Source organism: Gorilla gorilla, chromosome 6 (genome assembly GCF_029281585.2).
Source record: "Gorilla gorilla gorilla isolate KB3781 chromosome 6, NHGRI_mGorGor1-v2.1_pri, whole genome shotgun sequence".
Classification (NCBI taxonomy): domain Eukaryota; kingdom Metazoa; phylum Chordata; class Mammalia; order Primates; family Hominidae; genus Gorilla; species Gorilla gorilla.
Genome location: NC_073230.2, coordinates 151,550,161 through 151,609,126, shown reverse-complemented (window position 1 = coordinate 151,609,126; position 58,966 = coordinate 151,550,161). Strand labels below are relative to the sequence as shown.

The following is a 58,966-nucleotide window of genomic DNA, read 5'->3' as shown; positions in this document are numbered from 1 at the left end:
ACAAAGGGACACACAGAGGGTCCAGGAGTCCATGGCAGAGTGATAACAGATGTGGCACATTCCAGACCAGGGCCCTTATGAACATAAGCAAAAAAAGATACTTTGGGACATTTTACCCCCACAAGATGCATCTGTTAGTGACCTCACTAAATGAGCCACCACCCCCAACTTGAAAGCTCCTTTAAGCGGAGGCTACATTTTTGGGAGATGAATCAGGCAGAACTGAAGTCAACTATAATTGATCTGAGATACAGATGCACACTTGCAGAGGATCCCTGTAGATTTGCTTTGATATTATCAATTCATAGCACCTTCTCCATAACATGCCTTACCTAGGAGCCTGCCAACTATATCCATCTGCACCTCAAACTCCAAGTAATTAAAGATGAACTCATTGCCTTATTGCAAGCCAGCTTCTCTGCAAACTCTCCTCTTCCTCTCACTGGTGGCTCTGTGCTCCTAGTTCTTCAAATGCCTTTAAATGAGTTAGAAGTTAGCATCTGAGTTACCCAGGAAGAGCAAGCATGTCAACCGCGTTGTTAAAGATACAGGAGCTGAATCAGTGTCCCGAAAGCTCATTAGATTTCAAAGCTCTTCTTTGCAGTGAAGGATCTCTCCGAGTTTATTGATCCTTGAACTTTATTGAGTTTGCAAAGCCCAGAGCACAGAATCTCTCACATTCTCTATCCACACAATAAATCAGAAACAAGATTGTCTTTCTCACAAAGATTTGGAAATTAAATGTTCCAGAGTTGATTTACATCTTATTCTTACCTCTAGCAAAGCTCAGCATTTCTTAATCTTTACACCTGGTCTTTTTCTTATAAAAGAATCTTACATCTCACTAACTGACTTCCTCTCGGGGTGTAGAGTGTAGAGAACTGAGAGAACCTCTGCTCTATGAATTTGTCAACTAGGTTATTTGCTAACAAAGAAGAAGGAGCAGTTTAAGGCCACATTTTCGCTGTTGGCACAGAAGCATACAGCTGAGTCCCCTGCGCCCCAGGGGACTTGCCCATCCTAAGGAGCAAATAGTTTACAGATGAGCTTGTGTGACCTGAGGTGTCTGTTTCCTTGTGGGTTCCATCCCTTTGTTGTGTGTGTTAGATCCAGAATGTAAAACGGTAGTCATCAATCAGTTTTCAAGGTGACCAACACGTTTTCCTCCCTATTACCAGGTGACTAGGTTTGGTAGGCAGAACGATGCCCCTTCAACCATGCCCAAGCCTAATCCCTGGAATGTGTTAAATTACCTGATAAAGGGGAATTAATGTTCCAAGTGAAGTGAGCTTGCCAATCAGCTGACCTTAATATAGGGGCCCAATGTAATCACAATGGTCCTAAAATGTGGAAGAGGGAGGATGAAAAGTGAGCATCAGAGTATGCAGAGTGAGCAAAGTCTCAGCCAGTCCTTGCTGGCTTTGAAGATTGAATGGGGCCATGAGCCAAGGAGCACTGGTGGCCTCTAGAAGCTGAAAAGGAGAGAAAAACAGTTCTTCCATAGAGCCTCAGGAAGGAATGCGGCCCTGCCAACACTTGGATTTTAGCCCAGTAACATCCATTTTGGACTTCTGACCTCCAGAACTGTAAGGTAATACCTGTGTGGTTGTAAGCCACCAAGTTAGTGGTAATTTGTTACAGCAGCAATAGAAATTGAATACCTTATAGTAGCCATGGGACTCATGAGAGAGAGAGGCAGAAGCCGGATACAAAATACTGGTAGAGTCAGATGCACGATCACATGGAAAAACGAAATCAACCCAGGCAAAACAAACAAAACTTTTATATGCCCAGACCCCACCTTCTTCCAGGGACACAGAGGCATCTGGAGTAATAGAGTTAGAACTAGATTGCGGCATTTTCCTGCCCTGAGCAAAGGTTCTTGGGGGAGAAAATTCTGTCCTACTCCACCCTAAGCCTTGCTAATAAGTGTATATGCTGCTGGTAGCATCATTGTGATTGAAGCTGCCTGAGGACAGGCTCCCTCTGACATGGTCCAGGGTAGCGCCTCCATTTCTACCTGCTCTTCCCTCTACGTTCGACGGAACAGGTAGGGCTAGCCTCGGCCGGCTTGGGGCCAGGCTCTACAAGGCTCCCGTGACACAAAAACTGCTTTTCTGCTTTCCCCAGCCCAGAACACGGCGCCGCACCACCCCAGCTCCTTGTGCCTCCACGTCTTCAGTGAGCTCAGACCTACATCCACTTGCAAGCCCATCTGCCACTCAGAGCCCTATTCAAATCTCAATTTAGAGCAAAACCCATCTCCGCATCAAGAGGCAAAAGGATTGGTCTCTAATCCCTTTATTTTCAGCCTTCATTGCAGATACCTCCAACCCAGCTCCCTGAATCTAGGTCCAACTCCAGGGTTTTCATTAAGGATCCTCCAGGGAGCAATCCCAGCCCCTCCCCCATAGGCTCTGGATGACAATGAAGCCACAGTGCCTCCTGGTGGCCAGTAGGCAGGAACAGCACAAATGTGCTCTTTGTCAAGACCGAGGACTTGCACTTCCCTTTATTGAGCCATGGGGAAACGAGATATCATAATTTATGGTGTTGGAGGGTCATAAAACAACGTTATGACCTAAGATGGAACCACCTGAGAGATGGACATTACAGTCTGACAGATGGAGACATAATATCAGTTTTAATATCCATAAACAACCCGGCTCAGATGGGAGGGCAAAAAGACCGACCAACACTGTCTTGAATCAGAATTTAATCCATTCTCTCTCCCCTCCAAATTACAGGCCATCCCTATAAGGAAAAGAAAATTTCCCACTGATCTTAGTGCATTTAAAAAAGCACCAAAAGAATCTGCTTTTATTCCCAGTAGCCAGGATGAAAGGGAGAGGATGAAGAGAGAGGAACCTCAGATGAAGAGGAGACTAAATAAAATAACTTATTTCCCTTCCCACAGGGAAGATTTGGCAAGCAATAGAAAGAATAAAACTGGAGCATTGCTTTAGGCAAGTTCCCCCAAATGGAAAATGTGGGGCAAAGTGTTTTCCCAGAAGCCTGGGCTTAAGTAGGAAAAGATGATAGTCACACATCTGTGACTCCCTCTAGTTCTGACCCCTGGCCCTCAGGTGTACTCAAAAAACATGGCACAAATGGGTCACAACAATGCAGAAATGAAGTGTAAACCACAAATAAAATTATAAGGCCCCCAATAATCTGAATGGACTTCCTACCCAGCCAGGGCTCTTTTAAAATTTAACCTGAGAGACAACCAATTGTCAACCAGAAAAATTTTAAATCTACCTTTAAGCTGGAACCTCTCCCCACTCCTGCCTCCAGGTGTCTGCCTTTCTGGCCAAAATCAATGTATCTCTTAATTGTGTTTGATTGAAGTCTCAAGTCTCATGTCTCCCTAAAATGTAGAAAACCAAGCTGCACCCTGACCACCTTGGGCACTGATCTCAGTACCTCCTGAAGGCTGTTTCACAGGCCATGGTCACTCATATTTGGCTCAGAATAAATGTCTTTAAATATTTTACATAGTTGGACTGTTCATCAACAGAAACTAATTCCATGTTCACTTTGTGCTCTCTGATCAAGTCTAAATATTCACTCTCTATTCTCATCTTGTCTCATGATCCAATGAAGCATCAAAGATTATGTAATAAATAACATAAAAATACTCAAATGATAAAATCTCAAAACCAAGTGAGGGTCCCAATTTGATTATAAATCCACTTCAAGTTTTTAAAAAGTTCTTTCCTTAAAATTAAAGTTTCTGTATAACATCTCTATGCTGTTTAAGTCAAGTATCAAACAAATCACAGACATTAAAATTCAAAGAAAATTAAAACCTCAGATAAAATGTTTTGACCTTAATCTGTATAATTACAGAAGAGGGAACTCAGATTCATGCTTTTGTTATTATTTATGTACTTGAGTAAAATAACCACACTAACAAACTGCAACTAATTCATATCCTAAAGATACGATGAGGAATAACTGGGCCAGAATCTTGGAGAAGGCAGGAGCCTCGGGAGTGAGCACAGCAGTCACTGCCCTTATGGGCATTTGCTGATCCCAGCCCAGCACTAAGGAAGCACTAAGGATCACAGTCCAGAGGGGTAAAGGCAAAGACCAGAACTTACTTAATGTGACCATTGAGGGACTTGAATAGAATCAATGAACTAGAAGGAAGCCTGTCCTCCAGGGTCTCCAGGACACCTCAAGCCTTTAATTCTGTTTCAGGGAGTCCTGGATTGTTTATGCATCCATGCACTTTACAAAGCACAATAAAATTATCTCTGGAGAAAGATATATGCATCCTAGACCAGAAATTATTTCTACAGCCATAGTGTCTGGCACGATGTCAAAAATAATCAGGTTTGTAAGGAAAAATACAAACAAATGACTGAGAAGCAGCACACATACAAAAATGTCCACAAAGACCACAGAGGTGAAAATAAGCAGACAGACTGAAATAACTGAGTGTCCTATGCTCAACGAAATAAAAGATACACTCAAAAAAGGTTATGAGGGAATGACTGACCGTAAAAGGTGACCTTATAGATCAGAAAAAGAACCAAATGAAAATTCTGGCAAGGAAGTGGAGGATGGTCATGGTCACCCACCACCTGGCTGAGGTGTTGTCAGCTGAGTAAATTGCAGGGAAGGAAGGGAGATGTGTAGTGAGTTCATGGCCATCAGTTAGGACCTGCAGTCAGGTGGATGGAAAGGGAAGTCAGGAGGGGCTGAGGGACAGTGACAGTCCTTCAGAAGATTCCCAGGAAGCTGCATTTCCAAACATTCTAACCAATACTTCAGAATGATTTCTAGTACAAGACAGTCTGGGCAGAAGATAGGGTAGAGACTAGAGTTGGACACACACAGTGCATTATCAGAGGAGGCAACTGGACCAGGGGCAGTTAATTGCTTCTGAAGTTCTTTCAGTAATATCTAATGCACTGATGTATTAGTCTGTTTTCATGCTGCTGATAAAGACATACCCAAGACAGGGAAGAAAAAGACGTTTAGTCGGACTTACAGTTCCACATGGCTGGGGAGGCCTCAGAATCATGGCAGGAAGCAAAAGGCACATCTTACATGGTGGCAGCAAGAGAAAATGAGGAAGAAGCAAATGTGGAAACCCCTGATAAACCCATGAGATCCCGTGAGACTTGTTCACTATCATGAGAATAGCATGGAAAAGACTGGCCCCCATGGTTCAATTATATCCCCTGGGTCCCTCCCACAACACGTGAGAATTCTGGGAGATACAATTCAAGTTGAGATTTGGGTGGGGACACAGTCAAACCATATCAACTAAGGAGCTATTTTAATATATGAGGACAGACAAGTGGAAGTGTCCTCATCAGTCTCTGAACTAGCTGGCCCAGCCCCATATAATGTTGGGATATGTTTGTTACATGGAAGAGTTAGAAAGCTCTGGAGTAGCAGAATTCATTTTGAGCTAAGATTTTGGACTCGTTGCCAGGATATCCATTTGTGTGCATTTTTTTGAAATTTAAAGGGTGCTGAATGAAATAGTTGAAATTATCAACATCATCATCTTTAACATTACTCTTATTAACATATTTCCACAAAAACAGGGGAAAAAGATTTCCAAACACATAGTACCTGTTGAGATTTGGTTGCATAATACATCCAATGAGAGGTCTAGAGGAGGCTCCAGAGCCAGGGTGTCACCAAGGATAGGATTCAAATTATTCATATGCTGACAACTGCAGAGAGAAAGCCTGCTGATTGTTACTCACATACAATCATTATCTGTATTATTAAAGTTTATCACACATGTTTATTGACTGCATGTTTTTATTTTTCAAATTTACGTATTTTTAATTGATATAAAATATTGTATGCATTTTTTAAATAGAAGAACAACTATTAGTACCCCAGAAGACTAAGTCTGTGATAAGTCACTTTCAGTTTTGGTTTCTTGAATTCTCACCGATAGGTGTTTCAGATTCCTTAGACATATTTTCAGATAACAACTGCAGGCTTCATGTTTTAAGAAATAGTTTATCTCCAGCCAGGCACAGTGGCTCAAGCTTGTAATTCCAGCGCTTTGAGATGCCAAGAAGGGCGAATCACTTGAAGTCAGGAGTTCGAAATCAGCCTGGCCAACATATCAAAATCCCGTCTCTACTAAAAATACAGAAATTAGCTGGGCATGGTGGCACATGCCTGTCATCCCAGCTACTGGGGAGGCTGAGGCAGGACAATCACTTGAACTCAGGAGGCAGAGACTGCAGTGAGCCCAGATCGCACCACTGCACTCCAGCCTGGGCAATGGAGCAAGACTCCATCTCAAAAACAAAAAGAAAAAAAGAAAAGAAAAGAAAAAGTTTATTTCCTCCCACTATATGAGTCCTAGCTATATCTGAAAACTCACTTCTTCCTTGGGAGGATAAGGAATAAGGAAAGGCTGCTGTGAGCTGAGTAGAGAGGGGAGAGTCCTGCAGTTTTCTGCACAGGAGGGAAGTGTCTCTGCTACACTGTGTCTAAGCTGCTGGCACAGAGATACACGGCCGAGTCCTCAAGCTTTGCAAGCTGGATCTTGAGAGTGGAGTCTACTCCTTTGAGTCTCTCTGCAGAAAATCGATCCTTAGGCAACTGTGAATCATCCACTACACTCTCATCCTGAAATCGAACCAGAAGCTCCGGGCCCTGTCCCAGGATCTGCCGGTACCAGTAAAGGGTAGCATGGCCAGAAATAGGATCACACCAAAAAGCCACAGCCTGGCTTTTCTCTGTAATCTTATATCTGGGGGACTGGGCAACTTCAGCTTCTGAGAATTCTGTTGGGGAAAAGGACAGAATTTGAAAATAGAAAGACAGAAATGATTGAAGAAATCACTGGAATTTCCAATGGGATGATCACGGTGTTCTTAGGACACACCTGCCCCCAGGAGACAGAGGGCCATCCAGCAGAGAAGCCTGATGCTCATGGCAGGGTCAGGGCAGGATGGGAGCTTTGCCAGTTCAGGGTCCTTGTGAACAGGAGCAGAGGAGGTGGGACATCCCTGTCCTTATACGGTAGTTCCTACAGTAACATCATTGTCTCCACAAGTGCCTAAGTTCTTAGAAACCAGTTGTTATGAACTAAAACGGAGCTAGAAGTTGCTTTAGCATATTCATGGACTGTGTGTAAGTTCATCCAAGTGTCTTTACTCACATCTCTAGGGCTTGGGGGATTGGATCACCCACTGCATCTCCAGGCCCATCTTCTGCTGCATGTTTCTAGTTGAATGTGTCAAAGGCAACTCAAAATACAGAAAACAATTAGTAACCTCTATGTCTTATCTGTATGTCCTTCTCTCTGGGCATTTCTGTCTTACCAGATTCTCCATTTTCTCATTGCTATGAGCTTAGACAGAGTGGGAGCTGGGGTAGTTGACACAGGTTTATCCTAGAAGCATTTTGAGCCAGCTGACATGATCTAAGCTAAAGGGGTAAAATAATACCCTGAGAGAGAGTTGGAAGGGTTCATTTTTGGTGAAGGTCAATGGCCAGCTTTCTCTTTTCTGTTATCAATCTTCATGATGCATTGTGTACCAAGTCTTCATCATGGTTCTGCCTATGGTTCTTGGTCATCAATGTAATGAAAGTTCTGATATCTTATAAGATGGGTGGCGACTCTCTTATCCCTGAAAATATCATTGTGAATACAGTAAGAGATCCAAAATCAGCCGGGTATGGTGGCTCACGCCTGTAGTCCCAGCACTTCGGGAGGCCGAGGTGGGTGGATCCCGAGGTCAGGAGATCGAGACCATCCTGGGTAACACGGTGAAACCCCGTCTCTACTAAAAATACAAAAAATTAGCCGGGCATGGCGGCACATGCCTGTAGTCCCAGTTACTCTGGAGACTGAGGCAGGAGAATGGCGTGAACCCGGGAGGTGGAGCTTGCAGTGAGCCGAGATCGCGCCACTGCACTCCAGCCTGGGCGACAGAGCAAGACTCCGTCTCAAAAAACAAAACAAAAGAAAAAAGAAATCCAAAATCAGATTTGTTGAAATCTTAAAAAAAAAAAAAAAAAAAAAAACCTTACAGATTTAGTATAAGTTACAATTGAACAGCAGTGGCTAGTATCTGGCATTTTTTTTCTAATGGGGCAACATTAGTCACAAATATACTTTTATTCATTGCCTAAGGGGTAAAGGATGGGAGCAGTTAGGGGATGAAGCACCTGAGAGTTGGCATAAGACAATAATACAAGGAGGTGCATGTCCAGAGAGCTGGGAACGAGGATATATGTGTTCAGTGAGGCAGGCTCAAAGTCCCCAAAACCTAGGGGACACATGTGAAGGTTATCAGGTGAATACCTGTGGGTATAGAATTACAAGAGCCCTCTGTTTCTGTCATAAATCCTCTATCACTGAGGTAAACAGCTGCTGGTTTGAGTCTAACTCATGTAGGCACCAGGTAACAATTGCATGTTGGAAAATTTCTTCACATTAAGGTGCCACTACCTGCTCCATCTTTGTGACCAGGGTTGTGGCTCTGAGTTGACAACAGCATTCAGGGGATAGAGGCTGGTGGCTGGAAACAGGAGGTATCCATCTACCAAACCTATCAATCACAGGACCCACATATGGTGTGCTTGCGAGTGAGGCATGCCAAGTCCAGGGACAACATTCCTCATTGTTCCCGGGCCTCACCTGCTTCCTGGGCAGCACAACCAAGAAATCCATGACAGAATCCTTGTCAAGGCAGGAATGGGGCATCATCATGCTGCTCAGGGAAGAAAAGGCCAGAGCCCTGGGAAATCTGGCTCTTGTTCAGAATATTTGCAAGGTTATTTGAGCTAAGCCTATCTGGAGAGGTCTGGAATTGTCCACTCCCCTCTCCTATGTTCCCTTTACATCCTCCTGTCCACCATCCAGGGCACAACTGGAATGGGTTAGGTGTGGGGTACAGGTGAATTGCTAAGGTTTCTCTGAATTCTCCTGAGGAGGAAGTGGTTCTCCCTTTATATAGGTCTCTGAGCATGCAGGCTGGCTCCTGGCTCTCCTCCATCTATCCCTGATGCAAGCCCAGAACATTATTCACTCAATGATTTGCTACAGTTGGGGTTTCCCTGCTGAACAGAGGATACTGGCATTGCTGGAAGATGAAGAGTTTCTGTTTAATGGCTCACATTCCACAGGACACTCACAACATCTGCAAACTAGATTCTGGATGCTGGGATGAAGTCACACTTTTCCTTTAAACTTAACTCCTCAGACAGCACTGAGCCCTGATTTAAAAGCAAGCCAACCCCAGCAAACCCTAGTGCCGCCTGCTGGTCAATGAATGGTTCAGAGTTACCAGGCTCAGGCCCTCCATTCATGGGTCAGAAATACTGGGGCCATGTCTACACTGTCCTCAGTAGAATCAGGGCTAATATTGGACAGTGTTTGCGAGGCACTGGGGGGAATTCCTCCCAACTCCATCTATTACTACTGTCTTGCCAGAGCCCCGCCTGTGGTTTGGCCATGGTTTGTCCCCACCAAAACCATGTCCCTTGGTTTTGATTTACTTTTTCCTCTGGGACAATATCAAAGATAATGTATTTCAGGAAGTTGTCGGATCTCTTTAGTTACTTTTCAATGATACATCTCCTCCACCCACTTATTATATTTTCTGTTTTTCATGACCATAGATTTTTGAAGTGTCCTGGTCAGCTTACTTGTAAAACAGCTCACAATAAAAATTTTCATATTATTAGAGGTTAATTACTTGGAAAATATACACCATAGATGATGTCTATTTCCCATTGCATCTGGTCAATCACAAGAATATGGAATGTCATTTTTATGCATTTTGGCAATGCTAAATTTGAGATGACTGATCCAAGATCTCTCCATTGTGAATGTGCCCTTTACCCTTTGTAATTAAGTAATAGCCTGTGTATTGATGCTTTGAAACAAGGTACATATGCTGTTAGGCCCCAAAAACATATATAAGGAAATAATGGTTGAAAATTTCCCAAATCTGAGGAAAGACAGCAACATCCAGGTGCAGGAAGCTTGGAGGCTGCCAATCAAATTCAACCCAAAAAGGAGTTCACCAAGACACAATATAATCAAATTACCAAAAATCAAAGACAAAGAAAGAATACTAAAAGCAGCATGCAGTGAGAAACATATCACATTTAAAGGAGCCCCAGTACAGCCTTCAGCAGATTTCTCATCAGAAACCCAACAGGCCAGGTGAGAGTAGAACAGTATAACTCAAAGTATTGAAGGAAACAAAAACTGTTAGTTTAGGCATCTACTGATGGAATTTGTCTATAATTATGTGGATGGTTGCATTGATTTTCTAATTAGATACATCAACTAGCATTCTTCCGTAATGAAGAGATTCTTATCTATCTCTTTTGATTGTCATTACAGCCTCATAGATTTTTATAACTTGTTACAATTCAGTATCCTCATTATTCTTCTTTAATGCTTGCATTGACCCGGATTTGGCTAATGGAGCACCTTGAAATTGCTTCTGTGGATTTTGGACGTGTCTTCTTGGTTCTGACCTTTTTCTTGATTTCTACCAAAAGATGTTCTAACACTTTTCCTTCCCTTGATATGGAAGCAGCCTTTTATAAGGAATAATATTTGGAATAAAATAATGTACCTATTGTTACTGGGGAGCACAAACAAAAAGCAAATATAGCCATTTGTTTATTTACTTTGTATTGTTTTTTAGACCCTTCTCTGGATAAAGTTAGGAAATATATAATCTTTAAAACCTTAAGTTTGCATTAATAACTCCAAATCAGCACCACAGATTTCTTCCTCATCTTCCCATTTCTTATTTATATCTCTCTTCTGTTTGTAAAAAAATCTAATTCCCAGAAATATCAATAAATTACTTATTTCTCTCTTCTACAGTATACCAAAAATGTCTCAGAAGTACTGCACTAAAATCACTAGCCACAACAAATCACCCAAGAGAAGTTTAATCTCAATCTCAATTTCCTTTAGTATCATCACAGTACACCAGCTTAAATCTAAAGTCAATAGCGACTCTAAAAACACAATCAAATAAAATAAATATTACCTTCAAAGAAGGTATGCAAATTGCCCATAGGCACAAGAAAAGACACTTAACATCTTTAGTCATTAAGGAAATGCAAATCAAAACCGCAATGAGATATCGTTCACACTTACTAGGATGGCTATAAAAACAGTAATCATCATCATCATATTTTTGAAAAGAAAAAGAAAAGGAAGTAACAAGTTCTGGAAATGTTGTGAAGAAACTGGACACTGCTGGTGGAAATCTAAAATCGTGCAGTTGCAACAAAGAAATATTTTGGTAGTTACTCAAAATGAGAAACAGAATTACCAAAGGACCCAGAATTTCCACTCCTAGGTATAGACCCAAAAGAATTGAAAACAAGGAATCAAACAGATATTTTCAGGCCAATCTTGACTGCACCATTGTTCTCAATATCTACAAGGTGGAAACCACCCAAATGTCAATTGACTAATGAATGAATAAACAAATGTGTTATATACACACAATGGAATATTATTGAGAATGAAAAAGAATGAAGTTCTAATAAATGCTAAAATGTGGATGCACCTGGAAAGCATTATGCTAAGTGAAAGAAGCCAGAAACAAAAGGAAAAATAGTGCCCGGTTTCGTATAAATTCATTATCTAAAATAGGCAAATTCGTTCATATACAAAATAGATTAGAGTTTGCCAGAGGAGGGAGAATGTGAAATTATTTCTTAGTGGGTACAGGGTTTCTGTTTGGGGTGATGAAAATAATTTTGGAAATGGATAATGCTGATAATTCCACAACAAGGTGAATGTACTTAATGCCATTGAATTGTACATTTAAAAAATAAAGTGATGAAATTATATGTTACATGCATTTTATCATACTTTTTAAAAGATGGAAAGACTACCTTCAAAATAGGAAAAACACTGACAGTTGCATTCTCCATTATTGAACTTAAAGACAATGAAAGGAACCCAAGTGATTTAAATACATTGATAAATTTTCCAGAAATGTGGTTTGTCACCATATATCCCACAGTGGGTTTTCTGATGTAGTTGTAATTATCTTTTGTAATAAATATACAAACAATTTTCACCAGCCCATATGTCTACTCAAATGTAGGACTGTCATTCCTTGGAAAAGTATCCAATCTAGTAATTTTGAAATCATAACTTACTGTTTCAGGTTGCAATATTCTGATTGTAAGTAAGGTTGCGAAGTTATTCTCATGTTTAGTGGTAGCTTATGTTCACTCTTGTGTGAATTGCCTACTCAGCCTCAGTATTGCTATTTTTATTGAGTTGTCTTCTTAATACTAAGTAATAAGAATATTTTACTCATTCTTGATACTAATTCTCTTAGACAAGAACAGCTGTGCTACAGAACACAAAACAAACAAAACAAATCCTAAAATCTCACTGGCGTAGCTCTATGAAGTCTTACTTCCCATGACCACAAAGCCCAGTGTGGCATGAGCAGCTTTCTTCTGTGATTGCCCACCAAATTCTGACTCAGTGAGCCAGGCTGCTTCCATATTATCATTAGGCAATCTGTACCGTGTAGCTCCCAAGTTCAGGACATGGCAAAAGAGAGTTGAAGAGTGTCTGTGCACAAGAGTTGACAGGAGGCTGGAGACTGCGGTGCTTAGAAAGTCCTGCTTGCAAGATTGGACTCTGGCTGACATCTGGGAGCTTGGCTGGTGAACGGTGCCCTGAACTGATGTAAAGTTTCTCCTGACTGACAGGGGTGGCTCATCGTTCCTAGGCTGGTGTTGCAAATAATATTATGCTGAACATCAGATTTTCTTTTGGGATCTAGACTTTTGGTTCATGCTAGAAAGTAGGTGCCTGTGTGACCAGCTTCTACTAAAACGTCTTGGGTGCTAAGTCTGTAATGGGCTCCCTTGGCAGATACACTGCACGTGTGTTAATGCATTTTTGCTGCTGGGAGGAGAGAGAGCTCTGTGTGACCCCTCCTGAGAGGAAGAGAGCATAAGGAAGCCTGCCTGTGAATTCCTCCAGATTCTGCCTGTGTGTTTTCTCCACATGTTCTGCTGCAGAATATTTACTATGACACTTTAATAAATCTTAGCCATGAGTACAACTCTATGCCATATACCAACACTCTAAACATGGGAGTACATTTAGAGACCCTCAACATGGTGCCACAGAATATTTTTAAGGGCCAGGCTTGAAATGAGCTGACATCATTTTATCCCACTATTCAGAACCTGGTGACATGTTCCCACCCCTCCAACTGCAAGGGAGACCAGAAACCATGGAGGAGCTACAGGTATTCAGTGATGTTCTGAATGTTCTCTGTCACACTGAATGTTCTCTGTCACACTGATTTTTCATCATTTGTATGCATTCCTCATGCCTTTCCCAGGCTGTAGCTTAACTTTATTTTTTATGGTGTGTTTTGGCTTGAAACAATTTAATGCAACTAGCGTTATGAATGTTGTTCTTTTGGCTTGTGGCTTTTTGTCTCTAAAAAAGTCATCCCTCAACTGAATGCATAAAATACTTTTCTTAAATTTTTCTAGTAAACTTTCTTTTTTGCTTTTTACAATTAAGAGCAAGTGTGCCTGAAATACACTTTAAGAAATGAAGTAGAGCTGTAGGACTAAGTGGGTGGTATGTATGCTCAGTGCAGAAGAAAGAATTTATATAAACAATCCCCAGGGTGGAAAACAACGGACACATATGAAGAAATAACTGCATGTAAGGGAGTGTGGCTGGAGCAGACAGCCAGGGAAAACATGGTGCAAAATGATGATGAAGAGGTACGTGAATGGCTAATGATATAGGACCTCGTGGGTCTATTGCCCTTAGAATAAAGGGCCCCCAGGAGCAGAGACCACATGGGCAAAGATTTATGATTGGGAGTTGAAAGGCAGTACAGGGTAGGGGAAAGGGTATGTGGAAAAGTCACCCAGCCCTTAGGGGAGAGAAGAATATGGTGGGTTTCAAATTTTCAACGAAATTAGGAATCTCGACTAAAGATGCCTTTTCCATTTTACAAAAGGAAAGAGGGAACTGCAGAAGCTAAGGGTGTTGGGGTGACCTCCAGTTGGTCTGAGACTGGGGTAGGAATGGACCTCAACATCAAGGTTCATATGGCCCCTGCTGTATGGCCCCCAGGCTAGCCAGGGCTCTCCGACTCCTGTGAAGGCTGGGACTTGGGAGCACAGGCAACCTCAGTCATTCTAACTGCCCTTTATGTGCAGAGAGGAGGCAGCTGTGCAGCACTGTGGACTCACTGCTGGCGCAGAAATATACAGATGTCTGGGAGGAGGCAGCAGACTCCAGAGTGAGGGGGAAGTCCTCTGTGTTTGATCTAGAGACACTGCAGCCATCTGAGACTTCTCCTTTGTTAGTGTCTTGAACACCATATGAGTAATGGCTCAGCCTCAGCCCATGTCCCAGGTCTTGTCGATACCAGAACATATTGTTGTGGTTCCAAGTCTGGTAACACGCCAAGGTCACCTGCCTTCCTGTCTCTGTGATCTTGTGTCTTGGGCTCTGGGTGATTTTTTTCAGCATCCCTGTGTCCTGTAATAGACAACAACAGATACTGATGCTGTCATCCCAACAGAAAAGCCTGCAATGAGGCCTTGGGAATTCCAGGGAAGGAGGCCCTCCTGTGACCAGCCCTCACCTGCCCACAGCAGACAAAGGGCCACATAGAAGAAGAGCCTCGTGCCCATTTCAGCTCCAGGGCAGGATCTTGTGTCTCCCAGCCCTGCTGTGGGCAGACTGAAGTTGGGCTCTCAGTGACTTGATGATGTCACTGTCCCTGCTGAATGCTGGAGCTGCGGAGCTAACCTGCCACGCCCCTTCTCTTCCCCGCAGGAACAAATTATTTATAAAAGAGTTGAATAATTTTTAGGTCTGTTTTGAAAGAAATCTAATAAACTCCTGAGCTCTTTCCCTGATTTTAATAGGGGAATTTTTCTTCTATGTATATTTTATTTCCATCATGAGAAATTCTTTATTTGAATACTATTTTCACTTTTATGAATATTTCTGTAGGCTAAAGAACATTGTCATAGCAGTCCTGGTGACTTTTATGACTTCCTGCACAAAATTCAACTCCAAGTTGAATTATTTTCCTCTTCGTTTAACCTCTGGACACTTGTATGCCAGCATACAGGGATACCCTCGGTTAAATGACATCCAGAAATGTCTCCAAGTTCCAAGTTCCAGGTTCAAGGTCATGACCGCTTGAAGACTTGTTTCATGCGGTAGCACCTCATTACACCTGATGGGAATGTCACCATCCAAGCTCAGGCTGCTGTGTATTCTCATGGGGGTGTTTTCTCCCTTTGCTTCAGGTGAAGCCACAAACACTGCCCCATCTAAGTCCCCTGAGTGACTGTACTTCCTGTGAAGAAAAGAGGAGGCTCATTAGGAATATGGATGAAATGTTCACCAAGAACTACACCTACCTGGAGTCTCTAGGGTCACAGGAAAATCCTCTGTTCCCATCCAGCAGATCTTATATTCACCAAATGGGAGAAGGTTGATGGATTTGTAAACGTGCTATGGTGCAAAACTCACATGTAGTCCATAGCACTGCAATAGTTATTTCAGATACAATAGGCTATCTATTGCACATCTTGATGCAACCTGGATGGGTAATTCCCACAATCATGCTCCAGTGAGAGAGGACACAGAATCAGAAGCGGAGACAGGGAAGAGGCCCATGAGCACCCCCATAGGAGGCCGTGGTTGGGGCCCGACAAGCCCAGGAAGGACTTTCTCATCTATGCCCAGAACTCACCTGATCCTGGGAGACCAAGAGCCACACAGCAAAGAAGCCAATCCTCATGGTTGGGCCAGGGCATTAAAAAAAAAAAAAAAAAAAAAAAAAAACTTTTCAGATCAGGACCTTCATTTTGCAAGGTAAGGCACGTAGAATTCCAGAGCTCCAAGGATCATTCGCTAAATCAGGTATGATTTACCAAGAATGTTGATATTCTCAACGACACTCTAACTTCTCCGGGGAGATAAGCATCTACCAGGAATATATCCTTCTACTTTTAAATTAATTTATTATTAAGTATAATAAATTATAACAATTATGTGTTAAAATTGTCTACCTCAACTTGAAGCTTTGTCTGTTTTTTGCACTGGTGTTTCCCAAGTACCTGGACAGTACCTGTGTAATTGCCATGAAGCCGAAGAAGAATAACCTCAGGCCTTCTCACTTGCACAGGGTCTTTTCAACTCTTTGCTATTTTGCATTCTCTTTTGCAAAGAGCTACCTAAAATGTATCAGCTTTGTGCGCCACAAAACTTGAATCTAATCTTCACCTATAATTCATTAAATGTTTATTGAATGAAGAAAGGAATGAATGATTATCTGAGTCCAGGCAGATTCTACTTCTGTAAACAGAATCCAAGTTTATTCAGTTCAAAATAGGTTTGAAGTTTTAAGGGAGCAGAGAGCCATCCTGAGAACGCTGGGAATTCCAGATGAATCCAAATGGATTTGGAAAAGATTAGTTTATATACATCATCATAAGACTTTTTAAATGAATGGGTAGCAGTATGAATAAAAGATAAACAGTTGTCTCCTTCAAAAGGTAGGGTCTTTTGATGGTCGCTTCATTCCATCACTGCCACAGTTTAGTCTGTCTCTGAAGACAAAGTCTGTGATGGGGAGACTTGGGTGCATGTAGCTTATTTGGGAAATGATTCCAGGAAGAAGTAAGAGAGCAAGGAAAACAAAATAGGGAAGGGAGAAACCAGGATAAAGGTGCAATATTCTATTTGTGCCGGGGCAACAGGAGACGGAATCCATCAGGACCTCCAAGAGCATAGGGTGCTCTCTGGAGTATCTGCATGAATGGGCAGGTTGGAGCTTTTGTCCCCCTGTCCTGTTCCACCAGGAGCATCAGGACCTCTGGCTGTCTTTGAATACAGCCCAAGTGGATTCAGATACCAGAGAAGACCCCAGAGCAGGAAGCAGCAACATTCCAAGCAGACACTGCAGAGGGGCACTGTCAGCAAGAGGTGAATGGGAACTGGCACCGTCCACAGCAGCAAAGCTGAAATCAGAGGTGGGTGGAGAGGATGTCATGGAAGCCACTAGAGGCTCCTCTGTGGTCTCCTTTCCAATAAAGCTGTGCCTTCTTCTATCAGCTCTCTTGTGTGGTGGACAATTGCAATGAAGCCATATCTTTCTAGGAGCACCACACCTTCATGCACATCAGACTCAGTTATCAAGCAGGAAGTTCATAAGAGGTAACATTTTCATATTTCCTTAAACGGCAACTCTTTATGCTAATTTTACATAATGAACTATCAGACTACTATATTTGCATTTTAGATGACTTTGTGTCTGAAACATGGTTGAATCAGGCAAAAGTAATCTGTGCTTGTCTTTGTTACCAGAATTTCAGAGAGTAAATAACTGTGCTAGACTGGAGATTTGTCAGAGAATTTATAGGGACCTAAGATTTCTTGAACCTACACTTTATATGACTCTAATTTTTAAAGTTACCTCTCTCAAATCTCTGCCAGACTGGCCAACATGGTGAAACCCTGTCTTTACTAAAAATACACACATTAGCTGGGCTTGGTGGCGTGTGCCTTTAGTCCCAACTACTCGGGAGGCTAAGGCAGAAGAATTGCTTGAACCCAGGAGGCGGAGGTTGCAGTGAGCCGAGATCGTGCCACTGAACTCCAGCCTGGTGACAGAGCGAGACTCTATCTCCAAAAAAAAAAAAAAAAAAAAAAAAAAAAAAAAAAAAAAATCTCTGCAAATTGAATTCAGTTTACAAATGAGAACACTCAGCCAAATATATTTTAGGTCACCAGCCAAAGGGGTCAGAATATGAACTGCCGAGGTCTCCTTGTCTCTTTGATGAATGAGGACTATAATCTGCATTTATAGATATTTTTAACTCCCTTTCTTCACTGTTCCTGTCGGTCTCAGTCTATTTCTTTGCGAGATATTTGTCTTTCTTGGACTGCTTGAAAAATTATGTCTTCATCATTCATATTCTTCTATTTTAACACTGAGGTAACTGTTTAACCTGGGATTTATTTGAATTCTTGAAACTCACGTTTTAGGTCTTTAGTTGTCTCTGGAAATTTCTCAGCTAGCATCACACACAATATCACCTCATATCATTCTCCTTATTTTCTTTCTCTGACACTTCAATGACATAAGAATAAACGGGAAATTCTTATGAAATGTTGCATATATTCGAATATAACTGAAACCTCCATTGTTTCTTCTCTGTTGCTTCCTCTCTGTTTCATATTATACATTTAATTTTTTGTGTTGTTCTGGGTAACTTCTTAAGATTTGTCTTTGAAGTCACTAATAATCTCTTCAATGAGCATCTAATCTGCTCTTCAATTTATCTGCTTTCTTTCAGTCATTTTAGGGATCATTTCTAGACATCCCATTCGATGCTTTTAAAAAAGTTATCTAATGATTTCTGAGAGTCTCTTTTTTCTTGTTCAGGTTTCAATTCTCTTTTGTGTGCATTTAACTACAGCTCTTCAAACTGTCATATGTCATGATGCTAAAATTTAAACCTTCAGGCTGCCTATTGCGAGTGTTGATGAATTCTGCTAACTTTTCCTCATGGTTTTTTTGTTTTAATATTCTTCATAGTGGCAGTATATTTGTCTGACATTCATCTCTGGGGTTTTGGGAGAGGCTATAGCACAGCCTCAACAGCCAGTACCTTCCACAAGTGTCTCCAGTCTCACCCCCCCAAATGCATGAGTCAAGAACTGTCTGCTACACTCTGGGCTGCTAAGCACACCATGGATTATGTTCCTCATATCATAATCTTTTCTCAGGACAACCCCAGTGTAGGCTCCAGAAGAGAGTTCTGATTTTCTAATTCTTTTTCATTATACTATCTTCACAAATTAGAGCCCCTGAGCCCTTGAAGTTTTATATAATGAAACTTCCTAAATCTGCAAATATTATCTCTTCTTTCCTTTTTGTCCTACCCAAATCTTCAGGCACTAGCCTATATATGCAAATTATATTTGTAGACTTTATACTTATTCAAGTTAAAGAACGTACCATATTTTAAATTAAAAATTCCCAAGCCAGCTGACAAACTGCTTCCATAAAGAGTGGCCCTAGGCTTGTTCAACAAGTGAATGCTCGTTTATAAACCCCCACAGACCATCTCAGTCATAGACTCTTCAACTCTTAACTATTCTGGACTCTGGATAACTGGGAACTAAAATGTGAAAAAGAAAGTCCTAGTAAAGAGATTTGTTTTACCATGGGTTGTTTTAAGACTATAATGGAGTGATATCCTCAGTTTACTACTTAGTTCCAACTCATTCAAAATAAAATGAATATACTTTACATTGAAACCATACGCTCTTCATTCTCCCTTTAATGGGATTAAGAGGTCAAATTAATCATAAATTAAATCTGCCTATATATCTAGATAGACCTGGTGGTCAGAGGACAAAACTCTTTTTTTTGTTGTTTTTTTTTAAGAGATGGAGTCTTGCTCTGTTGCCCAGGCTGGAGTGTGCAGTGATGAGATCTCAGCTCACAGCAACCTCTGCCTCCTGGGTTTAAGCAATTCTCCTGCTTCAGCTTCCCACAGGTATGTGCCACCATGACCAGCTAATTTTTGTAATTTTTTTTTTTGGAAGGAACGGAGTTTCACAACATGTTGGCCAGGCTGGTCTGGAACTCCTGACCTCAGGTGACCAGACCAGACCTCGGGCTCCCAAAGTGCTGGGATTACAGGTGTGAGCCACCACGCCCGGCCAACAAAACTCTATTGGCAAGACCGTTTCTGGAGGTTGGAAAGAGGCCAGTATCTGAATTAGTTGCTGTGGGGTTAGATACTAGGACGTGTGATATCCTGGGGGGACCAGCTGATATGGGGGTCAGAGGGTCAGGTGTGTCTTACTAGGAACTGAATGAAGTCAGGAGAAGGATTTTCTTAGGAAATTTTCTTTCAGTCTTCTCAGACATATTTGGGCACTTTTACCCTGTCTGGTTTTTCCTGTTTAGTGCCAGGTCTACACAGGGAAGAAGGCATCTCTACAGCACTGTATTCTTACCCTCATCAGAGAAATGCAGAGCTAGTCCCTCAGCTCTGAGAGTTTCACTTTGAGTAAAACTCAAAGTTTGTCATCAGATTACTGAGCTAGGGATCAGCTATGAATCCATGAAGTGCATTTCTCATACTGTGGAGCCCAAAGGGAGACCAGAGCACTTGCTTGGGGTGTAACAGAACTGGGCCCCGGAAGGCAGCTAGAGGTGAGCTTCCCTCCCAGTGCCTCCGTCGGCCGCCGCACATTGAGCAGGGGCCCTGATATCCATGCAACTCCAGCAGGGCGGAAGTTCAGGAAGGAGATGGGAGCAGGAGGCAGAGCCCTGCGTCTGAGTGGAGGGAGACTGCAGGCACAGGTTAAAAGAAAAGCCAGTAGCTGGGGCCTGGAAAATCTAGGACAGAGACATCTAAGTTGTGTCCACAGTCACCTGGGCAGCAGTTAGTGGTGCCCCCAAAAGTGGATCCTGGGGACGATGATAGGTTGAAACACGTATGTGACCAGATGCCTCAACCTGGGAGAATCCATCCCGTACCGGGTTGTGTTAAGTCAACTTAGCCAGGACAAGAAGTTATATTTCTAAGAATGCCTTTATCTTTATGATTCTGGGTTACAGTTGGTCAAGGAGCTATTCGTGTGAACTGTGGAAGATAGAAGGAAAACTGTCACCACTATACTTGGTAGGACATTAGGCTAAATGAGATAAGCCAATCACAAAAAGACAAAAATCTCCATAATGTCATTTACATGAGTTATCTAAAGTAGTCCAACTCATGGAAGCAAAGACTAGAATGGTAGCGGTCAGGGTCTGGGGAATGGGGTAAATGGGGAGTTGCTGCCAATGGGTATAAAATTTCAATCATGCAAGATGAATAAGATCTAGAGATCTGCTGTACAACGTTATGACTACAGAGTACAACACTGTATTGTGCGCTTATAAGTCTATAAAAAGGGTAGATCTCATGTTAAATATTGTTACTAAAAACTTTTAAAAATCTGGCAAAAGTGTGTAGGTAGCCAAAGAGAGAAAGAGAAGAAAGAGGAAATTCGTATAAATCAGAAACTGAGTAAACTAATTAGAATATACCAAAAATTGCAGACTTTGAAACCCTCAAATGCAAGAAACACCCTTTTCTTCATTTTTAAAAATTTCCCGTTTTTCCAATTATCTTTTGTCATTGTATATTTCATGTGATATAATCCCTTGTACAAAGCAGGATGCCCCCAAAAGATTTATTGATAAAGAATAAAAAATTGGCCTGTTGCGACGACTCACGCCTATAATCCCAGCATGTTGGGAAGCCAAGGCAGGTGGATCACCTGAGATTGGGAGTTTGAGACCAGCCTGGCCACCAAAGAGAAACCCCACCTCTACTAAAAACACAAAACTGGCCAGGTGTGGTGGAGGCCGCCTGGGAGGCTGAGGCAGGAGAATCGCTTGAACCCAAGAGGCGGAGGTTGCAGTGAGCCGTGATAGCATCACTGCACTCCAGCGTGGGCAACAAGAGCGAAACTCTATCTCAAAAAAAAAAAAAAAAAGGAATAAAAAATATTAACTAATGAATAACAATTTTTCATGTCCTTTCCCTGATGGCAGATTGCATCCGCCACAGGAAGACTACACGCCCCATAAAAAACTTTTCCTGCTGTTTGTTGTGAACCTAGGAAAGCTCCCTCCTCATACAGTCTCCATAAAAGAGATGACCTGGCCTTGCCCATAGAAGGACTACAGAGCAGAAAACTGCACCTTTCTTTTCTTTCTTTTATTTTTAATCACAATAAAGAATAAATGGATATGTTTTGCCTGGAAATCATGTGTCCATTGGACTTGTCAGGGAAGAAGTTATCATGATCACAGTTTCATGTATGACCTTAGCATCCTGCTCTTGGGGACACAAAAAGGGGACACCAGGTAAAAGGAAAGATCTCCAGAGTGAGGAGGGACAGTGCAGAGGTGTTGAAAAAATAGACTTCAGCTAGCTACTAAATATGAGCCCCAGGACATCTGCTGTCCCTCAGATATATAAACAGGTAAAATAATATTTCGCTTACACAGTTTCAGTGAGCAGTAAACCAGATCGCATACAGAAGCACCAGACAGTGCACTCTCTCTGGAGAGAGAGTCCACTCTCCAGGGCCTGAGCCCCTCTGGCTGGCAGCCCTCCCCTCACCGTCACTTCCTGAGTGGGACAGGAATGTTATTGCACAGAAGGCTGATGCTCATGCAGGGCTGTGCTACGCTGCTGGCACACAAATACAAAGCCGAGTCCCCCAGCTCCAGAGAGCTCAGGTTTAGTTCAGAGTGTGAATCAGGGAACTGTTGTGCGGAGAATCGTTCAAGAATGTTTCCTTTTGCTCTCTCTTCTCCATTATAATACTGAATGAGGAACTGGAGGCCCTGGTCCAGGCTCTGTTGGTACCAGTACACAGAGAGGTCTCCAGACCTAGGGGAGCATCTCAGCGTCACTCGCTGTCCAGTTGCTGTGATCAGGTGCTTTGGGGTTTGTGTGACTCCAGAATCCACTGGGCCTGTGTGTCAGAAGACAAAAGTTAACCATAAGGCACAGAAGAAAGCCTCCTGCTGAAGCCATCGTTGGCCCGCATGCATTTCAGGGACAAGAAATGAAGATCGGAGACATTCAAGCTGTGCCCAGGACTCACCTGCTCCCAGGAGACAAAAGGCCACACAGCAGAGGAGCCTGAAGCCCATGGCAGGATCTCCTAGCTTGGGGCTGGTGTCTCTGTAGTAAGCATTCTGCACTTCCTAAGCTCCCTTCTTCCTGATAGGAGCATTGACCTGTGATGTCACCACACTGACATACTTTCCCCTGCAGGCCACTCCAGCCCACTTTGGCAGGCCTCAGTTTCTGCTACTCCATGTCCTATTCCTGTCTTGCACAGGCCAGAAGCTAAAGATGAGGAGGACTGAACACAGTCCCAACATACCCACATCACACCTTACTTTCCTCTGCCCGCCCTGTCCCTGCCCTGACACTGATTCCCCAGCCCTTGCCACCCCAGCCCCTTCACCCTCCACTGCCTGTGCAGCAGCAGAGACACTCCCTCCTTGGTGCAAACTGAGGCCTCTGGCACCCCAACTCTTCCAAGGCAGTGAGAGTTTGTGCTTAACTCTACATGGCCAGGCCCCACTCAGGGAATTCCATCCACCCCACTGATGCCAGCAGGCAGCCAGGGCATCCCCTTCAGTCCTCCTCTCTTGGCCACTCTCCCACCCCTCCACTGAGTTCTCTGCAGCACTGTGAAGCCACAGCGCCTCCAAGTGGCCAACAGTCTACAGTCTCATGGGTTCATACCCTCTGACCTGATATGCTCAAATTGTCCAAATCAGAAACAGAGATGCCCCCACTCCTGCCACCCCCACCCTCTTACACACCCCGTCCATGCTTTCCCAGAAGAGTCAATTTAGGGTTGATTTTCAAATCCACCCTTCGCCAATGGAGTCAAAGGACACATGAAACAACATTTTGATTACAAAATAAACAATTGTTACATAATTGCAAATAATATGTTAAGATGGTAGAGACCAGCCAGAATTATAAAGGCCATACAATTAAACAGTGTGATGCTATCAAGGAAACCCAGCCTGGAAACCCTATATTCCACAGCTAATCCCGGTTAATTACACCCATATGTTTTCGTATTTTGTATTTAGGTTCATTATTACTAAATTTTAGACAGTGCGTTTTACAAAAGGGTTTCTAGATTTTAAAAATTTACTTCTAAATTATAAAAATTTTGAAATGAATAATACTGCCAGCTGTAATTCAAACAGATTCAGTTGGTTCTCATATTTGCTATCATTACGCAGAAGTGACTTTGATCTCTAACCAGGAAATAGTTAGTGGTTAATAATATCCCTCACATGAATAAAAGTAATAATATTCCAGAACTCTACATAAGCAGGAATTAACATAGATTTCACAACATCAAATAATATTCATTATACATTTAATTAATACTTGGCTTTTCCTATGAATATAATAGAGATGGTGGTATAGTACAATGCTGGGGAATGTCATGGTAAGAAGCGAAGAGGAAGCTGAGCCCATCCTTGACCGATAAGCAGGGTCTAGCTGTTTCTTGGGAGACAGAAGGTCCTTCCAGGCCATGGAAATACTGAGCACAAATGCAGAGAATGTAAAGGCTGCAGAGTTTTAGGAAATATTCAAAGAGGTGTTTGATCACAGAAGGTAATGGATCTGGGCAGTGAGTGTCAGAAAGAGATAGAAGGGAAGCAGAATGTATCTTTGGGGAAATGGGAGAGCCTTTATCTGTTTACCATCAGCAGTGAAATGAATTCCTCTGTTTTGAGAATTGAGATATAAGTCCAGAAGGAAGACATTGGAACCAGCTCCAGGGCCCTCCCACGGGGCAACTGGCTATGTGGTGATGACCATCCTAGACTGGCCTCGGGGTGATGCCAGTTGCTACAAGGCCTTGCTGCGTATTTTCTAGCAATTGAAAACTTTGACAGGTTATGTTGCAGAGAACACAATTTTTTATCATCTGGTAGTTCTACTTCTATTTATTTAATAATCTTTAATCATATTCTCTCTCCTGAAGTTTCTCCAAACCAAATCTCAATTTCTTCTCCCTTAATTATATAAAGCAAACCCTTGAGATTTTACCTTCTATACTACACATCTGTCGAACAATCCTGACACCAAAATGAATTTCTTTTTCTAAAAAGGAGAGTGCCAGCTACTCTATCACTATAGTGTACAGCATCCAACAAAGAAAGTAATTTTGCCGTGAACCTCCTGAAGCAGCACCATCCTCTGAGCATATCCTGCTGGCCTTGTTTCCGCCAGCCTTGTTCAGGGTCCTGAAATTGTTTTTCTTTCCCCCTGAAGGCCCCAGGTTCTCACAGCTGTCTGGTCTGAGACTGCCGTACACGGAAGCAGAGAGATTAGTGCACAGAGTTCCCGTGACTCTGCAGGGCTGTGCCAAGCTTCTGGCACAGAGATACAGGGCCGAGTCCCCCAGCTCCAAGGCACTCACATTCATCTCAGAGCGATAGTCATGGAACTGGCGCCCTGAGAATCGATTAGGGAAGTTTCCTTCTAATCTCCTTAACTCATTAGCATATTCAAAGATAAACTGGGGCCCCTGACCTGGGGCCTTTTGGTACCAGGACACACTGCTGTGCCCAGAGATAGGAGAGCATCTCAGAGTCACTTGCTGTCCTCTCGTTTTGAGAAGGTGTGTGGGACTTTGGGTGGCTCCAGCCTCCACTGGGCCTGTGGGAAAAGCAGATGGAGGATGAGCACTGGAGACAGCCTGGAGGTCCTCCCCAATGTAAAGTGGAGGACACAGGGGTGGGAAATCGGAGAATGGGGCTGCTGTTCTGTGCACAGGACTCATCTGCTCCCAGGAGACAAAGCAGTGCCCAGCAGAGGAGCCCGGGGCCCATGGCACAGCGGGGCAGGCAGCACTGCATCTGATTCAGGGCTTGGTCCTCCTGGGGAAGAGCCAAGTGAGTTCTGGGCCTTGATTTTCCTCATGGGTGGAGTATCCTGTGATGTCACTGTTCTGTGTCCTCCCTATAAATGCTTCCTGAGGTCCAGTGCTCCCCACAACCTGAACTCCCTCCCTGTCCAGCAGAAGGGTTGGGTGAGGGCAGAAGCTTCTGTGATGAGACAGTTGCTCCTCTGCCTACACTGCTCCAGCTCCCAGGCTGCCCCATCACCCTCTCACCCTCCTCCCACCTAGTGCTGTGGTGCTCCATGCTGAGCTCACACACCTGCCCATCAGTGGAAGATGAGGAAGCTGTGAGTAAACCTTCCTGTTCCAGTTCTCCCTGGCTGTCCTAAGGTCATCTCTCTGACGCTAGATTCAACCAAATTTTCTATTCTATTTTTTTTTTGTCCTCAGAAAATATTTCCAGCCCCTCCCTTGAGTGGCCAGTGGTGCAAAGTCCCCAAGATTTAGTCTATCTGATCAGATCCAAAGCAGACCTTGGTTGTCTGTAAATTATTAAGAGTACAGATTCCCCAGAAATAATACTAGGGCTTTATCAGCTCACAGCACAGACCTAGCCAGACAGTTTGGGATTCAGCACCCTCAAGGCCATCTTATGCGTAGTGATCTGGATAATTTATGTTAATTTCTCCAGATCCACCCTGCCTTCAGAGGCTGACCTCAGTGTATTATGTTAACTGGCTCTCTTCTTCTCTAACTCCAGAGTGAGTTTGGCTAATGGGAGACAATGGCAGGAGAGTAGAGGGAGGTAGGGTCACCACTTGTTCTGATTCATCTATGCCCTGGCTCTCCTCTTGCTTCATTATTTTATATAGGTTACTTTTCCCTACCAAAGGCCACAGCACCTTATACGCAGCCTTGCCTTAGAGCTACAGTACCTGATGCTTTGGGATCCACATCCTCTCCTACTTATTTCAGGCCAATGTGAATAAGAGCCACAGATTCTGCTATTCTTAGGCTACTTCTACTTCTCTTACTGGGTTCCCTTAACCCTGCCACACCTTTGAAAATACTCCTTTTGTCTCTCCTTGATATCTCCAGGACCACGACTAATAGACACAGCAATGGAAAAGCGAGTCCGGGTATTTTATTTTGCTTTAAGAGTCAACACAATTTCTAACATTCTGCCATTAGAAGTAATACAATTTCTAACATCCTGCAATGAGCATTGCTAAAAGAGTCGGGAGAACCATGAGAAATATGCATATGAAAATAAACCATGTGACAGGGGACATAGAATCCAAAGAGATTCCAGCAGAGAATCGAGGTGCACGCTCACCTACTCTGACCTCTCCCCATAAAAGATGAGAGTCATATACAAATAGATGCTTGTATTCTGTTCAGTCCTATTTAGAAATGCACCACATAAAATAAGAATAAGACAGGAACACACTCATGACCACATAAAATACAGAGAATGTGAGACGTGCTTCTTGCTGAGATACACAACAATCAAATTTAGTATCAAAGTGAGCTGGACTGATAAGAGGCTAAGACACAACTGAGGATCAATGGCTGAAAGAAAGCTATAGACAAAGAAAAAAATGCTCACTCGCTGTTGAAGTTATACCAAGAACCATGAACTGTCATCAGTCTCATATATTAGCCTTTCATTTTGACTTTCAGCAGATTGGCCAATTGGTGAATTCATTTTTTTGCCAAGCAAGCAACCAGCTCCCTTTTGCACCAAGATATGCGCTTCTCCCTGTAGGTGCTAAAGAGGACTACAGGCTAAAGGAAAATAAAATGAGTGTTCTATATTATTTTATAATATTTTACAAGAAAAACAAGTTAAGGAACTCATGGATTCTAATCCAAGCCACAGTGATGGTAAGAATTAAGTTCCTTCCTTCATCTATCCTCAGAGGACCTCAAACAGGTACTCAGTAAGAGTCTTACAATCTCTTTGATAATTCTACTAGCTGATTATCTTCAGGTCTAATGGCAGAGTTTGTTGTATTTATTAACATTCTCCCTAACTGGATTGTTCTCTTGTGTGTTTATAACTTTATAACAAAAAAATCGGATTTTCTTGTCCTCCACAGAACACATGCTTGGTATCCAAAGGAACGAAAGCCAAGGTGATGTTATGTATGCTACTTGAGAATCCCAGATCACTCAAGCAGGCTAAAGCTTCCCAGCTGCTTTCTGCTTTTTTCTTCTCTCCTGAAAAGGAAGTGAAATATGAATTTCTTGTTGGAAGCTACCATTCCTTTGCACAATTACCAGAATATTCCAAATTGAGCAAAATAACATTATGTTGTTTGCATTTACACAACCGCACTACAGTGATAGACCCAGCTCACTCTAAGTTTTATGCTGCAGGAGCACACATAGAATGAGATCCCATTGCTGGGAAGTCTGGGAAGAGCTTCAGAAAGGGCAGCTTTTTCTTCTGGTTGAGACACGGGCTTCCATAAGGAGTGCCCACCTCCAGCCTGTGACTGCCCTTTTTGTGCAGAGGGCAGCTGGCTGTGCAGGGCTGTGGATACTCTGCCACAGTGGTACAGATAGGTCTGGCTGGCGCTGGTGGATGCCAGGGTTGGGGAAATGCTCAAGCTTGTTTCAAGAGACACAGTACCCCTCTGTGACATCAACTTTGGTCCTGCTGTGACCACTGCCTGAATAGTGGATCAGCTTCAGCCCCCGTCTTGGGTCTTGTCGATATCAGAACACTGTTCCTAACCTGAGCACATTCCAGGATCATGTCTTTCTTCTGTACAATGTGATATCTTGGCATCTGGGTGATCCCAGCATCAATAAAGCCTGCTGGAGAGGCAGACAGAAAGTGAAGACAAGACTTAAGAAATAGGGGGACTCTGCAGAGGAAAGGGGAAAAAAGGCTTGGAGCCCAGACATTGCAAACCCATGACAGGGTTTTGCAGCTGTTTCCAGAACTTATCTGCTCCCAGGAGACAAAGGGTCACACAGAAGAGTTTGGGGTTCATGGTAGGGTCAGTGTGAGGAGGGGCTGTCCCAACTAAGTGCAGTGATCCTCAGGACTGTGAGCTGGGGCTCGGAGGCTGCTCTCTAGGGAATAGTCTGGTGGGCCTGTGGTGTCACCCCCCATGCCTACGGAGTCCAGCTGGTCCAGGGCCTTCTGACTGGTCTCAGGCAGGATCCACCTCCTCTCATGAAGGCTGTTGCCTGGCGAGGTCTGCAGGGAAGATGGGGTGCAGTGGAGACATACTGAGCTTAGGGCACAGCCCGCCCCTAGCTTTCCCACGTTCCTTTGAGGCAGTTGCTCCTCTGCCTGCACCTGCGCTTGACACCAAGGCTGCCAGGCCAAAATTCTTCAACTGTGGATCTCATTAAAGATTAGAGGTATTTCCTGCATCTTGCATAGCTGTAGATTGCCTAGCAATGACTGAAAACTGCTGCAACATCTGCATAATATTGGATTCCAGCCCTAATTTTTCTTTTTTTTGTGTGTGTGTTTTTTTTTTTATTATTATACTTTAAGTTTTAGGGTACCTAATTTTTCTTAACCCTTCCCTTCCTAGGCTGCTCTCCCAGGCTCCCCCCAGAGTCCCTTAGATCCCAGTGGACCACAGTGCCATCTTGTGGCCAATACGTGAAGTTTCATCATTGCTTTTGCAATGGCCCAAGGGATGCTGGGAAGTGTCTGCAGAGTGAGTGAGAGACTATTCTAGAAGTGTCATCCTGCAGGTTTTATGAGCAACTTCCCTAAACCCTGATTCCAACACTAGTTCTAACCCTGACTATTGCTTTACTCAAAGCTTAATATCCCACCCTCATTCTAAATAACTCATCACATAGCTGCAGTTAGAGTCTAATTAATATTTTCTCCCTTAAAACTATCATATAAAGGGAGTGGGATAGAATGGGAGGAATGGAAGAAAATTGGATTTACTCTTAAGTAGGAAGAACATACAGGAATTGAAGTGCATAGTTATTTCATTTCATTACCAAAGATGAAATACATGTCCCCCAAAATAGCAATCAATGTTACCATAAACATAAAGATTAGCAAAAGATTGGGACAATAATGAGACTGCCTTCAAGATGGCATCAAATACGTATTAATAAAAAGTAAAATTTGAATGTAAAAAGTAGGATCCCTTGTAGGCAACAAGTAATCTTGAAGGGAGCAGTATCCAATGTGGAAAACAAGGATGTTAGATAATGAAGACCAGCAAAGGGCCTTCCACAGAAAATGATTAACATATACAACGCACATCTGCTGATCTGAGCAGCGGACATGCAAGCAATGATTCTGGAACAGGCAGTGGAGTGGTGTGAGATGAGGATCCCCTGGTGCAAAATAGTATCACAAGGAAGCAAGGAGAGAGAGGAGGAGGTTTATGAGCAGGAAGGAGGCGATTGTGTCATGCTGTGGTTAAGCTGCTGGCACAGAGATACACGGCTGAGTCCCCCTGCTCTGTGCGCTGGATCTTCAGAGTAGAGACGGATCCCTCAGGCCTCACTGCAAAGAACCGATCGTTGGGCAGCCCTGAGTCATCTGTCGCACCCGTGCCTTGGAAGTAAATTAGAAACTCTGGGCCCTGCCCCAGGCTTTGTCGGTACCAGTAAAGGGCAGTATGACCTGAAATCGGATCACACCTGAGCTCTACATCTTTTCCCTTCTCTGTGACCTTGTTACTGGGGGTCTGGGAGACTCCAGCACCTGTGTGATCTGTGGAGACACAAGTTGAGAACAGAATGAGGAAAACAGTTGTACTCATCTCACACACACACACACACACACACACACACACACACACACACACACACACACAGAATAAGACTGGTTGGTGTCTGAGGACTCACCTGCCCCCAGGAGGCACAGGGCTGCCCAGCAGAGGAGCCTGGTGCCCATGACAGAGTCAGGGCAGGATGGGAGCTTTACCAGATCAGGGTCACTGTGAGCAGGAGCAGAGGAGGAGGGACGTCCTTGTCCTGACACAGAACAGTACCCACAGTGACATCACTTCCTCTCTCAATCCCCGCAACCTCAGGAACACAGGATTTATATTAGAACACACTTGGATGACTGCTTTAGAGATTTATTAGCTCCTTTTAAACAACATCAATGCATCGGTCTTCACTTTGTGCTCTAGAGCTGTCTGGAGCTACAGGCCTCATGCAGCATTTCTGAGTTTATCTCCTCACCACACAGGCGCTCCTCTGTCTGCTGGGCATGTTCTCTAGGATGTGCCAACAGCGCCCCCAACACAAGGCACCAAGGGATGAGCTCATTGTCTTTTCTGCAAGTCAGGGTCCCCTATGCCATCCCCATTGATGCCCCAGCCTCCTCCATCCCCCAGTCACACGTGCCCAACGGGGCTGTCCCAACACATGGGTTCCCTCACAAGCTGCACCTCATGCCTTTCTTCTGGGACCACTTCCCACCTTTGTTGACTATAATTCAGAAAAGATACCTTATTGGAAAACTCATAGTCTTTTTTTTTAGTTTTTCCACTTGTAAATATATTTTCCTCCATCTCAGTGTTTAATGAATGGGGATTATAATTCTGACTAAATGGTTATTTCTGATCCTCTTTCTTGACTTTCATTGATCTTTTCAGTCTATTCCACTAGGAGAGATTTATCTTTTCTTTTTGACAGCTTTTAGAATCATCTATTTGTCACTTATGTTCCACAATCTCATTATAATATAAACATTTATCTTATTTCATATTCATTTGAATTCTTGAAATTGAGAATTTAGGTCCTGAAACACCTCTGGAAAATTCTCAGCTAATGTCTCATCACAATCACTTATTCCCTCTACTTTCTTTTTCTGAAACTTCAATTATCTATAAGAAAAATGGGAAATATATATATTTATATATTCTATATTATATATAATATATATTATATTATATTATATATAATATATAAATATATATAATTATATATATTATATATAATATATAATATTATATATAATTATATATTATATATAATATAGAATATGTATATAATATATAATATATATATAATATATATATTATATATATATTATATAATATATAATATATATATTATATATATATTATATATATTATATAATATATAATATATATAATATATATATTATATATATATTATATATATTATATAATATATAATATATAATATATATATTATATATATATTATATATTATATACATATTCTATATTATATATTATATAATATGTATTATATATATTCTATATTCTATATTCTATATTATATAATATATATTCTATATTCTATATTATATAATATATATTCTATATTCTATATTATATAATATATATTCTATATTCTATATTATATAATATATATTATATATTATATATTATATATATTCTATATTATATATTATATAATATATTCTATATTCTATATTATCTATATTATATATTTTATATAATAAATATATAATTAAATATATAAATATAAATAACTTTATATAAATAAATATATATAATTAAAAATTATATATTCTACTATGCTGGAAACCACCCTTAAGCTCTTTCTAAAGTTACATATTTAATTTTCGGTGTTGCATTCTATGTAACTTCTTCAGCTCTGTCCTTGACATCACTAATAATCTCTTAGAAGCATTTCATCTTTTCTTCATTTCCATTCTGTTTACAGTGATAATCTTAATCATTTCTGTATTGAATTTGATTATTTTTTAATGTTATCTTGATGGTTTCTGACAGTCTTTTTTTCTTGTTCACATTTCAATTTCCTTTAAATATAGTTCTACAAACTTTCATACCTTTTAATGGTAAAAATTTCTTGTCTTCAAACACTTCAGTTGCTTATTGTTTCTGCTCACTTCTCTTCATTGGTTCTTGTTTTAATAGTCTTAATAGTGGAAGCATATTTATCTGACATTAGTCTGTGGTGTTCAAGAGAGGCCTGCAATGAGAGTGAAGAACTTCAAGACTCCATGGTTTTTCCAACTGTCTCCAGTCTTACCGCCAAATTCATGGGGCCAAGAATTGTCTGTTGCACTCTGGATTCCTGAACATGCTCATGGTTTAGGTTCCTGGGGAACGTGCTCTCAGGACAGCCACAATTTACCCTCTAGAACACAATTCTGATTTTCTCTTACTTTTACATGATGCCTTCTCCACAAATTAGCAACTATAAGTCTGTTCCCATCCTGTTCTTCCAAGGGAAAATAATATAAATATATTTTAAAAATCCTAAATCTACAAATGTGCCCTCTTCAGCGGTTTTTTTGTTCCTAACCCAAAACTTTAAGAAATAGCTTAGATATTAGAATTATATACAGAGCGTTTACCCTCATTCAGCTTGAAGAACACATCATATTTTAAATTGGAAATTCCCAGACTGACAAACTGGCTTGCACCATGCATGGTCCTATGCTTGTTCAACAAGTGAGTGCTCCTTGATGAGCTCATAACAGAGCATCTCAGGCAAAGTTAACTCTAGACCTCTGCCAGGGTACAATGAATCTAGTGTGTTCCTGTTACTGGTTCATTCACCCACTCATCACTCACTCACCTGTCACTCACTCATCCATTCTCTGTGAAATGAATGAGGACTCCCTACCTGCCAGGCACTGCTGGTGGTGAATGTAACAAGCTCAGCCTTCAGCTTCATGAGTTTAAAATTAAGTGGAGCACAAAAGGAATAAAACAAGTGTTGGAAAAATTGCAACGGTGCTGAACTTTACTAAGAGGCACATGATTCTGTGAGCTTATGAGAGGGAAACTGAAATTTGACCTCAGCTGAGAGTTGAGGGAGTGCTTCCAGCAGGAGAGGCTGATCATGCTGAGATCAGAAGTGCAGGTAGAAGCTGACCACTGCAGAAAGGAAGGCACTAGCCCAGGGTGGAGGAAATGGCCTTTGAGGTCTCTGTGTTGGAAAGGAAGGAGGCACAGAAGAGGCAGCCTCATGGCTGCAGTAGAAAGGCGAGGGGAGGTGGTGTGGAGAGGCCCAGCAAAGCCTTCAGGGGTGACTGCTCAGATGGGAAAGGCGGGCCACAGGTGAGACCACATGAGAGTGGGTACTGGAGGAAACCCTGGAGAGAGGAAGCAACGTGGCCCCCAGAGAGAAACAGGAGTCTAGACGGATTTGAAATACAAATCCTGTTCCATCCTGTGGACCTCGGACTCAGGATGATGAGTAGAAAAGTAAGAGCTGGGAAAGCCCTGGTCCCATCCCAAAAAGATAGCTTGGAAGAAAGACCAGAGAGCAACAAAAGAGACCTCTGAGGCTCTGGGACCAGTCCAGGCCTGGCTGGGACTGCCTGCAGAGGCACCTGGCACAGACTGAGGCTCACACTGCCCGGCACCCATTGGGCTTCCAAGATTCCCAGTGCTGAGAACTCTGCCAAGGACATGGTTGAGTCTGGGGTCGGGGAGGAGGGCAGAGCCTCCCCTGCATTTATGTACAGAGAGGAGATGGCTGTGCAGCACTGTGGAGTCACTGCTGGCACAGAAGTACACAGATGTCTGAGAGGGTACAGCAGATGCCAACATGAGGGGGAAATCATCTGTGTTTGCTCTGGAGACACTATAACCATCAGGGACTTCTCCTTTGCCAGTGGTACCTGCAGTATTTGAATAATGGATGAGCCTTAGCCCCAGTCCTAGATCTTGTCTATACCAGTACATAGCATTATGTCTCATATCCTGGGTACATCTCAGTGTCATGCTCCGTCCTGCTGCCAGGATCTGAGATGTTGGTGCCTGGGTGATCCCAGCAATCATTGGACCTACAGAGAAGGAGAACAAAGCCAATGCTGCAGCCTCAATGGGAAGGCTCTGGGTCTTGAAATCTACACATGGGCCCTGCCCAGGACTTACCTGCCCACAGGAGAGAAAAGGCCACACAGCACAGGAGCCTGACGCTCATGGCAGATGCTACAAGACAGAGAGGTCTTCTGGGTCTGTGTGTTGATGAAAGGGGAACAGGGCTGTCAAGGAAGTCATCCTGAGACCTCATTCTCTCTGCCTGGTCCCCAGAACCTTCTTGTCGAGAGAGGCCATGCCCCTTCCCCAGAGGGTCAGATCCAAAATAAATGCACCACTGAAGTTTGGATGGGAAGAATGCTTCTTGATATAAGGCTTTCAAGTTTTTCTTGACTTTTGTGCAAACAGTTTGTAATTCAATGTAAATTTTATTCCTGCAATGATATAATTCCTCATTAATATTCTGGTGTTAGTTATCTATGTATTGCTGTAGTCTAGAATCTTAGGAAAAATCCTCATGTCTCCCTGGTGTTTTTGATTCCTGTGTCCCAAATACTCCTTCAAGTATCCTTTTCCAATTTGCTTAATTGACCATAATCCTGTTAAAGTCCTGTGTCTATATTGGTTTTCTCTGTTATCAGGTTTCCAAATCCCAGGGCCAGGCTCATCAACATTGCAGGAGTCGTTTTGCTCTGTTTCTTGTCAATTCACTGACAGATGGGACTCCTGACAAGTCCAGCTGAGCACCTTCAGCTCCATCCAGGAGTCTTGCTTTCTGTTCCTGGGGTGAGACCACAGCAGGCAGAACCACCTCACGCTGCTGACTGCCCTCTCTGTGTGGACAATGGTGGCCACCCAGCGCTGCTGAAGACTTGTGAGCACAAAGGTGTCCTGATGAGTGAGGGACTTGGCGAGAGGGAGCAGACTTCAAGATAAGGAAAAATGCTCTCGTTTTATTTGAGGTGTCATGTCTCATAGGGAATATCCCTTCGTTCAGGATTCCTGCCATTAATTTAGTAATAAATGAAAAGGAGCTCAAAAACTGTATCTTCGGTGTACAGAGCCCTGCATTCAGAAGGACCCCACGCTTGCTTTATCACTCTGCTGTCATGATTTTTAAATTCTTAATAGTGTTTGAACAAAGGACTTGCCAGTAACTCATGTCGCTGGTTGTAAATACATGATTTTGTTTCATATTCTGCTCACCTCCCCCTGTGCTGGTTTCCTTTCAGCACAATGCATCACCAAGGTCTGGTCATTCAGCGTCTATGGGGCTTCACTTAGTAGTGAAGGACACAGAAATTAAAGTCACAGCTAAGGGCCACCTGGTGCTGAAAGTCACAGCTGGGATCCAACAAGCCCATTAGTGGGTTTCATGTGCGTGCCCAGGACTCCTGTGGTTCAAGAGACAGGAACACACAGCTCAGGATCCTGGTGCCCAGGACAGGGCCAGAACAGGAAGATGAATTCTAGCTGAAGGCTGAGGATTTATGAGTTAAACACTTGGCGTTAAGGCAAAAAGAATGCTTCTCCCAATGTAACATCATCTTTCAATGAAATCTCTATTACCATGGTTTGCTTGACGCCAGCGTTCTCAGTGTGTGAACACAAAACCAGCTGCATGTGTGTCCTATGGGAACGCAAAATAATTTCCTTGGAGATAATTAACTGTTATCAGGATATCATTACTAAACAATTTGAGTTAATGAATGGAGAAGAAAAGAAATGAATGAAAATGAATAAATAAATGTTGTCGAATCAGCTTCTACCAGCTGAAAAGACCTTTTGAGGTTATTTCGGCACAACATCCATCTCCAGATAGAATCGTTCCTACCATGGATCAAGGTAGCTCTCATGGTTTCAATCCCTTCTAAAACCATAAAACCTCCCAGAAACTCTTCCTTGCCTTGATTATTTAGCTATGTATTCAAGAGGATTAATCAGTATGGGTTTTAAATTGACATTAAAAATATTTGTGAACAAAACTACTCTCCAGTGATAGAAGTTACATCATTGGTTTTCTGGGACCAAGATAGGCATTGCAGAGGTGTTCGAGGGAACTTTCTGGAGATATTCTACATTTTAATAGGGGTGGGGATATTTTACATTTTAAGAGGGGTGGGGATTATAAGGGCATATACATATATATTGGTCAAAAATCACTGATCTGTTCATTTAAAATGTATAATGTTTACATTGTATAATTTATATATCAACAACATTGATTTTTAAATGCCTCAAGAGGGATCCATACTGCATTCTTTAGTTAATTAGTTAATTTCATCAAATAAATCATCAGAGGAAATGCATATTTCCATTTCTGTGACTTCTGAATCCTCAACCTAAGATTTCTAGGTATCATATGTCAGTATCTGCCTTTGCACATTGGCATGGTGAAAGAGCCTATCTGAGATTATCAAAGGAAATCAAAATATTATGTTGGTACAAAAGTATTGCAGTTCTTACCATTAAAAGTAACTAAAAGTAACGGCAAAAACCTCAGTTAGTTTTGCACCAACCTAATATCTAGATTTCTGCTACATGCTAGATATTTTATGCTATTTAATTTTGTACACAGCCTTGCAGATGGACAGTAGCAGTCTCATTTCATAGATTAAAACAAACAAACAAACAAAAACAACAAAAACAAAAACAAAAAAACAGAAAACAAACTAAGCCAAATCTGTCAAGAACTGGCCTCACGTCTTGAGGAGCTGGTGCTAGAATGGGAGTCAGGCTTGATGTCATGGCACCCATTCATAGTTGTTTTCCGCCCCCCCCTCTCCAGGGTAAACTGATTTCTGTCTATGATGTTATTAGAGCCAGCAGGTCTGAAAGGGACCTAGGAGATAACATTTGAATTTTTGTGAAGATAAGCATCATTTGTTATGAAATAGATTATAGTATATAGCTATAAAATACAGGGCTTTGATAGACCAGCGTTAGAACCCCAGTACTGCATCCTAATTCCTACTTAATTTGGTCAAGTAATTTAAACTATGGGCCAACTCCTCTACCTGTAAAATGAGAATAGCGTTTGCACGTTAAGATGTTTTCGTATAGTTGAATTTCTAATTAATTGAAATTTTCCTAAGGAAGGCTTTCTATTTTGTGCATAATAAAATGATAATGAATGATTAGATTAATATTTTTTCTAAGTCTTCTCCATGAAGCAGAATTGAACTGTGAATGTGCATCAATGTACTCAGTGCTTGCAGTTCTGCAAATGACTGCCAGTCATGTGACAGATTGTTTCATAGAAACAGTCAGATATGACACATTTTATACTTCAGACCTTAAACATGTTAGATGCATACAAAGAAGTATTTTAAACATTTAAAAAGAGGAAAATCCAGCCATATATGACAATGTGGATAAACCCACAGGACATTACACTAAGTGAATAAGCCAGGCACAGAAAGGCAAATACCACATGATTCTGCTTATATGATGGAACCTAAATAATCGAAGTAATGGAAGCAAAGGTGAAGGTAATTTCCAAGGGCTGGGGACTGGAGTAAATGGAGAGTTGCTGTCAATGGTATACAATTTCAGTTAAGCAGGATGAATAAGATCTAGAGATTGCCGTACAACCTTTCGCCCGTAGATTATAATACTGTATTGTACATACAAAAATCTGTTAAAAAGATATATTTCATATTACATATTCCTACCACAATTAAATTAAATGGCTGTCTAAAATGGGACTAGTTAGCCAAAGAAAGAGAAAAAAAGTAAATTTGTATAATTTAGAAATCGGTAAACTATTTTTAATAAAGAAAACAATTTAAAAAATAAATGCAAACCTTAACACTCTAAAAAGCAAGAAACATTTTTTCCACTTAATATTTTTTCTTTTCAATTTTATGTCACAGAATACCTTATACAAAGAAGGATCCTCAAAAAGTTTACTGAATAAAAGAATAAGATTAATTAATGAATGAATAACAACTATTCATGTTCATTTTCCTCAAGGTATATTACATCAGTTACAGAAAGTCCACAGTGCAGAAAATTTTATTTCTTTTTCTTTCCTACAATGAAGGATGAATGTAGACGCTTGACTTGGAAGTTCCTTGGGCTTGTCAGGGAAGAAGTTTTAATGACCACATATGAGACATGACCTTCCCCTCCTGCTAATGGGGATCTGAAATGAGGAAGCCAGAGGAGAGGACACATGTACAGAGCAGGGGGGCCTGCAGAGGTGTTGGAGGAACTGACTATAGCCAGTTACTAAACATGAGACCAGGGACAGCTGCTTCCCCTCATATGTGTAAACAGGTAAAATAATATTTACTGTGCCTGATATCAGTGGGCATTAAAGCAGATCACATGTAGAAGCAGCAGAAAGTGCCTGGGAAAGGCCTGTCAGCTCCGCAGGGCCTGAACCCCTCTGTCTGGCAGCACCCACCTCATGGTCATTTCCTGAGTGGGGCAGGAATGTTTCAGGCATTTCCTTGGGAAACCAGCCTTTCTCAGTAACTCTCCCTGCAGGCCACCCCTGCCTGCTCTACCCATTGGCAGACCCCAGGCTCTGCTGCTTCCTGCACCATTCCTGTCCTACACAACCCTGAAATTAAAAGTGGGGCAGGTGGAACACAGTCTCCACATGCCCATATCCCACCTTATTTTTCTCTGACAACCCCTGTCGCTTTCCTGGCACTGACTCCCAGCCCTTGCCGCCCCAGCCTCTTCACCCTCCACTGCCCATGCAGAGGCAAAGACATTCTCTCCTTGATGCAAACTGAGGTCCCTGGTGTGCCTACCTTGCCCTGGGCAGTCCCAGGACCTACTCTGAATTCCAACCGCCTCCTGATGCCAGCACGCAGCCAAGCATTCCCCTCAGCCGTCCTCTCCTGGGTCACCCTCCACCCCTCCCCAGGGTTCCCCACAGCTTTGTGGAGCCACAGCGCCTCCAAGTGGCCAACGTTCCAGTCTCATGGATTCACACCTTCTGACCTGATGAGCTCAGCATTGTCTAAGTCAGGAGCAGAGATGCCCCTACACCAACCCCTGCAAACCACACCCTCTCACACACACACTCTCTATTGCTTTCCCAGAAGGGTTGACTTAGGGTGGAACTTCAAATTCACCCTTGGCCAGTGGAAACAAAAGGACACATCTTGATTGCACAATAAACTGCTGCTACATCATTGCAATGAGTATCCTAAGATGGAAGAGAGGAGCCAGAATCATACAGGCCACAGGATGAAACAGTGTGAGGATATCAAGCAGATCCAGGCTGGAAACACGACATTCCAGAGCTCCCTTTGATTAATCAGAGCCACACCTTTTCACACTGTGTATTTAGACTTTTTTTTTTTTTTTTTTTTTTTTTTTGAGACGGTGTTTCGCTCTGTCACCCAGGCTGGAGTGCAGTGGCGCAATCTCGGCTCACTGCAACCTCCACCTCCTGGGTTCAAGCCATTCTCCTGCCTCAGCCTCCTGAGCAGCTGGGACTACAGGTGCCTGTCACCATGCCCAGCTAATTTTTGTATTTTTAGTAGAGACGGAGTTTCACCGTGTTGGCCAGGGTGGTCTCGATCTCTCGACCTCGTGATCCACCCGCCTTGGCCTCCCAAAGTGCTGGGATTACAGGTGTAAACCATCGCGTCTGGCCTGTATTTAGATTTATTATTCCCAGATTTTAGATAGCACATTTTATAAAGAGTATTTTTCAGTTTTACACATTTATTTCTGAATTTTTTAAAATCTTGAAATAAATGACCCTATGAGCTGTATATAACTTAGGCAGATTCAATTGGGTCTGATATTTCCTTTCTTTACCCAGAAGTACCTAGGAGCTCTGCCAATGACCCAACACCTCTTAGTAATGCCACCCTGAGAAACTGTTTCCATGCGGCTGAGTCTCCACAGAAAACACACACACACACACACACAATATCTTGGGTTTTTTTTTTAAATTTTACTTTAAGTTCTGAGATACATGTGCAGAACGTGCAGGTTTGTTACATAAGTATACATGTGCCACGGTGGTTTGCTGTACCCATCAACCTGTCATCTAGGGTTTAAGCCCCGCGTGCATTAGGGATTTGTCCTAATGCTCTCCCTCCCCTTCCCCCAACCCCCCGACAGGCCCCGGTGTGTGATGTTCCCCTCCCTTTGTCCATGTGTTCTCATTGTTCAACTCTCACTTATGAATGAGAGCATGTGGTGTTTGGTTTTCTGTTCCTGCACACACAATATCTTTTACTCAGAAAGGATGATAAGATTCCATTACTGAGCTTAACTAATTTTTATTTCAGTTTTTTAGGTTGATTTCTGAGAAGCACCTTTGATGATGTTCCAGTCTCATCAAATCTCTAAAAATGTGGCTGTGGAAAGTGTGGTTATGCTGAAGAATTTGTTTTTTCAGGATCATGAGACTGGATGAATATTATTACTACAACACAATTTTATTTGCTCCAAAAGAGTATTTGCAAATTCCAGCCTTAGAGTTAGGATACTTTATAGCATTGATTATCAATTCTGACTATGAAGACACAATTGCTTAGAATATTGCAGAAATTATATGAAAAACTGACACTATCTCTAAGAATCTTCATTATATTTTAAGAAAGAGGAGTCCCATTGAAGGGAAGATGGTGATTAATGATACTCCAGGATTCTATATAAGTATGCATTAACTTTTTCATTTTACAAACATCAGATACTATTAATTATAAACTTGGCTTTTCTTATGAAAATAAAGAAAAGAAAGTGATACAGTCCAGGGCCGGGCGCAGTGACTCACACCTGTAATCCCAGCACTTGGGAGGCTGAGGCGTGGGGATCACTTGAGGTCAGGAGCTTGAGACTAGCTTGGCCAACATGGTGAAACCCTGTCTCTACTAATAATACAAAACAAATTAGCCACGCATGATGGCATGTGCCTGTAATTCCAGCTACTCTCAAGGCTGAGGCATGAGAATAGCTTGAACCGGGGGGATGGAGGTTGCAGTGAGCCAAGATCATGCCACACTGCACTCCAGCCCAGGCAACAGAGTGAGACTCTGTCTTAAAAAAGTAAATAAATAAATTGATACAGTCCAGTTCCAGGGAATGTCAGGGTAAGAAGCAAAGAATAAGGCAGATGTGAGACCATCCTTGACAGATGAGCAGGGGCTGGATGTGTCTGGAGAGAACAAAAGTTTCCAGGCCAAGGAAATAGCAGAAATGCAGATGATACCAAGGCTGATGAATTTTAGAAAATGTTCAAAGAACTGTTTAATTACAGAAGGTAACTGAATCTGGGCACTGAGTCTCAGAGAGGAATCCCAGGGATGCAGAATTTTATCTTGGGAGAAAACGGAGAGCATTTGCCCCTTTAGGACCAAGACTGACCTGACCTCCTTTGTGTTTTGGGAAGTATTTGACTGTGCCTCGAGCAGGCAAGACTAGATCCAGAAGTTGAGAAGGAAGACGTCAGAACCAACCCCAAGGCCCTCACATCAGGCAGGCTGCTATTTGTGATATCCCCAACTAGGACCAGTCCCCAGGTGATGTCAGTTGGTATAAGACCTTTCTGTATTTTCTGGGTATCAAAAACTGTGGGAGGAGAAGGGAGCTCATGGTGCACAGATCACCATGTTTCATTACCTTCTGCTCTATCTCTGTTTTCAACTATCTTTGATCATTTTCTCTCTCATAGAATTTCCCCAAATCTCACTTTCTTCTCCCTGAATTATATAAAGCAAACCCTATGATTTTCCCTTCCACACTATTATCAAGAATCTTGACCCTGAAATTAAATCCGCTGCCCTGTAAAGAGGGCACCAGCTATTAAGTTACAAACACTTCCACTATCCCTATAGTGTACAGCGTTTGGCGAAGAAGGTAGTTTTCACCACCTCCTGAGCAGACCCTCTTGGCATTGTTATCCCCACTGCTAACTGGCAGAAAAGCCCCAGGTTGTAGGATCCAGCTTCCTAAAATTGCTTTTCTTTCCCACTACAGTCCTCAAGTTCTCACAGATATGTTAGGGCTGAAGTTCTCCACACTAGGGCAGGGATGTTTGTACACAGAATGTTCTTGGCTCCGTAGGCCTGCATCAAGTTGCTGGCACAGAGATACAGGGCTGAGTCCCCTAGCTCCGTGTTTGACTCAGTAATAGTTATGGACATGGTGCGCTGAGAATCAATTAGGCAAGTTTCCTTTTGCTCTTTGTAACCTATTACAATATTGTAACAATAACTAGAAGGGCTGACTTGGAGTTCGTAGGTACCAGGACACACAGTTATGCCCAGAGGCAGGGGAGCATCTCAGTGTCACTTGCTGGTCTCTTGTTTTGATCAGGTGTCTTGGAGCTTGGGTGATTCCAGCCTCCACTGGGCCTGAGGGAAAAATAGGTGGAGAATGAACTTGTGCCTCCCCATGGTGAAGTGGGGGACACAGGGGTGGGCAAGCTGAGAATAGGGGTGCTGTCCTGTCCACAGGATTCACCTGCTCCCAGGAAACAGCAGCGTCCAGCAGAGGAGTCCGGAGCCCATGGCACAGCGGGGCAGGCAGCACTGCACCTGTGCTCAGGGCGTAGTCCTCCTAGGAAGAGCTGAGTTCTGAGCCTCACTTTTCCTGATAGGAAGGATATCCTGCGATGTCACTGTCCTGTGGTCCTTCCCCTTCAGGCTTCCTTAGGTCCAGTGGTCCCTACCCATGGAACTCCCTCCTCATCCTGCAGAGCAAGGGGGCTGAGTAAGGGCAGAAGCTTCTGAGATGAGGCAGTTGCTTCTCTGACTGCACTGCCCTCAGCACCCAGACTGCCTCATCGCCCTCTCAGCCTCCTCCCCACCTACTGCTGCAGTGCTCCATTCTGGAACTCACAGACCTGCCCGTCAGCTGAGCGTTAGTGGCCTGTAATTAAATCTTCATGTTCCAGATCTTCCTGGCTGTCCTCTCATCATATGTCTGACACCAAATTCAAACCAAGGTTTCTCCTTATATTTTCCTTCCCTGGACAACAATCCCAGCTCCTCCCCTGTGTGCGCAGTGATGTCAAGTCCCCAAGATTTTGTCCATCTGATCAAGTCCAAAGTGGATCTGTGTTGTCTGTAAATTATTAGGAGTATAGATTCCCCATAAATAATTCTGGGGCTTTATCAGCTCACAGCACAGACCTAACCACTTGGGATTCAGCACCCACAAGGCCACCCTATGAGTCATCCTCTGGGTAGGTTATGTTTATCCCTCCAGATCCATCCTGCCTTCAGAGGTTGATGCCAATGGATTATAGTAACTGTATCTCTTTTTGTGTACTCCAGAGTGAGTTTGTCTTATGAGAGACAATGGCAGGAGAGTAGAGAGAGAGAGGGTAACCAACTGTCCCGGTTTGTGTGTCTCCTGGCTGCCTCCTTGCTGGACTATTTCATATTGATTGCTTTTCTCTACCAAAGGTCACAGCACCCTGCAAACATCCTTGCCCCAAATGTACAATGTCAAAAGCCCCAAGATCCACACACTCTCCTACTTATTTTAGGCTAATGTGAATAAGAGCACTCACTATACTATCCCCATAATCCTTTCTCTTCTCTTACTGGGTTCCTTAACCTTGCCACAGTTTTGTAAATTGTCTTGTCATCCCTCCTCAAAACCTCCAGGACCATGGTTAATAGACATAGCAATGGAAAAGTGAGTCTTGGAGATCTTATTTTGCTTTAACAAAATAATACAAGTTCTAACATTCTGCAATTAGAAATAATACAATTTCTCACTCTTTGCAAATAGCAGTAACAAAAATTCTATCACATGCAATTAGCATTACCAAAAGAGTTGGGAGAAGCATTAAAATATGCAGTATGAAAATAAATAGTATGACTTGAGTACATGGAACCTAAAGAGGTTCTAGTAGAGAATCATGATGCATGCTCACCCACTCTTACCTAGAAGTCTGTGGCAGGGTGGATCTACTTCCTAAACACAGTGGATACTGTGATGCTTCATTGAGAACCCATTTTCAGACCCATTGCCACATCCCTTTAGAGTTGAGCCCCACACTGGGTTCCTGTCCACAAGAACCATCTTCACTCAAGGTGACACCTTCACACAGTAGAAAAACTGTGTTAGTTGCAGAGATACAAGGTCCAGCATGTCCTAACAAGATGTGCCTTTGGCTTAAGAGGCAAGAAGAGAAGAATTAGGGACTGGAAAAAAGTCTTAAATATTTGAAATAATATTTGAGGAGGGTGAAAGACTGAGCTAGTAAAAGGACCATACTGTAATCTCAAAGCAGGGATATAAAGGCAGGTGAGCTTAGTGACTATGTATTTATCATGATAACAGTTTGTGCAGGTGCGACTTACTCTGACAGCATTCAGCTTCTGCCATGCCAAAGAGAGATCAGTGCATTTATTCTTGTTTATTTTTGTAAATGAAAGGGAAGCCTAAGGATATCAATATTAAATAATAACTATTTGCAAGATAGGATTTTTAACACACAGCATCCTCATATCTGCTCTAGAATGAGTAAAGAAATTCTGTAGGGACCCTAGGAAATAGAAAGAATATTTACCAGTGGAGAGGAGATGTCAATGATATCAAAGAACAGGTATGATAGGATAAGAAGCTGTAGGCAGTTAGTGGAATGTTTAATTTGTGATTTTGGAGATTTAGCATTTTCAAGTGATGACAAAGAAAAAGGGATGGGGCTACTAATGAGGAGGAGTAGAGTAACTAACAGAATGGAACAACTCATAATTTTGTTATAGGCAGGATATCCTTGAAATGCAAAGAGTAGTCACTGTAAAAGGAAAAATATATATGAATTAAACTTCAAAAAATAGAAAATTTCAGTTCATGAGAAGACACTATTCAGAACGTACAAAGGCAGGCCACTCTGGGAGAAGACTAACTCAATATATTTAATGGTCAAAAGGTTTATATAAAAAATACAAACATATTATACATATTAGTAATATAAGAACAAACAACCTAAGATTTTAAAACAGGCAAATTTAAAAGCAGACACTTGAAAAAAGGAGATAGAAATTACTAATGAAAACAGAAAAAATGTAAATATAATTACTTATAGAAAAATGCATAGAGATATCACTACAGACCCAATAGAATGATTAAGAAGAAGGTAGAACATGATGGCCAAATAGAAGCCTTTGTTAACTGTTCCTCCAAACAAGAACATCAAATTGAACAACTATCCACACAAAATAGCACCCTCATAAGAACCAAAAATCAACTAAGTGACCACAGTACCTGGTTTTAACTTCATATCACTGAAAGAGGCACTAAAGAGGTAGAAAAGACACTCTTGAATTGCCAATACCATGCCTCCCCCATCCCCTGGCACTGGCCATATGGCTTGGAGAGACAGTCTGTGCATTTGGGTTAGGGAGAGTGCAGTGACTGTGGGACTTTGTGTTGGAACTCATTGCTGTCCTCACACAGTGGATAGCAACAACAGGCAGAACTCAGCCAGCACTCATGGAAGAACATTTAGACCAGCCCTAGTCAGAGGGAAATCACTTATCCCAGCAGTCAGAACCTGAGTTCTGGCTAGCCTCGCTACCATGGGCTAAAGTACCCTAGGGTCCTAAATAAACTTGAAACACAGTCCAGGCCACAAGGACTACAATTCCTGGGCAAGTCTTGGTGCTGTGCTGAACTCAGAGTCAGTGGACCTGGGGACACATGACCTAGTGAGACACCAGCTGGGGTGGCCAAGAAATTGCTTATGCCACCCCATCCCCAACCTCAGGCAGCACAGCCCACAGCTCCAGGTGAGACTCCTTTGGATATAGTTTGGATATTTGTCCCCACCCAAATCTCATGTTGAATTGTAATCCCCATGCTGGTGGGGGGTGTTTGTATCACGGGGGCAGATCCCTTATGGCTTGATGTTGTCCTCAGAATAGAGAATGAATTCTTGTGAGATCTGGTCATTTAAAAGTATGTTTTAAATGACCTTCCCTCCTTCCCCCACACACTCTCTTTCTCTCTCTTGTTCCTGTTTTCACCATGTAATGTGCCTGCCTCCCCTTTTCTTTATTCCATGATTGTAAGCTTTTGAGACCACCCCCAGAAGCAGATGCTGGTGTTATGCCTTCTGTACGGCCTGAAAAACCATGAGCCTATTAAACCATTTTTCTTGTAAATGACCTAGTCTCAGGTATTCCTTTATAGCAATGCAAGAATGGCCTAATTCAGAAAATTGATACAAGGAGTTGGGTATTGTTATAAAAATAACTGAAAATGTGTAAGCAGCTTTGGAACTGGGTAATGGGCAAAAGTTGGAAGAGTTTGGAGGGCTCAGAAGAAGACAGGAATATGATGGAAAGTTTGGAATTTCTGAGAGACTAGTTAAATGGTTGTGACCAAAACGCTGATAGTGATATGGAAAGTGAAGTCCAGGCTGTTGAGGTCTTAGATGGAAATGAGAAACTTATTGGGAACTGGGGCAAAGGTCACACATGTTATGCCTTAGCAAAGAACTTGGGTGCATTTTGCCTCTGCCCTAGGAATCTGTGGAAGTTTGAACTTGCGAGTGACGACCTAGTGTATCTGGTGGAAGAAATTTATAAGCAGCAAAGTGTTGAAGATGTGGCCTGGCTGCTTCTAACAGCCTACATTCAGATGTGAGAGCAAAGAAAACACTGAAAGCTGGAATGTATATTTAAACAGGAAACAGAGTGTAAAAGTTTGGAAAATTTGCAGCCTAACCATGTGGCAAATAAAGAAAATGTTGTGAGAGAAGAATTCAAGCAGGCTGTGGAGCTACCACTTGTTAGAGATATTAACATAGTTAAAAAAGAGCCAAGTGCTAATAGCAAAGACTTTGGGGAAATTGCCTGAAGACAATTCAGAAATCTTCCAGGCAGTACCTCCCATCACTGGCCCTGAAGCCTAGGAGGAGTGAATGGTTTTGTGTGCCAGGCCCAGGGTCCTGCTGCTCTGCCCAGCCTCAGGACACATCGGCCTGCATCCCAGGTGCTCCAGCTCCAGCTATGGCTCAAAGGGGCCCAGATACAGCTTGAGTTGCCACTTTGGAGAATGCAAGCTATAGCCTTGGTGGCTTCCATGTGGTGTTAAGCCTGCAGGTGTACATAATGCAAGAATCAAGAAAGCTTGGCAGCCTTCATCTAGATTTCAGAGAATTATGGAAAATCTTTGGTGATCAGGCAGAAGCCTGCTGCAAGGGTGGAAACCTTACAGAGAATCTCTATTAGGGAAATGCAGAGAGGAAATTAGAGGTTGGAGGCCCCATGCAGAATCCCACTGGGGCATTGCCTAGTGGAGTTTTGGAAAGGGGACAACTGCCCTCCAGACCCCAGATCGATATTGCCACTGACAGCTTGCACCCTGTGCCTGGACAAGCCAAAACACCCAACAACATGTGAAAGCAACCCTGGGGGCTGAACTCTGGAAAGCCACAGGCGAAGAACTCCCAAGACCTTGGTAGTCCCCCTTTGTACCAGTGTGTGCCCTGAATGTGAAACATGGAGTCAAGAACTATTGGAGGTTTAAGATTTAATGACTTTGGCTGGGTGCAGTGGCTCATGCCTATCATTTCAGCACTTTGGGCGGCCAAGACAGGAAGATCACCTGAGGTCAGGAGTTCGAGACCAGCCTGGCCAACATGGCAAAATCCCATCTCTACTAAAAATATGGAAATTAACCAGGTATGGTGGCAGGTGCCTGTAATCCCAGCTATTCAGGAGGCTGAGGCAGGAGAATCACTTGAACCCAGGAGGCAGAGGTTTCAGTGAGCTGAGATCGCACCACTGCACTCCAGTCTGGGTGACAGAGCAAGACTCTGTCTCAAAAACAAACAAACAAACAAACAAACAAACAAACAAACAAACAAACAAAAAGATTTAATGACTCTCCTGATGGGCTTCAAACTTGCATGGCGCCTGTAGCACCTTTCTTTTGCCCAATTTCTCCCTTTTGGAAGAAGAATGTTTACCCCATGCCTATACTCTCATTGTATCTTAAGAGTAAATATATATATTTTTAATTTTACAGGCTAGTAAGGTGGAAGAGACGTGCTTTGTCTCAAATGAGGCATTAGACTTTGGACTTTTGAGTTAATGCTGGAATGAGTTAAGACTTTGGGAGACTGTTGGAAAGGCATGATTGTATTTTGCAATGTGAGAAGGACGTGAGATTTGAGAGAGAGAAAAGGCAGAATGACAGAGTTTGAATATTTGTCCCCACCCATGTCTCATGTTGAATTGTCATCCCCAGTGATGGAGGTGGGGCCTGGTGGGTGGTATTTGGGTCATGGGGGCAGATCCCTCATGGCTTGGTGCTGTCTTCATGATAGTGAGTGAGTTTTTGCAAGATCTTATCATTTAAAAGTGTGTGGCAGCTCCCCCTCGGATATGGTTTGGCTCTGTGTCCCCACCCAATCTCACCTTGAATTGTAATAATCATCATGTATCAAGGTGAGGGCCAGGTGGAGATAATTGAGTCATGAGGGTGGTTTTCTCCATACTGTTCTCATGATAGTAAATAAGTCTCAGGAGATCTGATGATTTTATAAATGGGAGTTCCCTTGTGAAAGCTCTCTTGCCTGCTGCCATGTAAGACATGCCTTTGGTCTTCCTTCACCTTCTGTCATGATTGCGTGGCTTCCCCAGCCATATGGAATTGTGAGTCTATTAAACCTCTTTTTTTTTAAAAAAATAAATTACCCCGTCTTGGATATGTCTTTATTAGCAGCATAAGAACAGACTAATACACCCTCCACTCTCTATCTCTTGCTCCTGATTTTGTGATGTGATGCGCCTGCTCTCCCTTGGCCTTCTGCATACTTATAAGCTTTTGGAGCCTTCCCAGAAACAGATGCCAGTGTTATGCCTCTCGTACAGCCTGCAGAACCATGAGCGAATTAAACCTCTTTTCTTATAAATTACCCAGTCTCAGGTATTCTTTATAGCAATGCTAGAATGGCCTAATATACCTTCTCTCCACTTAAAGACAGGAGAGGGAAGAGTAAAAAGGACTTTTTCTTGAAAATCAGACACCAGCTCAGCCATAGTCAGATAGGGCAATGAGCAGAGTACCGAGGCCCCAATTCTAGGCCCTAGCTCCTGGATGACATTTCTAAACACACCATGGGCCAGAAGGGAACCTGCTGCCTTGTGGGGAAGGAACAAGGCCCAGAAAGATTCATCATCTGCTGAATAAACAGTACTTGGGCCCTGAATAATCAGCAGCAATGCCCAGGTAGTACTTGCCACAGAGCTTAGGTGAGAATCTGAGACATGCTGGTTTCAGGTGTGATGCAGCACATTCCCAGCTATGATGAATATGAGGAGAGGCTCCTTCTGCTTGATAAAAGGAGAGGGAAGAATAAAGGAGACTTTGTCTTGCAGATTAGGTACCAGCTTGGCCACAGTGGAGTAGAGCACAAAGTAGGCTCCTGGGGTCCCGGATTCCAGGACTTTGCTCTTGGATTGCATTTCTGGACCAGTCCTGGGCCAGAGGAGAGCCCATTGCCCTGAAAGAAGAGTCTCAGGCCTGGCAGCATTTACCACAAGCTGGCTAAAGAGTCCTTGGGCCTTGAGTAAACATTGGCAATAGTCAGGCAATTCTTGCTGTGGGCCTGGGGCGGTGGTAGCCATAGGGAGAGACTCCTCTGGTTGTGAAAGGGCAGGGAAGAGTGGAAATAACTTTATCTTGTGACTTGAATGCCAGCTCAGTTGCAGCAGAATAGAGCATCAGTTAGATCCCCAAGGTTTCTGACTCCAGGCCCTGGCTTCTGGATAACATCTCTGGATGTGCCTGGGGTCAGGGGGCCTCATGACCCTGAAGGGAAGGGTATAAGACTGGCTGACTTTTCCACATGCTGATTGTAGATCCCTGGGGCCTTGAACATAGGCAACAAGCAAGGCAGTGGTTACTGTGGACCTTGGGTGAGACCCATTATCATGCTGGCTTTAGTTCTGACCTAGGGTCTCAGTGATGGCAGCCACAGGGAGCTTGTACCACTACTCCTCAGTTCCAGGTAGTTCAGCAGAGAGAGAGACAGAGATGTTTGTTTGAGTGAAAGTGAAGGAAGAGAACAAGAGTCTCTGCCTGATAATCCAGAGAATTCTTTCAGATCTTATCCAAGACCACCAAGGCAGTATATCTGTGAGTCCACAAGGACCACAGAATTACTGGACTTGGGGTGCCCCCTAATGCAGGTAAGGTTTCAGAGACAGAAAACTTAGATTACAACACCCAAGTACATTCAAATACCTGAAAAGCTTTCCAAGGGCGAGTACAAACAAGCCCAGACTGCAAAGACTACAATAAATACCTAACTCTTCAATGCCCAGACACAGGCAAACATCCACAAGTCTCAAGACAATTCAGGAAAACATGACCTCACCAAATGAACCAAATAAAGCACCAGAGGCCAATCCCAGAGAGAGAGAGAGAGATGTGTGACATTTCAGACACAGAACTCAAAATATCTGTTTTGAAGAAACTCAACAAAATTCAAGACAACACAGCCAAGAAATTCAGAATCCAGAAGAGAGCTAAATAATTAAAAACAATCAAGCAGAAATTTTGGAGCTGAAAATGCAATTGACATTCTGACGAATGCATCAGGGTTTCAACCTCACAATTGATGAGGCAGAAGAATCAGTGAGCTTGAAGACAGGCTATTTGAAAATACACCATCAGAGGAGACAAAAGGATAAAAATTAATGAAGCACAAATATAAGATCTAGAATATAGCCTCAAAAGGGCAACTTCAAGAGTTATTGACCTTAAAGAGGAGGTAGAGAGAGAGATAGGGCTGAAAGTTTATTCAAAGCTATGATAACAGAGAAATTCCCAAACTTAGAGAAAGATATCAATATTCAAGTAAAAGAAGATTATAGAATACCAAGCATATTTAAGTCAAAGAAGACTACATCAAGACAATAATCAAACTTCAAGGATAAATCAAAATTTCAAGGATAAAGAAAGGATTCTAAAAGCAGCAAAAGAAACAGATAACATACCATGGAACACCAATATAGTCTAGCAGCAGACTTTTTCAGTGCAAATCTTACAGGTCATGAGAGAGCTGCATGACATATTTAAAATGCTAAAAAAAAAAACTTTAATACTAGAATAGTGTACTCAGTGAAAATACCCTTCAAACATGAAAGGGAAATAATGACTTCCCCAGACAAACAAAACCTGAGGGACTTCCTCAACACCAGACCTGTCCTAGAAGAAATGCAAAGGAGAATTTTTCAGTCTGAAAATGAGAAATAAGAAATTACCTGAAGGTGCAAAACTAACTGATAACAGGTAGGGCACAGAAAAACACAATATTATAATACTGTGATTACAGCATGTAAACTACTTAGAAAGACTAAAAGATGAACCAATTAAAAAAAGACTACAGCTTTTCAAGACATAGACAGTGCCTAAGATATAAATAGAAATGACACGAAGTTGAAAGGTAGGTGGACAATGTTAAAATATAAGATTTTTACTAGTTTTCTCTTTTTTTTTTTGGTTTGTTTGCTTAGGCAATCAGTGTTATGTTGTCATCAGTATAAGATAAGATATTATTTGCAAGCCTCGTGCATAGTAACTTTAAATACAAACATATGCAACATAGTACCTTTAAATACAAACACATACAACAGATACACAAAAATAACAAACAAGAAATGAAAACACGTTATCAGGGAAAATCACCTTTACTAAAAAGAAGACAGGAAAGAAGAAACAAATGAAGAGAAGACCACAAAACAACCAGAAAACAAATACATGGCAGGAGCAAGTACTTACTTATCAACAATAACATTGAATGTAAATGATCTAAACTCACCAATCAAAGGACATAGAGTAGCTGAATGAATATAAAAACAAGACCCAATGATCTGTCACTTACAAGAAACACACCTCCCCTAAAAAGACATATAGATTGAAAGTGAAGAGATAACAAAAAGATGTTTCATGCACATGAAAACCAGAAAAGATCAGGAGTAGCTATATCTATATCAGATAAAATATATTTCAAGACAATAACTGTAAAAAGAGGCAAAGAAGTTTACTATATAATAACAAAAACGCTAGCACAAACATATACATGGAAACTGCCACATTGCCATTATTGGCACCTGCTTCTGAGCATGTACCCCAATGCCACCATTTGGAAAAAGTACTTTGGCTGGCATTCCCCATTGCAGTGTTGTTGCCAGTGGAATTGGGAATGCCTCAGCCCCTCTGGTGTAGCAGGTGCTTTAACCTTAAGGGGTCAAAAAACAAAGCTCTGGGCCTAATTCCAACACCACAGGCCTACAACACACAGCCCAGAAATACTGAGCTGAATCTTAGCCCCCTGAAATATTCCAGAAATGAAGCCAGTCTCCTGAACCCAGCTTATGTAACAGTGAAACCCTCAAGGGCATAGAATATAAAAGCAAAAAATCCTTCCAAAAGACATCAGCTTAAAAGATTAAAGAAACTTCAGACCACAGAGATGGGAAAGAACCAGTGAAAGAACTCTGGCAACTTAAAAAGTCAGAGTGCCTTCTTACCACCAAATGAACACACTAGCTTCCCAACAATGATTCTTAACCAGGCTGAAGCGGCTGAAATGATAGACATAGAATTCAGAAACAGGTTAGAAACAAACACTATCAAGATTCGGAGGAAAGCTGAAAGTCAATCTAAGGAATCTGATGAATCCAATAAAATGACACATTAGCTGAAAAATGAAATAGCTATTTTATGAAAGAACAAAACTGATCTGATAGAGCTGAAAAACTAACCTCAACAATGTCATGATGTAATCAGAAGTATTAACAGCATAATCAATAAGAAAATAATCTCAGAGCTTGAACACTTATTTTTGAATCAATTCAGTCAGACAAAAAAAGATTGGAAAAAAAAGAAAAATGAATGAAGTAAACCTCTGAGAAATATGGGATTATGTAAAAAGACCAAACCTATGACTCATTGATGTCCCTGAAAGAGAGGGAGAGAGAGTAAGCAACATTGAAAACATATTGGAGGATATTGAGCACAAAAAATTCCCTAACCTTGCTAGAGAGTTTAACATTCAAATTCAGGAAACACGGAGAATTCTTATGAGATACCATAAAAGACAACCACCCCCAAGACACATAGTCATCAGATTCTCCAAGGTCAACATGAAAGAAAAAATATTAAAGTCAGCTAAAAAGAAAAGGCAGGTCACCTACAAAGGGAACCCCATCAGACTAACAGCAGGTTTTTCAGGAGAAACTTTACAAGGCAGAAACAATTGGGAGCCAATATTCAACATTCTTAAAGACATGAAATTCCAACCAGTATCCATATATATTTCATATCCAGCCAAACTAAGCTTCATAAGGAAAGGAGAAATAAGATCCCTTCAGACAAGCAAACGTTCAAGGAATTTGTTACTACCAGACCTGCCTTACAAGAGGTCCTGAAGGGAGTCCTAAACATAGAAATGAAAGATCACTACCAGCCACCAAAAAACACACTCAAGTACATAGACCATTGACATTATAAAGCAACTACACAATCAAGTCTGCATAACAACCAAGCAAGAACACAATGGCAGGATCATATCTACACGTATTAATATTAACCTTGAATGTAAACAGGCTAAACACAGCACATAAAAGTCATTTATTATTAAAAGAGCTGCCGGGCGCCGTGGCTCACGCCTGTAATCCCAGCACTGTGGGAGGCCGAGGCGGGAGGATCACCAGGTCAGGAGATCAAGACCATCCGGGCTAACACAGTGAAACCCCGTCTCTACTAAAATACAAAAAATTAGCTGGGCGTGGTGGCGGGCACTTGTAGTCCCAGCTACTCGGGAGGCTGAGGCAAGAGAATGGCGTGAACCCGGGAGGTGGAGCTTGCAGTGAGCCAAGATCGCGCCACTGCACTCCAGCCTGGGCGACAGAGCGAGACTCCATCTCAAAAAAAAAAAAAAAAAAAAAAAGAGCGTCCAGTTGTATAAACAAGTGAAACACTGAACTGTATGCTGTCTTCGGGAGACCCATCTCATATGCAACTCCCATAGGCTCAACATAAAGCGATAGAGAAAAATGACCAAGCCAATGGGAAACAAAAAAGAGCAGAAGTTGCTATGCTAATTTCAGGCAATACAAACTTTAAACCAACAATTATCAGAAATGACAAAGAAGGGCATTGCATAATGATAAAGGGCCCAATTCAACAAGAAGACCTCACTATCCTAAATATATAGGTACCCAACACTGGTTCACCTGGATTCATAAAACAAGTTCTTAGAGACCTACAGACACTTAGAAAACCACACAACAATACTGGAAGAGTTCAACACTCAGTATTAGATTGTCAAGGCAGAAAACTAACAAAGTTATTCATAAACAAAACTTAACATTTGACTAAATGGTCCTAACAGACATCTACAGAACACTCCACCCAATAACAGCATAATACACATTCTTCTCATCTACACATGGCACATACTCTGAAATCAACCACATGATTGGACACACACTAATTGTAAACAAATTTTAAAAAAAAACTGAAATCATGCCAATCATACTCTCGGACCACAGCACAAAAAAAATAGAAATCAAGAGTTATGAGATCTCTCAAAATCATACAATTACATGGAAATTAAACAATCTGCTAGTGAATGACTTGGGTAAGCAATACAATGAAGGTAGAAAACAAGACATTCTTTGGCACTAATGAAAACCAAGATTAAATATACTAGAATCTCTGGGACACAGCTATAGCAGTGTTAGGAGTATCGTTTACAGAATTAAACACCCACATAAACAAGTTAGAGAGATCTCACATTAGCAACCTACCACCACACTTAGAGGACACAGTAAAACAAGAACAAACAACCCCAAAGCTAGCAAAAAAAAAAAAAAAAAAAAAAGTAGGATCAAAATGAGATCAGCTGACAAGGGGGCTGGGAAACAACTGAGCATCAGTGGCTGAAAAAAAGCTGTCAACAAAGAAAAACTTTTAAAAAAAACCACACATGGTTGAAATTATTCCAAGAATCATGAACTGTAACACATTTCACAATTTGGGAATTGGGCATTCATCATTCTCACAATTTAGCCTTTTATTCTGGTCTTCAGCAAAGTGGCCAATTGGTGAACTGATTTTTTTGCCAAGCAAGGAGCCTGCCCGCCTTTATGGCAGCCTCACAGAGGGGTATTGGGCACAGCGTAGACACAGTGGGGGTCACTGCATTTGGGGTTTGCACTTCCTGTGAAGGCCAGCTGTGTACCTCCCAGTCTTGGAGTTAATGGATCTCATCTTAAGGAACCTTGCTCATGTGTGTGAGCTTCAACCTGCACGTTCTAAAGAGGAATAAACGCTAGAGGAAAATAAAACGTTTGATCATTATTATTCTGTAATATTTTACAATAAAAACGACGAGCTCATGGATTTTAATCCAAGCCAAAGTAATGGTAAGAATTAAGTTCCTTCCTTAAGATACCCTCAGAAGGTGCAAACACTGCTCTATGCTCAGAGGTAATAAGTAGAGGCTTAGCTGATAATCTCTACATAATAATTTCACTAGTTGATCATCTTCAGGTATAATGGCACTATGCGGTGGATATACTAACATTTCCTATAAGTAGATTGTTTACTTAGGTCTTTTATAAATTGCTTTCAAGGCTTTTTGCAGTGTTTGGTATCTATTGGAATCCAGGCCAAGGTGATGTTCTTTGTACCACTTGTAGACTTGTAGAATCCCAGATCACTCAAGCAGGTTAAAGCTGCCCAGCTGCTTTCTGTTTTTTTTTCTCTTCTCTCAAAAAGAAAATGAGACACAAATTTCATTTTGGGAGCTACTATTCCTATTTTACGCACCTGCCAGAATATTCTGAATTGAGTAAAATAACATTAAGTGTTGTTTGCATTCGTGCATCCATATCACAGTGATGGACCTCAGCTCACACTGAAGTTCCTGCTGCAGGAGGATGCACAGACTGGGAGCCCATTGCTGGGACATCTGAGAAGAGCTTCAAAAAGGGCACCTTTATCTCCTGGTTGAGATAGGGGCCATGGGAAGGAGTGCCCACCTCCAGCCTGTGGCTGCCCTTTTTCTGCAGAGAGCAGCTGGCTGTGCAGGGCTGCGGATGCACTGCCACAGAGGTACAGAGGTCTGGCTGGTGCTAGCCGACTCCAGGGTTGGGGGAAAATGCTTGAGCTTGTTTCCAGAGACATTGTACCCTTCCTTGGCATCGCCTTTGGTCATGCTGCCAATACTACCTGAATAATGGATCAGGCTCAGCCCTTGTTCTTGGTCTTATTGATAACAGAACACTGAATAATGGTTCCTAATCTGAGCAAATTTCAGGATGATCTTTTTCCCTGTGTGTCTGTGATATCTTGGTGTCTGGCTGATCCCTGCCTCCATGGGGGCTGTGGGAGAGGCAGGCAGAAAGTGAGGACAAGACTTCAGAAGTGGCAGGACTCTGCAGAGGAAAGGGAAAAAAAAGGCTTGGAGCCCAGACTTTGGAAACTTGTGAAAGGTGGGCCTGTTGTGTTACTCCCCATGCCTACAGAGTTCACCTAGTCTGGGGCATTCTGACTGGGCTCAGGCAGGATCCACCTACTCTCATGGAGGCTGTTGCCTGGTGAGAGCTGCAGGGAAGATGGGGTGCAGCAGAGACGCACTGGGCTTAAGCTACAGCCCACCCCTCACTTTCCCATTTTCCTCTGAGACAGTTGCTCCTCTGTCTGCACCTGCCCTTGACACCAAGGCTGCCAGGCCAAAATTCTTCAACTGTGGATCTCATTAAATATTAGAGGTATTTCCTGTATCTTGTATAACTGTAGGTAGTCTAGCAATAACTGAAAACTGCTGCAATATCTGCATGATATTGGATGCCAGCCCTAATTTTTCTTAACCCTTTCCTTCCTAGGCTGCTCTCCCAGGCTCTCCCCAGAGTCCCTTAGATCCCAGTGGACCACAGTGCCATCTTGTGGCCAATAAGTGAAATTTCATCATTGCTTTTGCAAGGGAAATGGCCCAAGGGATGCTGGGAAGTGTCTGCAGAGGGAACCGGGAGATTATTCCAGAAGTGCCATCCTGCAGGTTTTATAAGCAACTTCTCTGAACCCCGATCCCAACATTAGTTTTAACCCTGACTATTCCTTTGAGTTATCAAGCTTAATATCCCACCCTCATTCTGAATAATTCTTACCCCATAGCTGCAGTTACAGTCTCACGGACATTTTCTCCCTTAAAACTATCTAAAGAGAGAGGAATAGAATAGGAAGAATGGAAGGAAATAATATTTACCCTAAAGTAGGAAGAAAACACAGAAAGTGAAGTGTAACGTAATTTCATTTCCATTACCAGAGATAAACAAATATGTCCCCCCAAATGACAATGGTACCATAAAAATAAAGATTAGCAGAAGTCTAGGCAGATAATGTGGTTACCTTCAAGATGGGGTCAGATATGTGTTAATAGAAAGTAAAACTGGGATATAAAAAATAGGATCCCTTGGTCAGGTGTAGTGGCTTCTGCCTGCAATCCCAGCACTTTGGGAGGCCAAGGCGGGCGGATCATGAGGTCAGGAGATCGAGATCATCCTGGCTAACACGGCGAAACCCCGTCTCTATACTAAAACATACAAAAAATCAGCCGGGCGTGGTGGCGGGCGCCTGTAGTCCCAGCTACTCGCTATTTGGGAGGCTGAGGCAGGAGAATGGAGTGAACCCGGAAGGCAGAGCTTGTAGTGAGCCGAGATTGCGCCACTGCACTCCAGCCTGGGCGACAGAGTGAGACTCTGTCTGGGGGGGTGGGGAAGAAAGGATCCCTTGCAAGGCAATACGCAATCATGGAGGGAGCAGTATCTAATGGGAAAATAAGGATGGATATAATTAAGACCAGCAAAAGGTCTGCTACAGTAAAAGAATAGCTTGTACAATGCACATGTGCTGATCTGAGCAGCAGAGAGGGAGGAGATGATTCTGGAAGAGGTAGAGGAGTGGTGTGAGATGACAGTACGCTGCTGCAAAATAGTATCATAAGGAAGCAAATCAGCCAGGGAACTGGGGATTATATGACCTTTCTATCCACTATCTTCTGTGACAGACCAGATGAACCATTTCCCTTTCCAATGACTTGCTCTACAGCCCTTGCTCCGTCCCAGTTAAAGGCTCCCGGAATTTCTGCTCCTCAGTTTCCCATGGACCAACTCATTCCTTCGTCGTTGAGCAGAGTCTAAAGGGGAGGTCATCTCTTCGTGCCCTGAAGTCCCAGAGTAGCTGGTATAGTCCTCTCTTGTGGCTTGATCACAGGCCCCCAACTCTGTGCCTTTCATTTCCAGTAGACTGAAAGTTAGGTGTGAGTAATGAACCTTGAACAATGCCTTTATCAGAGGGCATGTAAGTGACTGCTTTCAGAATCATTGCTGTTTCTGTCACTGCCTCAGATTATATCTGAACAGAAAAGATGCACAATGGGAATGATTTCTTAAATTAATTTAACCACAAAAATCTTTCAAAGTGCCATAAATAATGCAACCAAAATAATTGCTCTCCTAAATGGTGACGTTGTAGAGTGAAACAAAAAGCAAATAAAATTATGTCAAGTATTTGAGAGGAACCTCAGAAACCCAGTCCTTCTTATACAAACATCATTGTATGGCCTCCCTCTACCTGAGAGACAGCAGAGGCACACCCATGCCCTGCACCTGGCAGGAAAGCCTTGCTGGAGCCTGTGGGGAGCTGGCGAGGAGGAGACTTGGTGATTCTGCCCCAGAGCAGAGATTCTCTGGGAGCTCTGGATGACCTCCAGGGACTGAGATGGA

General features: G+C 42.5%; 5 gene segments (V, D, J or C); all 5 read right to left on the bottom strand.

Moving 5' to 3' along the window:
- The window catches only part of LOC109027634 (T cell receptor beta variable 12-3-like), a 606-nt gene extending 528 nt beyond the window's left edge, over positions 1-78 (bottom strand). The window contains 1 exon segment of the V gene segment in view: positions 1-78. This exon segment is cut by the window's left edge and continues 13 nt beyond it. Within this exon segment, the coding sequence occupies positions 1-60 (60 nt within the window).
- Positions 79-6,468: 6,390 nt separating this feature from the next.
- On the bottom strand, positions 6,469-6,932 carry LOC129523926 (T cell receptor beta variable 11-1-like). The segment is given in 2 exon segments: positions 6,469-6,776; positions 6,878-6,932. Coding segments are annotated over 2 exon segments (357 nt in total).
- A 15,270-nt stretch (positions 6,933-22,202) lies between these two features.
- Positions 22,203-22,766, bottom strand: LOC134758817 (T cell receptor beta variable 9-like). The segment is given in 2 exon segments: positions 22,203-22,558; positions 22,691-22,766. Coding segments are annotated over 2 exon segments (405 nt in total).
- A 7,073-nt stretch (positions 22,767-29,839) lies between these two features.
- LOC101129907 (probable non-functional T cell receptor beta variable 7-3) lies at positions 29,840-30,428 on the bottom strand. The segment is given in 2 exon segments: positions 29,840-30,188; positions 30,323-30,428. Coding segments are annotated over 2 exon segments (357 nt in total).
- A 2,987-nt stretch (positions 30,429-33,415) lies between these two features.
- Positions 33,416-34,440, bottom strand: LOC101133899 (T cell receptor beta variable 6-4-like). The segment is given in 3 exon segments: positions 33,416-33,544; positions 33,918-34,240; positions 34,332-34,440. Coding segments are annotated over 3 exon segments (501 nt in total).
- Positions 34,441-58,966: the final 24,526 nt, after the last annotated feature.